Here is a 67,839-nt window from a genome sequence, read left to right as displayed (position 1 = left end):
AACGTTATACAATTCATAGAAAGTCGTATTTTATGAATTAACAGACTAATCTGAAGTTAACAGAATCCAGTTATTGTTCTCAATAGATTTACCTAATCTATAAAATAAAAGTTAATTGAACTGTTACATCAGTGTTGTTGAATATTTATGCAGATATTAACCAAGGTTATGGAAGCCAACATTGTCCTCTGTTGTTTCCTGTGCCTAGAAGAAATAACTTAACAGGTCGGCAAAATTAATAAACCTTATTACTACTGTGTTCACCAGTACCAACTACTGTACTTACTCTTACTTAGATCAAGCCAGCTACCGTATTTAACTAAATTGGATTCAGCCAACTACCGTATATGCCCAAGTTAGATTCAGTCTACTACCGTACTTACTCTTACTTAGATCAAGCCAGCTACCGTATTTAACTAAATTGGATTCAGTCAACTACCGTATATGCCCAAGTTAGATTCAGTCTACTACCGTACTTACTCTTACTTAGATCAAGCCAGCTACCGTATTTAACTAAATTGGATTCAGTCAACTACCGTATATACCCAAGTCAGATTTAGCCCAGCTACCGTACTACCCCTATGAAAAGTACACCTGCATAATTTACAAAGATTGTTTGACAGATAGCCTGTTTGTTCATAGCCAGTATTAGGAGACCTCTACCCCCTGGATCGTAACAATATGTTGGTATTTGAACAGGTTTTTATCATATTTATTAAACTGACTTATCATTTTGAGATATATCAATATTCTTGCTAAATATACTGAGCCAAAGTTAGCTTTAAAACTGTGAACAGCGTCGTTTAGAATAAACGCTTTGTCTACATTTTACTCAGCGTAGCACAATCAACAGTGTGAAAGAAATTGACACTCTCGTCCAATCAGGCAGAGTGTTGCATAAATCTTCCATTTTGATAAATTATCTGTAATGCGTTATCAAGTAGTTTTTTTTTTTTTTTGTTTTTTTTTTGTTTATTAGTTTATTAGAGTCTCTATCACATACATACAATAACAATATACATTTACAAACATACATATAATAGTACATAACTGTTCTATATAGAACTATTAGAGACTATACATTATACATTTATTCATCGTTAAAACAATTCTTCTATTAAAACCACTTCTATATACACTAAGATATATTGTACTGTCTAAAAGCTTACTGTTATGTACACATGTTCATTATGAAATATGTGCCACATGTGAGGACAATATCATGGGGGAACCAAGATTCCGACTCATTCTGCCCCGAAGCATTCATAAGAAGACAACAAACAATATTAATTCTCCCACAACATTCAAGTAGTTTGATTTGCAAACTGAAGTCACGTGGCATAGGTAACGAAAACGAATTTAGACGGCGTCGCCAAAAAACAAAAGTGTAAGTCTATTTTGCGCTTTATGACTTTTACTGTATTGATGCGCTGTACAATCCAGACCAACAAAATATAGAATCATAAAGGTTGCAAATGTTTTACATTGAAATCAATAAAATCCTTTCTGAAAAGAACAATGAAGCATTAAAGATACGCTATGCTCATCATTCACTGAAGTATTTCATTATTTGAAAGTAGCTTTATATGAAGAAAATATTTATCAGATGTATTTGATTTGGCTGATGCAAAAAAAAAAAAATATAATAATAAAAATAAACAACCGTATATATAGAGCTGCGTTCATGGCTAAATTTTAATTAGTAATAACCATGTGTTAAAAAACTGGCAGTTTTTTATGGTAGTTCAAATTCAGTCTTTGGCTATTTATACATTTATTTAGTGTGTACTTTTAACCAAACACCCAATACTGTATATTTAGTTCGTCAATACATAAAAACTGTATAGTGAGGGTTCATTGTATCAAGTATGAAATTTTGGCTTAGTGTAATTTTAACATTTTATAAGTTTTATTCTTTTTCTTATAAGTTTTATTCTTAACCTGTTTAGATACGGAACACCTACCTGGAGTACCCTATGACTGTGAGATGGAAGTAGACAGGAACTGCAAAGCAATCATAGGGATCTGGAGCTTCGGGATGCAAGGGGAGTGTGTCCACAGAGACATGGGTTTCCGCATCGGTAGGAACGGTTATAAGCGAGGAGTGATTCAAGTTAGTTGTCATAATCCTTTCACTGAACACATAAAGTTACTACTGACAAAGTTAATTTAAACTGTTGCTGTAACAGCAAAGCTGAATCATAGTTCTTTGAATGATTATAGGTTCCCTCTGTACCAAATATTTCAATTCACATGCTACCAACGTATCTTATTCGCTAAAATCTTCAAAGGTTTATATATTTATATTTAGAAAGATTATAAGTCTGTACATTTTTGCAAATATATTTCCAAAGATTTATAAATTTATATAGATATAATAAAAAACGATACAAACATTTGAAGATTTTAGCGATTTTCGGCTCCAATCCGAGCACGTGATGAGCATTTCGATCTCAAATAATCATTAGATGAACTGTCAAAGACTGGTCAGATTAACCAGATCCACCCAAAAAGGATTGGCACAGTGCGTGGTCACTTAACGGTATTTGTACATAGTGGAAATTAAAAAAAAAGTATCTTGTTAGTAACTGCTAGCCCGATTTTAAAATAGTTTCACACGAACCTTTGGTAACTCTCTACCAAGACTGTTCAAAGTATTTCGAATCATCAAAAACATTGCCACAAGATGGCGTGGCCAATTTTCTCTAAATGTACTATAGTATATTCATAATATTGGAAACTTAAAAAATCTTCTCGGTACAAAGTAGTGGCCAAATTTCAAAATAATTTTCCACGGATGTTCCTTAAGCGGTTTTTAGAAAGAGTGTTTAAATTATACTGTCCGTCAAATGCATTGCAGCCGGATCCATAGAAATCAAGATTGTTCATTTTTTTATGATTTTTCTAAACGTAGACGTTATGGGTGATGGTCAATTTTCAGTATAATGTTTACAGGGACAACTCTTATTTCTAGAAACTGGAGGCCCATGTTTAGAATAATTTACTTTAGAGTATTCTGTTTTGTGACAGCATGGCTAAAAATAGATACATCTTCAAGTGACATCTCCTCTTAACCGGTTTGGTACTGTTTTGCAAAAGTTTATTGGGTGACCCTCTCCATAAGAATATTCAAATTTATAATAATAATAATAATAATAATAATAATAATAATAATAATTATAATAATAAATTCTTTATTTTCAGAAAGTAACAAGTACAGACATGCAAATAAAACATTTACAACATCTTAGTTCAAACATGGCCTTCTATAAGTTAAATTACCCGACAATCACTCAGAAAACATAATCTAAAATTGCATTCATACTTAAACATTATAAATAAAACAGAGTAAGTTTTACAGTCAAAGACTTCATGTAATAAAATTTGTTTCCGATTTGTCAAAAAAAAAGTAATATCAAAACAATTGCTAAGAGGCGCGCCGGCCAGTTTTCAAAAAAAAGTGAGCAATATAGGTTCAACTTGTTTCATAAACTTAAACGTTGATTTATACATCAAGTGTGTATATCCTTTTTTAAGCTTCACTGGAATAACCCAGAGCAACGATCCGACTATACAGACAGTTCCGGTATGGTTTTACATCTGACCAAAAAGTTACGACAATACGACGCCGGAATCCTATCCGTCGGACAGGACCATCTAGTCATTCCACCAGGAGAGGAGCATGTTCAATTCACCGGCGTATGTTCGTCTGAGTGTTCAAAGTGGCTTATTAAGGATGAAGTTAAAGTTCCAGTAGCATTCAACCACATGCACGGGCTAGGTAATGAAACAAGTATTATATTAACGTACACTTATCGATTGACTTGCCGGTCTATAGTCAATACCATTTGTCTGAGGTTACAGAAGCGTCAAGTGATTTTTTTTTCACGAGGCCGAGACACGCTGTTAAATGATTTTTTAAGTGTTAGGATCTATCATGTAATTAAACCAAGACAAAAAAGTAATTATTTCTTTTCATCAAAGTGCAAGTTTCGTGTAAAATAAAATGCGTGTTTGAAATACATAACATACATATATACACCGAGCTGTGGTGAATTAATGGATAAGGTACCTGTCCCGCAATCGGGAGGTCGAAGGTTTTAGCTCTGTCTGTCATAGGCGGGACTTGTTACTGAAAGGAGACCGGTTGGTGAGCCGCCAGCCAGATAAATAATGGTTACCGATTTCCTACCTGCCTGGTGCTTGGCATTAAAAACATAGGAACCAGGAAGTAATGCTGTTCAATTTATGTAGGTGGTTCATAAGCCAACTTTGTTGCCCCTTTCAGTAGGTGTGGCACTATAATAAACAAACACATTACTTTATAATTTACACTTTACTTTACATAATTTTTTCGTTTTAAAGGGGTTTCTCAGAAGGTCGAGCTGATTCGTGATGGAAGAAAAATTCAGGACATAACGTACGATCCTAAATATGATTACAACACACCTGAATTACACATGTAAGTATCTGACAGAATTAGGGATACATGCGCAGCTCTGAATGAAGTAAAGCAGGTTTAAATGCTCATAATCCCTTTGTTTAAAATATGGCTGCCACATTTTGTGACAGGAAAGGCTGTACCGGCGACAGTAACCATCAGAACAAATCAACACCCTTTACAATATTTACAAGTTTATTTACAAAAGATGATTATTAACAATGAATAGATATGAAAAGAAAAAAAAACTGATTATAAGAAAGAAAAAAAAGAAAGTTCAGTATCTCTAGATACAAAAGTTCTTATAGTCCATTCTAATCTGACGTGACACAGGTCTTTAATGTAATTGTGAACTTTAAGTAGCACAAACAAAACATAGCTTCTAAATTCAGTCCCTTTAAACCGTGAATACGTTGATTCCGTGTTGGCCCCCTATGGTGGTAGGTGATTGCATCCCTGAGCTGACTTCAGAGGATAACAAAAATCATCGTCTTTGCGGTTTACGGCACAACCATGGGACGAAAGCTCTGCGCTGGGACTATCACATCCAGGCGAGTGAAGACAAGTGAACCTCGGGCATTGTACTTCCGGGTTATGACATCACCAGGAAAAATCGTCTGGCGGAAGAAGCTCGATCGAGCATAAATTTCTAGCAAGAAAATAATTCAGACATAGATTCGTCTATAAAGTCGTAAGGTGGTGTGCGCAAGGCATATCTAGTCCAGTCTATTTAAAGGATAATGTCCCGCCAAATACTAAATTTCATGGGATTCACGGTTAAGCCGTGAGCTCCGACTATTGTCATTTTCACGGGATTCACGATATAGCCGGGAAATCTAACTACTTTGGCGCGAATTTAAATTGACAATTTGAGGCCCATTATAGTGGTTTTGGGGATAAAAACATAAATTACTGAAGTTTATAAAATATCAACTTTCTTATTACTGAACAGAATTTAATGAAATTTACATGGAAATTTAAGTTATGAAATACAGAAAAACATGAGAGGTATTTCATGCGTGAAATCTGACATTTACCTCAATAACTCAAAAATTTACAAAAAGATGATGCAATACCTGCATTTACAATACATATAAAATAAGGCCAGTATGTCAATTTGTGACACATTTTCTGTTATGAACATAAAATACATTAACTTCTGGTTAAATCCTATTACCGATTGTTACTTTCTTTAACATTTGTTAAAGCTTTAAATATTGCCAAATATACTAGAATGTTTTTATTGAATTTATTGCTTTTTATTACTACCTTTATGTCTATAACAGTTCATGTGCAGTATTAAAAGTAGTGCTTTTCTAATCGCGTAAATACGCATAACATCTATTTGGAAAGCTGTTTCATCTGTTTTTAAGATAACATATTTACAGCATTATGAACCTTTAAGAACCTCAGCATGGTACTGTACGGTTTGTATTATGTCCCTTACACTAATGGACTATGGAGGCTAACTACATCTTTGTTTGCTAGATCAATTTATTTTTGAAATAATATCTGTGTAAACTTTTAACATGTATGAAATACACTGTTTACACTTTATATTTATTTCTTGCTTGTTCCAAAAAGAGCCTAACCATAAAAACACAATTTAATTATATTCAAATATTTTACTATAAAATTTCTCAACGAGATATAATTATATCTGTTCCTATTTAAAGGTTGGAGAATTTGAGACAGGCTTTGTCTCTACAGAGGAGTGGTTATGGCCGCTAACTTCGAACTGTTTGCCTCTTACCGATACGAAATTAAAACATCCCTTGAGGTGTAGATTTTTTACATGCCTGGCGTACGGGTAGTCGGAGGTTCTACCATGATGCCCACCCTTGTCTGGAACAAAACCCGAAGGGCCCCCTCACCAGCAAAAGTCGCCATATGGCATAACTTGTATCAGTATTACTCTAAGCAAAAATAGAAGAAGAAAAAACGCTAAATAACGGAAATATATATAAACAACAACAAAGTCTAATTTTAAGAAAGACGTTTCGTTTTTCGTACAACTTCTATTTCTTATATAACGTATAAACATTGCCTTCTTAACAGTTATGATACGCCATTGATCCTTAAACCTGGAGATGAAATGAGGACAGAGTGTAACTTTAACTCAATGTCAAGAACAACAACAACGTTTATGGGCTATGGTACTTATGACGAAATGTGTTATGGATTTATAACTTACTATCCAAAAGGTAAGGGGTAGAGATTAGATGAAATATAAGCATCATAATGATATGTAAATGTATAGTGGTTAAATACTCTAATTATTTAAATAGTTCCAAACTCCATGGAGTGATTACCTCTCCTGGCACTAAGTTTATGTTATTTTGGCTTTCTTTATTCGAAGCAACAACACGGTGTTTTTCATTTCCAGAGAACATTCCGATTCCCCTGTGTTCAGCCTGGAAGGATGTAACAGAATGCGCCTTCAATATCAGTGACGTCATACATGGTTGCCGTTTCAAAGACCTTCATGACACTAGCAAACCAAGCATGAAGGCAACCTATGACCTCGTGATGGAACATTGTTCACCCCATATTGGATGTAGGAAGGAATGTTTGCCTGTTGCTAGGCGGCTGAAACAGACTTCATGCTACAGAAAAGGTATTTACTATCTTTGTATGCATAAACGTAAATTCCTGATTGTTTTTAAACGCCCAATTAATGAATTGACCAGCTGGCTTCCGGAACAAAGATATTTGTTCATGAAAGAGACAAGGGAATGCTTTATAAATTCACTGAAATATTTCCACTAGCACCAAGCAAGACGTTGATTACATTTCCTCTGCGATATCTAATGCCAGTTAGAGTAATCGAGTAGTAATTCTTCACTGCATAGTCATACAGTAATCATAGTTCAAGAAACGATTGTCGAACTAAGTGATCGTGTAGATCTCATTGACTCCCTGTAAGAGGATTGTAGTAACTTTGACGGAAGATTATAGAATAATTGGAAATGCACATTTATTGCAAACGGCATAGGTTTCAGTTTTTGGTGTTGGAATTCAGATCTTATTATGCCTCTTCAAAGAAAAGTGGTTTGTTTTGCTCCTTGTCGGCTGATAGTCGATATACCGTTTGGTTTTTCATCAATAACTAGATAATGTCATGTCCTAAAGTAGTCGAGCTTCAGTAGATGACTGCCCGACCTCATTATTTTGGGGATCAGTATCTCAAAGGTCAAGATCAAAGTGACCTTCCGATTGACAACAGTGTCTGCACAGAAAGTAAAAAAAAAACGTTTGGTCATACAATCGTTCAGCTTCAAAGGGTGATTGAATGTGACCGATTGACCCCTGTTGTTTTGGAGTTACTTGGTCAAAGATTAAGGTGACAGTGACCTTGAGTTCAGATCATTAACTAGAAAATGCTTAGGCTTTACAGTTGTCTAACTTCATCTGACGATTGTCTGTGACCAGAAGATGATCTCTACTGTTTCCTGGATCAGATGGACAAAGGTTAAGGTCATTACGATATGCAGACTGAAAATGGGTTCCTCTTAATAGAAAAAAAACGCTTTTGCCTTCAGTAGTTAGATTTCATATGATTGTTGCCTATGATCATAAGATGACTACTATTATTTTGAGGTCAGTAGTTCAAAGGTCAAGGTAAAGTAACCTTCAGACTGAAAACTGTTTCCAATCAATAAGTAAAGAAGGCTTTTACCTGTATTTTTAAACTTCAAAGGAGTATAGCTTGTTGCAAGTAGATGAACAACGATTGTTTAAAAGGGTCAGGGTCTCAGTGACCTTCAGGCAGAGATAAGTCACTGGAGAATGCTTAGTCTGCTTCGTTTAACTTCAAATGATGATTGCCTGTGATCAGGAGATTATCTGTATTTTTCATGGGTAAGTAGACCAAGGTCAAGTGACCTTGCTGAAATTTGTTTCCGACCAATATGTTGAGAACGCTTTAGCGTACTCAAGTATTTATTTGTCAGGCATCACGTAATAACTGTATGCAGCCTGTAGATGACCCCTATCAGGTTAAAGTCGCACATACAAACTTTCATCCGCAGTTGCATTTACAGACAGTCATTGGAACATAACATTTTTGACTTTAATAGCTCTTGCTTTTTTCTACTGATTTCGTCTTATTTCTTGTAGGTACTGTAGATGAGTGGGCTCGATTGAATATAGAGAAGGAATCGCCAGATGTACTTAAAATGATGAAGTTTTACGCTGCACTCGATTCATGCGATAGAGAACTTGTTCTAGAAGAAAATGCGTCGGGTCCAGAAAAATGTCCATCGGTGATTAAAGTTGAAGCTGGTAATATCAACGGATCTGGTGTTCGAGTTGCCAACATTCCATTAGTCATTTTTGTTGTATGCTCTTTGCTATGGTTTAAGCGGTTGTAGTCAGTTGCACAAAAAGAGTAGACATGCTTATTTAAAATACCATCCTTCAATAAATCTGTAAACATGCTTAATTATAACGTATGATGGAAGATCAGGAATCTGTTATATTCGAATTTGAAAATAATTATGATTGTTCTCATTTAATTTTCAAATCGAAATTCTGTTATTTAGAAATTCTAACCTGATCCAGATAACTTTGAGGTATTTTAAGGTAATAATTTTAACAGCATCCCCAGTAAAGCATACAATTTAGCGTATTTTGTCTTTTTTGGCACTCACCGATGAACCTAAGTACTATTTAACATCTGATATTCGTAGGAACCTTTGCAATGACAGAGTTATCAGCGGATTATAATTATTGTCGGATTTTGGAGATTGTATGTGTACAACTTTGTCCTTGTACTCCAAGCTTGTTTATGCTTGTTTACGCTTGTTTATATTTCAGACCGTAAGTGTTAATAATATGCCTATACTTTGACTAGTAATAATTAAGAGATATTATAGTACAACAGAATGCATGTTTAGCATTATGAGATTGTTAGTTTTTATGCTGTTACCAACACCAATTTGATTGTTAATGAATAATCAGAACAGAACAGAACAGAAGTTTATTTACAGAAAGACTTGAACATTAAACGTTCATCGTCATATATATACATTACAAACATGCATGATTATAGCGGAAGGTTAAAATATATATTTTATGGAAATAATATGAACACAAATATACACATACAATAAATCTGAATACTAATATGTTTTATGTAATTTATTCATTTACTGATATTTTGTTAATTAATTCTATTAATTAAGATGGTTTTTGTATAATTTCGTGTAACAGTTCATTCTTAAAAAATTACTTATAATTTAACTCAACATATAATAGGATCTGTTAATAAAAACATGAGAGGTGAAAAATCATTCTTAAATCCTATATGATGAGATTAGTCATACATAGTGACTTCAATTTTATTTTATCTTTGTCAAGCAATCACCGGTGCATAACACATATCAGCAATGAGATTTTCCATAATACATTATTATAGGTCGATATCTTTCAACTTGCTTATTAATGAATAATGTAATATTTAGAAATTCATGTTCTTAAACAAAAGCTTGTTTTATATACCACTCAAAGAGAATGCAAACTTAATTGATATAGTATGTATAGTGTCTGTATTCTTGTATATAAGAAATATATTTGTAGATAGTTTCAGTACAAGTTTTATAACATATTTTTGTCAGTGTACATGTATGTATATGTATATAAATCATATAAATTGTATTTGTTTTCCATTTGTAAACAAGGTTATTTTTATAAATTGCACATATTATGTGTATTTAACGTCAAAATCAGCTTCTCGGTCATTCTGTTTGCTAGACAATATGACCATGACGTCATCGAAGGAACGTTCTCCCTTACGCGTGGACCTCGTCAAAACAGCGGCATGATATCACTACAACCCATTTTGGGGACTATAAGATTGCGCTTTTCCGTCCATCCGTCATTCTCTCATTCCGTCCGTCAGCTGTTTCCTGTCCTGTCATTCATTTAAATATTACTTGGTACAAATGTTTCCCGTGATGAGACGACGTGTTATGCGCAGAATTCGGACCCCTTGCTCAAAGGTCAAGGTCAAACTTAGATGTCAAAGGTTAACAGGTTTTTTTCTGTCCGGATTGTAACTCAACCATCCACAAAGGGATTTCAATATTACTTTGCACAAATGTACCTCATGATAAGACAGTATATCATGCGCAACATTCAGACCCTAGCTTAAAGGTAAGATCACATTTGGCAGTCTAATGTTAAGACGGCATGACCACGGTCTGTTTTGTATCCAGTCCAGATCTGTCATCCTTGCAAGGATTATAATATTACTTGACATAAATGTTCCCCATATCCCCATAATCAGTCAACTTGTCATGGCAACACCCATAATCTTAGCTTAAAGGTCAAGGCCACACATGGAGATCAAAGGTCAATATGTTTTTCTTCAATCCTGTCCATAACTTTATCATGAAAAACAGGTTTTAAGTACATGTATTAATTAGCACAAATATTCCCCTGGATGTGGCCAAGTGTCGTGTCAAAACCCGGATCGTTGGATCAAAGGTCAAGATCACACTTGGAGGTCAAATGACAACATATTTTTTTTTTCAATCCTAAAAGGGATTTTAGTATTACTTGACACAAATGCATCTTAAAATAAGACGTAATGTCATATGCAACACCCCCCGGACCGCTAGCTCAAAGGTCCAGGTCAAATTTGGAGGTCAAATGCCAACATTTTTCCTGTATGGTTAATTGTCATCTATTAAGATATCTTAACTTGTACCCTGCGAAATTTCTATAATGGACTGGTTCATCATTCTATTTGGACAGTACCACTTATTATTCAAAGGCATGTTCACTGAAAATTTACTAACTGAATAGCGACAAGTGCAGACCATGATCCGTGCAGACTGATGTTGGTCTGCACTGATCGCAAAGGCAGAATCACTTGCCACCAGCAGAGTAAAGGTTAATGTATTTCCCATAATAAGGAAACATGTATTACGCCTTATGCTTAACTCAAAAGTCAAGGTCACAGTCTGAGGTTCAATGTCATCATTTTGTTTTAAATTCTGGTCTGTTCTCTGTCATCCAGGGATTTTAATAATACCTTACGCACATGTTCCCCATAATAATGACAATGTGTCATGTGCAATACCCAGACCCCTAGCTCAAAGGTCAAGGTCACACTTGAAGGTCAAATTCAACATTCATGTTTTCCTGTCCAGTCTGTAAAGTTTTTTATCTAAGCTCATTGGTCACATGGATCAAATTTAACAAAAAATGTTGGTGTATCTTCTCCAGAATTACTGCCCTTTAATATGATCATTTCTAACATTTTTTCCTCATATTTTCCCATCAATTTCAAAATGAAATGTTACCAAAATTGAAAATAAATACTTTTTTCATATTAATAGATGCTACAGGCATCCAACAACTGTAGATGTTATATATGCAAAGTTTGATCCAAATATTAATGTTATGTTATAACAAAATTATTTGTATATGTAGTACAATATTGTTTATACATCAGATTTAAGTACGCCCAGGTCATATTTGCCGCTGTACTTACAGTCATTATTTGGCAACAAAATAAGTTGTATTTATTGTATAGGCAAAACTTTAATCCCTATTTAGCAACAAAAAAGCACCATTTAAGAACATGCAATGGGACATGTTTGCAGTCTATACCTCCACGTAATATTTATGTTACACTGAATCTATAAGGGAAGATGGACTATACTGACTAACAACAGACTGTAGTAGAGAAAATAAGTTGCTTTCCAGTAGGGGAATTTGTATTGCATGGCAATATTTAATGCACTTGTTTTACGAATTGGAGAATGTAAATATAATAAAATGTGATAATCAATCAGTACGAAAACAGGAGAATGCAAAGCATAAATGTGTTACTATTTATAGGTACTCGTGTAATAAATGTTCATAAAATGTGCGGGAATGTTTCCGTTTGAATTATCCTTTATGGAAGAATTACGTTTATAATTAATAATTCAGCTACTACTGGTATTTAAATTGATAAATCTACAAGCAATTTGTTGAGGGACAGTTATGTAGCTGATGATGGATTTGTAAGAATTGAGTTCTATTTGTTCCATTAAGATCCGTTTTTAAGTTGTGCTAGATTGTATTCTGAGAGAACCTGATGACAGTTGACTAATAAGCTGGCTGAGAGACTTTATTAGCACTTCCAGGGATTTTATTTACAGATTATTGATAAAGATTTTTTTAGCAAAGTGACACGGGTTTCAGTATGACATGTAACTGATTTGTGAAGAGGCATTTTGAAATCTTGCGGTTATAGTGAAATCGTGTTCATTGTTAGCCCGAGTTTAGGAAGAATATTGAGAGTTTTCCTACGCTATCAGGAGAAAGGGGCCGTAACTCTCGCACCAACGTAACAGGAACATGCAAGCTGGTCTGAACAAACTGAAAACTGACATGCTTTCTTAATACTTTATTTTATTTATATATACTAACAGTCTGTAATGAAGAAATCCTAATTTGGATGTTTTACGAAACGATTCCCAAAACTGTTCAGGTTCCAGCCTATCCCAAAAATTAATGTATGAAAACAATGGAAACAAATGTCGGTCTTGGAGGCTTGCATTAGAATTTCTTTGGTTTTATATCGAGGAAGAATATATAATTCAAAAAATGAAAATTTTAATATACCCAAATAAAGTATGCATTATCTCTTAGTTATAGTACGACATCAAAATGTGTTTACTACTATCCTACCAAATATTTACTTACGGATAGTACAGTAAACATTTTTTTTAATGTTCTATATAAAATAAATAATCTTCCGAGAGCTGTCACACATAGCCAGTCCATATAGTAATTACTAACCTTAAGTTCATTAATGACTTTTAGACCACAAATAAAGATTAAGAAAAGTAGGAGTCATGTATATTCTAACAGACATTTTTCGTCTTGATAGGACAACACAAGTGATATAAGGTCTGTTCACCTTTCTGTAAATCAAAAAAAATCCCTTAAAATAAAAATAGCAACTGGTTTACAGAAAACATACCATTCTATCCGCCATTTTCTAACTTGCCCGGAATATCTGCTGATTTCAGCTCTGAAACAACTGTTGTTATCTACCCTCAAGAGGTATACAGAGATAAAGTATATACAACGGTTAAAAAAACTCAATTCCAGTACCGTCGTTAGTAAATATCTGCCAGCTGATTTTGACGAGTAACCAACCTGAAGTAGAAGTCGAACTGCGAAACCAGATAAGCTATGCCCTGAAATGCAAAGAATGAAAGCGTTGTTTCCGGAAGATACGACAATTTGTTGAAAAAGAAAACATACACGAGAATAGTCTGCAATTTTAAACTTGTTTTTTGAAGGTTATTTTGCTCTACTTCAAATACATGTTGCAAACTTAATTGTTTTGGGACGTTGAAAAATGCAGTCTTTTACGCCAATGCGTTCTACTCCAGAATTTGGTCATTTGGAATGTAGTGCTATCTCTTTTTTTCATTTAAAGTTATCCGATTTTTTGGTAGGAAGGTTGAAATTTGAGGGTAAAGTAACATATTTCTTACATACCAGTTTGAAACCAAAAACAAATTCTGACAATTCTCAAACCATAAAGTTTGTATAAAGATTCCAGTAAATATAACAAGATTTGGAATAATATTAGTGCTAGTATTTGTTCGGGTACCAATGATAAAATCACGTACGGCCTGTTGTTAATCGAAACGGACTCCTGTCTGCCTCATGTATCACAGACGATTTTTCAATTAAAGAAATGTCTAAATAACCCGTGTCTTTACATAATCACCCTGTTTACACAGTTAACAGACAGTCATGTCAAAGAAAAAAAAAATGCTCGTAATGAAACCAAGCAGATAACATTCGTTTTATTTTGCTGTTTAGCAATTTTTTGATGAGAGCTACTTATCTCAGTTAAAATAACACTACATGTATATTATCATTATAAATTAGATTTTGAATAGATATATCAATTTTGTGAAATGTCAGCCAAGGCTGTGTACGCTTTGCTTACCATTTCCATCGGGACCGGATTATTCTTTGTACATTTTGAAATGCAGTTTATGACCAGTTTGATGTTTTAGTTTTCCTCATTATTTCAGCCTGCTTGTTTATTGCATTTTCTTTATTGTTCTTGTTTTATTCAAGGTCAGTCTTATCATTTTTGAAAAAAAGTGCCCATAAAAAGTACGTAGCATAGATCCAATTAAAAAGAAATTTCATGTTTTATAATATTATTTTCAAATATAAAGAAATGATGACAAAGCGCAAATTTCCGCGTCACTTGAAGATGTCCTAGGGTTAGTTGCGGTGGATAAGAACACCGCTAAATGTCGTAAAATCTTTCCAAAAAGACTGGCTGTCGTAAGCATACGTTTCAACCCATACACGCTGGCCTTTGTTAACACTGAGTAGTACAACATTTCCACCAATGTCGTCCTCTCCACTGTATCTTATTTCAGAAATAACATCCATGTACGACTTTCCATCTACCTTTAAGTGAACCATGGATTCAACACCCGTAAAGTGTGGTTCAATGAAAACTGCGAAGAGGTAGAGACCAGAAGTGGGGCAAGTGAAAACACCAGTATTAGAATTATAATAATCGTCGGTGTGGTGGATAACAATGTCGAACTTAATGGTTGTTTGTAGCGGCACGCTTGATATCTCAGTTCCTAATTTTGCTGTGAAAGCGACTTCGTCTGGATCTGTACTACCTTATTAACAAAACAGAAAAATTGTCTGATTGTAAATTACATTGAATAATGCATAAAACGAGAACAATGTTCAAAATTATTTAAAGTCACTATGTGTATAAGAAACACTGACACCATTGAACTTTCCAATACTAAATGGTCGAACAGCTCTGAGCATGCCGCAAATATGCTGCAAACATACCGCGAACATGACTGTTAAATAATCTTGGGATATTCGCTGCTAGCCGTATCCTGGGTCTGGTAAGATATTTTGTTTGCTTCTATTGTATAATGTACAGTATGTAGCATTCGATACAAAATATTATATTTTCCAGTGATGTAAACTTCGTTCAAATTAAGACATGTGATATTTCATTCGTAAAATCTACGAACTTATGTGGTAACTGTCGTCGTATATGTTGGAAAGAAATAGTAAACGAGATTTGGGCCTCAATTTGAAAGAAATGGCCATTAATGACTACTTCTTCAAGATCACTCATGTTCTTTTTTTTTTCAAAGAATTCTCTGGATACGTGGGTCCAAAATTTAAACAAATGATAACAGTTAACCTATGGGAATCAGTGCACAAGCACATAAAAGGTGAAATAATATTTTTACTTCGAAAATCATTTTTCGTGAACTCTAGATGCAATTGAACAAAATTGGTTGGAAGCATATACTCAAGTGATATTTTATACTCTCTGTTCATGTCTAGACATGAGCGGAACTTATGAAATAATGATACGACAATATTATACCAGTCCCAATGTCTTGTATTGTATGTGCTGGTATATAAGCTATCAATGAAGCATTCATTTTTGTTAATGTGACATTGGTAGTGTAGTATTTCGGTCCATCTGTATAGCTAGGCGCCCTTCAGTATTTGGACTCTAACCTTACAGTGTACTAAATAGAAATTTAACAACGTTTCGCTGGAGACATGTTCTTTTAGCATAAATTAACAATTTGTTGATATTATAATATTTCGTATTTACAGAAAACAAAAACTAAGCTTCAGACATTACTTTCCAGAGGTTCGACACCATATTTAATTCCTTCAGATGGACAAGAAAGGGTGAAAATAATAGAAAACGACAACTGTCACGTTAAAAATGTGCCCATTTTCGTTATAGTTAACTTATGTTTTAAGGCAAGCCGAGATTTGGTCTATGTAATCGAATACAATACAATACAATAAGTTTTATTTTGAGTCGGCAAGAAGACAACATTACAAGGCCTTTATTTTTTGATCTTTCGGTTTACGAACCCGCCGCTGACAAAATCCCGTTTTCAGAAAAAAAATAAAATTGAAAAATCTAGATTTTTTTATTCCCTCCGCTGCATTTTTTTAACGGCCGAAAACAAAAAATAGCGGGCCCCAACAACAAAAATAAAATTGTAACATGCTCCGGCGTAATAGCTACCATCGTACGTATCTGCAGCAGTATTGATCAAAGCAAAAACTCTGAAGAGCTTTTGAACCGACTATACAACAATTAAAACAAATTAACAGAGTAATAAAAGAGCTACAATATTAAACAGAACTGGTAAAGCATGTGCAATACTACAAGTGTTAAAATCTGTGTTGAAGCTGCTGATCTAGACACTGCTGCCTAAAAACTGTCATAAGAAAGGAAAATAAGATCTGCAATACAAAAACAAACAAAAGTGTATGCTTAAGAAATGGTGGTGAAAACTGTATACCCCCTCCCCAATCAGATTTGGAAAGAATTGATCAGCAACTTCCTCACAGAGGCGATAGCATATTAATAAACTACAATAAACATGGCAAACTCAAGGCATAATAATAAGCAAAAAAAAAAAAAAAAAAAAAAGAAAACACCAAACGGGCAAATCAAAGCAACTCAGAAAGCAAATTTGGAAGAGCTGGTCTGCGGGACTCACTAACGGAAAGCTCCAGGGATTATTTACATGCAACACATTTACAAGTGTTGCCGTCCCAGAACCCAAGTTGGTTTTTGAAATGAATGAAAAGCTATATTGTAGAGTAACAAGATCTAAAGTCTATAGTAGGAATAAGAAGAATATACATGTAATACAATAGGGTTATTATAACAGTACCTCGATCTGGGATGCTGTATTCGGCTCGAGTGGATTATTGCCAGATCGAATCTCACGAGGCGCGCAAGCGCCTAGTGTGATCCGATCTTGCAAAATCCACGAGAGCCGAATACAAAATCCAAGATCTACCTACTGTTATAATGACCCCTTTATTATATACCTCTACCTTTTTGTTTGTTGTTTTGTTATTGGACGAAACCTTCAATGTTTATCGATATTAAAATGGAAATAATTGAAGTTTTATGTGTGCTATTTATAGAACTGTGTCAAGTCATGCATATTAATGAAAATAGTTCGACAGCATACAATACAAAATGTACAATACGGAATTTAAAAGTTACAATACGGATTTTTTTCCTGTTCATATTTAAATATGAAATGCAAACCGATTTTTTACAAAATTTATACAGGTATATATTAAATAATGATATTGTTGAACCTCTTACATAAAAAAGCGTTTTTGTACTTACGTGAATGTCTTCCGCTAAAACCGAAAAGATTATGTTTGCTATGTCCTTGAAACTTCTCTGTAAAATACAAATGATGAGGAAAATGAATACATTAATTGGGACAATAATATGAATTGAAAGTGAAGAACATAAAATGTTTCGTTAAAGTACGGATACAACGGAGTATATGTGCAGAAATAGTTCTCAAACCGCGACTAACAAAATTCATGATATCATATCTTGTAGTGACACTGTTTTAAATAATAAAAACTCACGAGATAACTAACAACATTTAAAAACATTACACTTTTATGCTTACACAAAATATATAGAGGAATCACTATTTCAAGACATGTTTAGAGAGAGCCTTCTGAGACATAAACAGAAGCGAAAATATGAATGTAAACAACTTATATTAAAGATAGATTTATTTTGTATTTCTGAAAGTACAAAAGGCCATTGTTGTCACGACAACCTTTTAAGATGACACTGTATATGGTTAAATTAGTATGTTAAAATGAAATTAAAATGTAAAATTTGTTCATTCAAATTAGTACATTTTTGTTTGTTTGTTGTCTATTTTTCAGATGTTTAGGATAGCTTCAATATTTACTAAATTCTTTCTACAGTTCATAAAAGAAACAAACGTGGATCCAAACGGAAGGGGAAGAAGCATTTTATAGAAATATGTCGATGGCAAAATACAATACATATCGTAGCCCTGACCAACCTATAAACCGGACCATTCTATTTTATAAGTACAGCAACACGGCTGACTCATTTAAACGAGTTGTAAATAGACGTGTTTACAATAAAACATTGCAAGTTCTACTTTATTATTTCATTAAAGCAGGAATTTGTGGATAGTAATATCCGATATTTTTTGTTTTTATGTTTACATAATTTCATCGTATAGTTCGACCGCGTGTTTTGAGCCGTGACGGAATGATACACTTTTCCAGTTGGGTTATATCGATATTCGATCCATACCAGACTGAAAAATCTCTATAGAGTAAGTTGATATATACAGTTCGGTTACTAGGTCATACGTGTTTACATGTTTTCAAAATTTCTCTACTTACAAAATGACCTTTCTACTTTTTGATTATGTTTTGTTTTAGCTTGAGCTCACGTTTTATTACGATCACGATTATATCGCTGGCGCAATTGATAGAGCCCGTGAGGTGCGAGTTCAAGCCCAGGCCGTAGTTTTTCTGTATGTAGTATACATTATTTTTATTTTATTTTAGTCAAGAATATTTGAAGACCATTTTCTACACTTTTAATCATCATGGTAACTAAGACTAACAGGCAAGTAGTTTTGACTAGCTAACACATCATTAACTAATCGATTCAATGAACTGCACAATTTACTCGTGCAATGTTAATTGAAACAAACGATTATTTTTTTTTAAATGTGAATTTACCAATACTCAAACCTTGAAAAGTAAGTTTGTTAAGCCAACGCCATATCCTTTGGGCCATGCATTCGTTTACATTCATCGATAACTTCTACCGCTTTACTATATATTACATGTATGTTCCTACCCTATTTTGGCGAATCAACTGTCCTGCATAAATTAGTCACGGCTCAAAAAACGTGGTCGACTTAACGATGATATGGTCATCTAAAACCCGAGAGGGAGTTGTAGTGGGAGTTTTATGTAACCTGATGTTACCTAAATTATATGGACAGTTTCTTCGAACAAACACCGGTATAATGGAATCATGATAGACTCTTCTTAACTAGCAATAAGTATTTGATTGTAAGTCTGAATAATCAAAGAACTTTCAATAAATTATACTACAAGAATTTCGAAAATGGAGTTGTCTGGTTTGTCAGTAGAAAATAAGGACAATCCAATCTTTAACGGAGGACGTATCAAAGGGTGTAGCTCATAGCATACATTTTTCTTTTTTTTTTTGTTCGATCCTCGGGCAGGCGGCGAGCAGGCGACGATTCGACAAAAGACATTGTGTCTGTAATCATCCTCCACCTCTGATTCATGTGGGGAAGCTGGCAGTTACTTGCGGAGAACAGGTTTTTACTTGTACAGAATCCAGGAACACCGGTTAAGTTAACTGCCAGCCGTAACATAACCGAAATTCTGTTTTAAAAATCGGCGTTACACCTAAAACAAACAAACAGTTTTCTTTTTTCTCAGAATGAAGATTTGCAAATCTTTGAAGTATTGTAAATGACTCAGTTCCTTTACCTATGAAGGAAATTGTATAGAAGAGATAATCTTTTTCATTGTAGAGTGATCTGTAAATGTGTATCATAGTTTCTAATACATAGACCCTATGGGACCCGTTCTTGAATTTGATTAATCAGAGACGCCTTTTCAATAATTGATTTGTCTACATCTTATCTCTCTTATAATTTAGGAAAAGTTTACGGTATACTTCTTGTATACACACATGATACAAAACAGTAGATCGATAACCACTCATTTAGGAGTTGTATGACTATCACAGATTTTCTACAAATACCACACTCGACTAAGATATTAAGATGATTGGGGGTTATTCGATTGCTGCAGGTGAGCATATGTGAGAAAGCTGAATCTATTTGAAGACCGCGTTTGAGCTTTGCATCATATTTCTTCCTCAAATATATGCTCAACATTGTATCGTGTAATGTTCACTGTTTTTCCTATATTTTGTATTATATGCAACATAGTATGGTTATCCTACAGAAATGTAGAGACGAATCAAGTTGAAGTCACTACTTATAAGTTTCCTTGCTAATTCAATATAAGCGTGACAATTTTTCCTTTACTCAACAGTCCTTTTTACGAGACAACTTTCAATTCCGAAATATTGTTAAATAGAAAAAAAAACCACTTGGTAATACCTTTTGCATCTTCAAACTTCTCCGATTGCAAGATAGTGCAATTTTTCAGCTGTTGTTTTAATATTTCATCTTGTCTTTTTAATATTTAATCTTGTCTTTGTAGTCTAAATACTTTCTCCTCTTCCTGTTGTAGACGCTTATTTAATGACGTCACTTGAGACTCTAGCTGCAAAAACTTTGCATGGAAATCTTCCTGTGAAATATATATGTTTCCATTAATAAATATGAAACGCTGGAGATCATCTTGACTCTTTTTTGACAAGATTTGCAGATATGTTGGTTGATAATTCTACCCGATGTATTTTCCATTTGAACTGCAAGTAGTTTAATTATCATATATCAAGGTGATTTGTAATTAAGCTAGTTATCTTTTACTTTGAGTAGTCTGAGATCTTAGCATTTACGTTTAATTTTCATTTCATACAAAACGACTTTAGTATATTTTCTATGTCGTAGGAAAATTGCAAATCTATTTAGATTGTCTAGTCAGTCATATATTAGCATACAACGTGACGTGACGCTTAATTGCAGCACGTTTACCTGATATGTTTAGGCAAATCTTACTTCTTTTATCTAGTATAATCATTTATGGTGATAAATCATTGATCAAACAAACACATAAATATTTTTAGAAGTCTTTCGCGTCACATGTTCATTCATTTTGTTTTTCCATTTAGTTTTAAACCATCATGTAGCACTAGGTCACTAACTCTTGCATTGTCAAAAAAGTCACTTCAGATCATAAGTTTTTGTTTCCGCGAGCTTGTCCGATTAATATACCCGATCCACGCAAATGTACACGTGTTTTGGCGATGGAATTAGGTTTTACAGGTTGTTTATTGAAATATTCTGAATTTTTTACCACAGGCGCTTTGATATCAGACTTCCCTCAGATATTAGAGAAGATACGATTATAATACTGTCTCCTACGTTTACGTTCGATCGTATATGATCCTTAAACTTCCGACAGTTGGGTAAATGTTGAACTAAACTCGTCGGCGTAGCACCCTGTAGACACTGCAGGCCCGACACTTTTCTAGCAAAAATGAAACAGATTAAAATGCTAAAAATGCAATAAAGTTGGAGGAGTTAATAGGCTGTACCATCTAATGGTATAAAATAACAATTGAAACATTTCGCAAAATTATATATTAATAGCAATTCTTAGCAAAATAGATACGTAATTTCAAGTGTTTTATGCCGTAATACAAAACATTTCACGCTTATACACACTCAGGGCGCCACATTCATCCTCTACCAGAACAAACACGGAGCGATCTGACCAGAGGGACATAGCGAAAAAGCCTCCATAATACTTAAAGAGAAATCCTTTAGATAAGGTATGTCCTGGCAATTTAGCCTAGCTCCTTGCGAATACACAGCCTGGTTCGTTAACGTTGCTGGTGTAAAGTACCGATACACACAAATTCGTCTTCCCTGGGACGAAAAAGTATTGACCCCTTAGTTGGCCAAGATACACTCAAGAGCATCTAAATATTTTTGATGCCTGGATCTGGATTCGAACCACGGACCTCTGGATTAATACTTTAGCATGTAACCACTAGATCACAGAGGTTATGAGACTTCAATTTTGTCACATTGTTGAACACATCAAATATAGTTCAAATGTTAAAATCTGAGTTCTACAAAGAACTAATTTTTCCCCAAGTACACGGTTTTAAGTGTTATTTTGATTTATTTAAACTAAGAAAAGTAAAAATTACAGTTTGTTGCTAAGGTATATGAAAAATACTCAGTTGTGCTTCCTTGTAATTGGTGGATAGGAGTTATGTAATGCATTATTACGATAAAATGAATTATATAACCCAATAATTGTATTAATTCAATCGACAAACAATAAATTGTCAATTTTATGTTAAAAGTATTTTAATGCTATCTTTTTAGTTTTACATTAGACAAGATTAATGTTTGAAGGTTTGCACACATAAATGTTAGAGGAATATAAAAAATATCAAACTGAAATGCAGGATTTCACACATGGGTTTTCTGTATCAAACTATGGCAAACATAAGGTACTGTTGAGAGAAATCATCTTAATTAACTTGAGTAAAGTAGTTTAATGATATTACGGACTAAAGATGTTGAAAAAACACGTACTGTTTGCTCCATTGGGGATAATACAATTAGTGAGACATACAGCGCGTATTTCTCACTTAAATCTGAACAAGAAATATCTTTAAAAATGATGGTCGGCGAATTGTAATAAGGAAAGAAGTTTATGAATTTTTCATCTAACATTCATCTTTCATCTAACATTTTTCAAATTGCAAAACTAAACACCGCACTTTAACAATTTAAATGGTTCTCTTTTAATTTTTCGCAAACGTTTCGTAGGATTGCAATTTTGTTTCCTTTATCCTTAGACGAATAATTACAGCAGTAGTTTGATGAAGATTCATGAAGCGGTTCATGAGAAGAGGTCATTAAACGTGTTTATATTTTTAGCTAAATTGGTCCCTATCCCCATTTGTAACAAAATAGCAGGAGACCTTACGATATTGTTACACATCGAGTTTGATAAAAATCCATTACATTTTAGTGGTTAATGCGAAGAAAGGCATATCTACTTTTAGCTATAGTGGTCCCTAATAGGGCCCAAGTTCCTATATAAATAAATTTGGAAGAGGACCTTATAATGATGCTCCAGACCAAGTATGACAAAGATCCACCAAGCTGTTCATGAGACGCTGTATAAAGGCATTTCTAGTTTTAGCTCTAGCAGCCCCTAAAAGGGGTCAAATGTCCCAGCTGAACAAAGTTGGCTGCGGGCCTAATAAAGATGCTACAAATCAAGTTTGATAAGATTACATGAGAAAAAATCAATTAAAGGATTTTTTTATTTATTATTTTTATTTATTTCTAAAATAGGCCAACTGATCCCGCTTTAACAAATGCATATTCGCTATTCATGAATCTTTGGACAATGACGTCACACCTAAAAAAGTGAAGGTCAAGCAAAACATACAATTGTAATTATTTCAATATTTCTGTTTCATAAGCAAAGTTTGACCGTAGTCATATCACATAGATACACTGTATGCAGCGTACCTTTATTTCAGTGTAATGAGATTCAGTCATTATATAGCATATATATAATGAAACAGATTTCAACTGAGTTCAATATTTGCATACCATACTAAAGAAAAATATTCATATATAATAAATCAGTTAAATAATTTATAACAAATATATCAAAGCAAACAAGTACTCATTTTAATATGCAATCTGAATAAGTCACAAAAGCAAGAAACCTTTTCATATACAGACGACAATTGTAACAAGGAAAATCTTTTAAAAAGCACTTCTCTACATAAAAGACCCTTATCACACCCTTATTTACGTGATACGCAGACCGTATTCAGCTCTTTCTTTAATTTGATATATGTTGGTATTTGAACAGGTTTTTATCATATTTATTAAACTTACTTATCATTTTGAGATATATCAATATTCTTGCTAAATATACTGAGCCAAAGTTAGTTTTAAAACTGTGAACAGCGTCGTTTAGGATAAACGCTTTGTCTACATTTCACTCAGCGTAGCACAATCAAGAGTGAAAGAAATTGACACTCTCGTCCAATCAGGCAGAGTGTTGCATAAATCTTCCATTTTGATAAATTATCTATAATGCGTTATCAAGTAGTTTGATTTGCAAACTGAAGTCACGTGGCATAGGTAACGCAAACGAATTTAGACGGCGTTCGCCGAAAAAAGATTAATATCTAACAGAAAACAGAAAAAGTCAGATTTCAAGAACGCAGTCCCATCAAACCGCAACCCCATAGAAGTGTATGTATGAATGTGTACACATAAACATATCTAATAAATAATTTCGTAAAAAAACACTTTTAGACAAGGAATGAAAGGTACCAAGTCGGGCACCGTCATGTAACTGTCAGTGGCAAAAACACTAAGTACTGGTGAATATAAACCGGTTTATGCTGCGCCTGGCGACCATCATGGTTTCAAAGTAAACATTTAAAAGTCAAGTTGGGTCATTCACTTTAATATAGACTTGCATTTTTTGCAAAAGAAAGATCATTTTGATATACCGTGAACAAGCAATCGCATGTTTATATTTAAAGGACAATAAAATTTGTAAGTGGTACAAACAAGAAAAGTATTGCAGAACAATACAAGACGTCCTACTTGTTAGGAACATGGCAAACAAATTTGAAGTATTATAAAGAACAATATAACCAGAAAAAGAAGAACTAAAAAGGAAGAAGTAAAGAATATGAAAAATTACCCTACTTTGCCAAATAAAGCCTCCGTTTATGTATAAACTCCCGGCTTATACTCTTGAAATTTGATAATGATTTTGCCATTTTGACATTTGTAAATCAAGTCAACGTTAATATGTATATAAAGAAGCTCACTGCCTTTCCTCATGATTTTGTAATATTTTACTCCTTTAATATCAGAGAAAATATATAAGAACAAACGCAACATCTGTACTTCGATTTTCCATCCCCTAAATTATGTATGAACATTAGTCTGGTTGAAAAGACTTGCAACTTGTTTATCAAGTCTAGTAAATTATGTTGAATTGAATGTCAAAGTAATAAATTCCTACAAATATATATACAATATATATAGCACAGTGAGGTAGAAGAAAAGTATGTGCGGTACGGCCTTTATCATGGGTCGCAAATAGCCTAAATAGAGCATGGAAAAATCTATCTAAGGAAATAAAAAAAATAGATTATGCCTGGGGAAAACTATATTATTCTTTTTAAAACAATTTCGGTGTATAATCTCATTTGAAATGGAAACGAAGTAACCAATCTGACTAAAGTACATCTCCAATTAACTCTTCGCACATTGGATCTGAAGACGTGCTATTGATAGCCTCGTTCTGACGACCCTTCCGCTAGCCAATCAGAGCCTTAATTACTTGATCTTGATCTTGATCTTGATTGGTTACGGTGAAACATAATGAAACATTTACTCACCGCACCTGCGTCAAGTTGCTATTATTTTAGAATTCACCCCCCCCCACCCCCCTGACTGCTGATATAAATGTGGAGACTGGATTGGTTGCTGTGATGTATTTACTGATTAAATCCGGAGGTAGAGAGTCCCAGTCACAGACTGTATTTGGAATGAAGCTGTATTTTAATGTATTAGTTCTTGCATAAATTCTGTTGAAATGGTCACTATGCATATTCTTTGTAAAACGAGATGGTCGTTGCAGGTTATCAAGTGGAAGATTTGCCATAGAATTGAGTCCTTTGCAGAAAAGAATTAATCTGTTTTGCTTTCTTCTTTCTATCAACGGAGTAAGTTCCAGTTCGCTTAAAATTTTCGTCATAGAACCAGGTTCGTAACTGTAGTTGGAAGAAATAAATCTAGCTGATCTTTTTTGGACGTTTTCTAACTTCTCTTGTAAATACATCTGATGTGGATCCCAAGCTGAACTAGCATATTCCAAGACTGGACGAATTAACCCTTTGTAGGCTTGAAGTTTAACTTCACGGGGACACATAGATAAATTCCTTTTTAGTAATCCTAGGGTTCTATATGCTTTGTTGCAGATTTCGTTGATATGTTTATTCCAGTTTAAATCATTTGTGATATGTACTCCTTGGTATTTAATAGATGTCAGAAATTCAAGACTTATTCCACCTAAAGTGTAGTTATGTTTAACGATATTTTTCTTTCTGGAAAGCGTCATCATATTACATTTAGCAGGTTGGAATCTCATACCCCAAGATTTGGCCCAATTACTAAGTTTATTAATATCTGATTGTAGGTCCAAACAGTCCTGTTGGTTTTTAATTTCCCTATAACAAACACAATCGTCGGCAAACAGCCTTATATTTGAAGAAATGTCATTTGATATATCATTTATATGGACTAAAAATAAAATTGGTCCTAACACCGTTCCTTGAGGCACTCCTGAGTGTACGGTAGAAGAATCTGAACTGGACCCGTTGACTATAACTCGTTGGTTTCTGTTAACTAAGAATGCGTCTATCCATTGTAAAATGTTCGTTGGGATTCCGTATTTATGTAATTTTAATTTTAACAGTTCGTGGGGTACGGTGTCGAAAGCTTTTTCGAAATCAAGTAAAAATATATCGACTTGTTTAGAATTGTCTATTGAAGTAGCCCAATCATTTATCACTGTGACAAGTTGGGTTTCACAACTATGATGTTTACGGAAAGCGTGTTGATTTTTGTTTAAAACAGAATGTTTATCAAAATGACTCATTAGGTTCGAGCAAACTATATGTTCCAGAATTTTACAACATATACACGTAAGAGATACCGGTCTATAATTACTTGGTAGAGACCTATCGTTTTTCTTATAAAGAGGACATATATTAGCAGATTTCCAGTCACTTGGGATTATACCGCTGTCAATTGACTTTTGAAATAAATGTGCTAAAACACCTGCAATACTAGGTGCAAGTTCCTTTAATACTCTTGGATGGAGGCCATCTGGGCCCATGGCTTTGGAAACATTTAGACCTGCCAGTATTTTTTCAACGCCTTTATTTGTAATAATAATATGATTCATTTTGTCTACTGAAGGTTTCTCATACGGCAAAGAAGGATATTCTGTTCTAGTAAAAACACTAGTAAACTGATTGTTCAGGGCTTCTGCCTTAGCTTGGTCTGATTCTGCAGTTTCACCGTTTTTAGTTTTCAAAGGGGGGATTCCTTGTTTGTCACTTTTTTGGCTGTTTATATATTTCCAAAATGGTTTAGTATCCTGTCTAATTTCACCTATCAAGTTGTTTACATAGCTATCGTGAGCGGATTTGACCGATTCCTTTATCTGACGCCTTAATAGTTGCCACTTATTTTTTAATCTGATATTACCAGTTTTTTTGAAATTTGCATGGGTCTTATTTCTACGTTTCACCATACATCTTATTTCACGAGTAATCCATGGAAGCGACTTAGATACATTAGAAACTTTACTAGGTACGTGGGATGTCACTGTTTTCAATATAAAGTTTTTAATTAATTGCCAATTTTCTTCAACAGTTCTGTTATTATGATATCCGTTAAAATACTGTTCCTGGGCAAACTTATGGGTTTCCTCCCTCATGGTTTCGTAATCACCTTTAGAGTATTGGAAATAAGTCCGTTTTGGTTGTTTTTTCTGTGGAATGTTACATTTCAACGTTCCCGTAATAATATCATGATCGCTTAGTTTGTCAAGGGATTTGACATTTTCAATTTGACCAGGTAGGGTAGTAATTAATAAATCCAAAGTGTTGCTTTCTCTAGTAGGAAAATCAATAAGTTGTTCAGCACTATGTTCGTGTAGTATATCAACTAATGTTTGGCCATCACTATCGGCAAGACAAGAAGACGTTAATTTATTGAGTTTACATTTCCAGTCAATTTTTCTAAAGTTAAAATCACCAAGCACATGTATGCCGGGAGTAACATTTGATTTAACCAATGACTTAATTTTGTCCATCTGTTGTTTAAAAAGGTCCATATGATCTACTGGCGCGTCAGGCTCTCTGTACCAACTACCAAAAAAATTGGTCTTTACCGTTTAAGGTTAATTTAGCCCACACGGATTCTGAACCATTTTCTACCAGCTTCAATGGCGCTGAACTAAGGTGTGACTTAACGAGGAGCATAGTGCCGCCCCCATTTAAAACATTACAACATTTTATATGTGAAAGTAGAAGTTTAAAAAATCTATATTTAGCCTGGGTTTTTCATATCTACAATTCTTATGACGACCGCATCGCGACTACGCCCTAGTGTTTTGAGAGAAATCATATATCACGATACGGACTTGGTCACAAAAGGTGCCAGATAGCCGGTTAGCTCAGTCGGTAGGGCACTCGCCCTGTAAGCGAGAGGTCTCGGTTCGAGCCCCGAACGGACTGCACATTTTTCTCACCCTTTGACAATCGACTCTATTTTGATGGTTCAGCCAAATGCGTGTTGAAACAAGTCGTCTGATTGGTTCAAATAAATAAAGGTTTGCGAAAATAAAAATAGCAATATCGGAAATCCAAAATATACAGAAGACTTATGTGAATGTGTCATTCTCAGATCTTTGTTTAGAAGATCAAGTACTTTAGTCAGATTGCGAAGTAACTATCGCTTAAATAAATCACGATTTCCTGACGCTCGTACTTATCACGAGGTTACCTTTACGTGACCATTTATAAATGAAAGAACATCCTATACTGAATCTGGGGGTATAAAATGACGTCGTTGTAATGTCTTAGTGTTTTAATGTATCTTCACTATTTATTTCGATGTTTCTAACACCATGAAAATATGTAATATATTTTAGATTCGTAAATAGTTATAAAGTTGTTGTCAAAACTCTAATTACAAACTTTTCAGTGCGTTAGTTTGTGTAAGAACTTAACGCACTACTTTTACTTAAAATAGACTATCCCACAGTCTAAAATAAATTTCTATGCACTATACAAAAGTGAATGAACAAGCAGAGTCACGTCACGCTAACCTAATAAAAAAACTCGTATTAAAAAGTTTGAATATGTAATTAGTAACGCCTTGTAAACATCTGTTTTTACTTTCAAATAATTTCCCTTTAAATGAAAGCATGACTATAAAACGGTTTAAGAAATAGATTAATTTAATAAGATAAGTGCAATAATATTGAAACAAATCCATGATGTACATATCGGAACTATTTGAACTGAGCATGAAATGATTGTGTTGTCAGTCTCAGCAGTTGGCTGAACTTTGTGACTTTTTGATTTGAGGTAAAAATAGTCTAGCGAACGAGTTCGCCAGCCATAAAATGGCATTAAAATTCATGAAGAGTTTCAAGACATTTGATTGATTTCAGTTATTGGTGGTAGATAACAATATGTAGTTAGTTATATGTTACAAAACAACAACACTGTCTAATATTTAAAGAGTCACCATTTCGTCTCCATGCTTCTGTACAGAATATTTACGAGTAAAATGCCATCTCTGCTTCCAGAAAAGGAATATAACAAAACTTAGTCTGACTTAGAAAATTATCTTAATATAATAATTATTTGAAGTAAAATACTATACTAATTATCATTCAAACTTCTGCTTTAGTGGTGGCAGTCTGACCTAACATAATTCCAACAATAACCGTAACAGCTGTGATTCCAACCATCTTCTGTTTGATGCGTCCTGGTTTTGATTCTCTGGTGGCAAAGTTGGTTATATTTGTTTAATTATAATAGTCTCTGTCTTTATATGTTACAAGCCCGACAACAAAAATATGGACCTTAATGGATAAAATCTTGCATCATGTTAAGATATATGTTTTTTCGTACTGTCAAAAATACACACCTTTCAAATAAAAGTTTCTTCTATGGGAAATTGCCGTGTAAAATCATTATAACTTGTACTTTACAAATAAAACTGATAAGGCAGTATATATCTTGTTTGTTATAAAGGAAAATGAATGAGCAATTAACCATATTCAAAATAACATGGAAACCTTTTAAATATTCAGTCATTTTAAAAGTTAAAGTACTGCATAAATGAGATACTTCTTTGGATTACAGTGTAAGAGCATAACTGTAAATAATTAACATTATGAATTCGTTGATTTTTTTTTCTGTTCCAATTCTTTTCCAGTCAAGGAAGATAACATGACCACCTGTGTGAGGATACTTAACAAACACAAAACTGCAGATAATTTTGTATGAATATCAGAAATAAACTCATTCAGTGAATATCACAGCGTTCAAGAGGCGGAAAATTTTGGTCACTATTTGACAAAAATATCCAATATTGAAAAATGATGTCATATCTGTCATCTTATCAAGTTCGATGTTATGTTATGAAAATTAATGAACTTCTATACAAGCTTTGAAGAACTATTTTTTTTTCTTGTCATTCTTTTCGTGTTAAGTAAAATGGCAGTTGATATCGGCGAAATAACCTTGAAAGAAATAGTTGTAAAAATAAGTCGTTTTAACTCGTTTGCATTTATTTGTTGCTATCTACAATAAAGCTATTGTTTATTCTTATAAAGCAGCTGGTGTTGGTCATATACTGAACAAAACATGTCAAATATCTAAAAAATGACTAACAACGTAAAAGTGAATAACATTCATAGGAATACGGAGATGAAGATTTCATTTCTTTATTTAACATAAGATTGTTAAATATCACACATATACAATTACAAATGTAAAACCTGGCCGTTTATGGTTAAATCTTAAAAAATGTTCTATAAACATTCAAAATATACCGAGCGTATGTTTATATGAACACTTGCGTTAACTGAAATTCCAGTCGTTAAACAGTCTGAGATTAGATAATTATTCTTGGAATATACAGAATCGGTAACGGTTAATTACTTGGTCATCTCCATTTGATAATCTAACTATTATCAAACTCTTACCTTACTTTTATTAGAGCTTTGTGAAAACTCCTAGATAGACTATTTGAACAGCAGTCATTTTCTATTTTGATGTCAAAAGTAATCTGCATGACAATTAACGAAATCGGGTGTCAATTTTACCTACTGTCGGATGAAAAATCGAATTTTAGTTACCCTTCTTGGTTTATTGTTCATGTTTCTTTTCGAAATACAGTTTTATTATTGCCATTTAAAAAGTGAAATGGGCCTTAAATTTGTTTGACTTGCAGAATTTTTTAATGTGTTGTGCTTCAATCTGTTCCATGGTATTGTTTGCTTGATGTTCTTTGTCAACAGATTTTGTGTAAATGAGAGTCATTGCCTTACCTAACGTTACCCATTGGCTCTTGTCCTTGTTCCAATAAAATTTCACTGGTTTATGAAAATCAATGTTCTAAACAGAGCATGTTAAATGTAGAGAAGGGCATTAGTGCCAGATGCATTTTATTTCTTACCTCAAAAGTTCGGGTTACTAACTCGTAATTTTGAGATATTTAACTCGAAATTTTGAGATACTAACTAGAAATTTCGAGTTAATTAATTCTAAATTTAGAAATAATAACACAAAAATTCGACTTCGAATCTCGCCCTTTTATCCGCAAAATTTGAACGTCTGTCCGTCTGTCAAAGGTCAAAAATATAATGGACGACTTTGACTCTTTGACGTAGAATCATCGATCTACACATCCATATATTGTACCCAACATGTAACGACTTGAACATATACTACCATACATCAATGTATGACCTACCCCATAGACTATGGAGCTACTCCAGATTTCAAACTGTACACCACCTTCTTTTATATGTATAGTATTTTCAGGTGGTAAGGGCTCGAACTAGGTCGGAAACCTTCCAGATATGGTCAAAATAGTAAAATATTCTAAGTATGAATACTCCCCAGTCACCTTTTATGACCTCTCCTCCAAATCTAGATTTATCCAGGAACCTAATCATGGCAAAACTCATTACTATACGTTCATGTAGGGTATTTCTATATTTACTTGCCATATGGGCTCAAACTAGGTCGTAAAACTTCTGGACTTAAACATGGTTTAAATAGTGATATTTTTTTTTGTGCAAGCGATGCCCGGACATCTTAATCATATGATATTGTCGGGCTACCCGATGAATACACCAGGTACCTAATCTTGGCCGGGACCTATACATCAACGTTAACTATTGTAGTTAGTAACTCGAAATTTCTAGATACTTGAAATTTCGACTTAACAACTCGAAATTCCGACAGAGTAATGCTTCGAAAGGCTGACAAAGTAACTCGTAATTTCGAGATTTTTACTCGAAATTTCGATTAAGTAACTTACTAACATACACCTGGAACTAATGCTCTTCCGTAAAATGAGTGTCCTTTCATATTACATTTATTACATGAGTTGAACAAAATGATAAAATGCAAAGCTCGGTTTGTAATGCTTTGTTGGATATTCTTAACTTTACAACGTGTTACGTGCTGGAAACAAACATCCGCCATGGCATGTCACGCTAAAAGATTAAAAAGGAGCAGGTCAACATATATTACTTATCATCAGTTATTGAACAAGGCTAGCAACTAGGAGTTACCCACTGTTCCTTATGTTTTACGGAATTTCATACAGTATTCCCTGCTTTGGGGAAACGTGTATCCGTATTTTATGGTGGCTGATTTCTGCCATTTTGTGTGTTCGTGTCGGCGAGGCGAAATGTCAGAGTGACGAAACACACAAAAGGTCGAAATAATGCTTATTTGTCGTGCGTTCGCCTTTCGATTTTCGAGGCGAATACACGAAGTAACGAAACATTGAAGGCGAAATAATGAAAGTTCAGAGGCGAACACACGAACTTTTGTATTAATCACTTTTCGTGTCGGCGGGTATCAAAACTTCGTGTTGTCGCCCTCCTTTTGTCATGTCTTCGTGTATTCGCCTCGAAAGTCGAAAGGCAAACACACGACAAATAAGCAGTTTTCGGCCTTTCGTGTTTTCGTGTCTTCGACATTTCGACCCACCGACACGAACAAATATGCATTATTTCGACCTTTCGTGTTTTCGTTACTTCGACATTTCGGCTCGCCGACACGAACACACGAAATAGCAGAAATCAGCCACCATATATCAATGTTTTTAATGGTAACCGCGTTAGGAGTCTATTCCCTTTCTTGAAGCATACACCATGATAAAATAAAGTTGACATTTAAAGAAAAATTATCCAAATTCTATAAGCAATGTAATTTGTTATTATGTGAAGAACACTTACATAACGCCGTTGCCATTGAAAAAGTCACATGTTGGCTTTCATACAAACATTTTGGGAGTAAAACATTAATGAGACGCGGAAAAGTTAGCAACTTCTAATGAGAGCAAGAAACTCATGTCTAATATATGAGCATCTGTGATATCAATGTTTTAACAGTAACCGCGTCAGGAGTCTATTCCCTTTCTTGAAGCATACACTATGATAAAATCAAGTTGACATTTAAAGAAATATTATCAAAATTCTATGAGCAATGTAATTTTCAATTGTTTTCAACAAAGTCTCTGATATTGCTTAAAATTTAAATTCGAATTGAATACGCCACTAAGTACTTGTTTTTTTTCAGTAAGCATTATTGTAATTCAGTTCTATGTTACATACCAAGGACAGAATTTTTAGATTATTACAGGAGGTTAAATTCGTATGTTATTCTCGTAAAATAAAGTTATTTCCATCATTAATAATATTATTACCATCTACTCAACATTCCAATATTTTTCCAATATTTTAAACTGGCCACTTCTGCCTTGTTCTCTGCAAGTCGCTGACAACCTGTGTTAAATGATGACGAATAACTTTAGACATATTTAATGTAGAGAATGTTTGTCCGAAGATCGAATTTTGCAAATCATGTGTTTGACCTACCGAGTAACGGACGTAATATTCAACCATGAATCAAATGGATGAACAGAAAAGTCCTGTACAAACACTTTATTGACTATCCGTTTCAACGTTGTCGACAAGAAACGTGGCGACATAAGGCTATCAAACTGAGCCCATAAGGAAACGTCCAGTTCCTTCCTCAATCAATACGTCATCGCTTTATCTTTCCTAGAGAAACATGATAGGCTGAGCCACAGACTTGTTTCAAATGTCCTGTACCGATTGTAAAGGTCGATTACTACTAAAATGTTTAAAGGCTCATGATGCCTATGGTAAAAAAAATATGCTGCACGAATCACAATGTAAACGAAATTATGAACACGATAGGAGAAGTTATTTGTCTGTATCTTATTTTTATATATATATTGTACTTCGCTTATCATTTTTGAACTCTGTGTAATCTAACTATCTGATTAGAATTTTTTACGTTTATATTGAATTTGTACATAATTGTCTAGAGTCTTGATCCAACTAACCTGCCTGGTACAATATTTACAACCAAGTCTTCAGTTTATATCTGAGGCGAAAGTATGTTCTCCGTAAAGAGTGTTTGTATATATCATTTTGTGAAATGCTTATTAAATAGTATATTCAGTTCTCTATGTATACATGAAGATAGTAAGCAGCATTTTCTGCAGTGTTGCCTAACCATTATAAATGTAGTAGGGTCTTTCATTAAGGCCTTCAGAACCTTTTATTTATTTATTTATTTATTTATTCATTCATTCATTTACCCGCCCGCTTAGCTCAGTAGGTAGAGCGTCGGTCTACGGATCGCGGGGTCGTGAGTTCGATCCTCGGGCTGGGCGTATGTTCTCCGTGACTATTTGATAAACGACATTGTGTCTGAAATCATTAGTCCTCCACCTCTGATTCATGTGGGGAAGTTGGCAGTTACTTGCGGAGAACAGGTTTGTACTGGTACAGAATCCAGGAACACTGGTTAGGTTAACTGCCCGCCGTTACATGACTGAAATACTGTTGAAAAACGGCGTTAAACCCAAAACAAACAAACATTCATTCATTCATTCATTATCTATTTATTTTTATTTATTTATTTATTTACGATTTTAACTGCATGTTGTTTGTTAGAAATTGTATTTAAAAACATTATCTTTTTAAATAACAAATAAAATAACGCTGTGTGTCCCTAGCACTTTAATACAGCAGTAGGATGTGTCTCTATTAAAAACTAGTAATGACTTGTAATAACAATACGCAGGATATTAAGAATTATCCGAAAATTTTAATTTCCTGTTTTACTAATACTAAATCCACTACCACGGCCAATCCCGATATAACTGTCACCTAGCTTTAAGCATTTTAATTTGATATTGTATTCCCAAACAATGGTTACCTACAGTATTTAAAAGAGAGTGTCTTTAGTATTGGAGAAGTTTTATAAAAGTTTTACTATTTTTGTGAGACGGTATTACCCCAAGTCAGGTAAGTATTATGTGATAATCTCTATTTAAAATGTTTTTGTACAAAAGTTTTTCGCTCTTAAATATTACACCATTGTCTACAATTGCCTTTCTATATATAGTTAGCTTAATAAAATTAGTTGATATTTTATTGTCGCGTGCAGAAAAAGGCCTTCATTCAAAAAAGTAATGTGTATACTTATAAATAAACAAAAGTAGATATTTTTACTGTATTGTTATTTTATGCGTGGATATATAAAGACTGTATTCTTCGTGAAAAAAATAGTAAACTATTTTCGTCGTTGGATATTAACAGATATGGTAAATAGATATGGTAAATCAGAATTACTTTGTACATCTTATTTATTCAGAGAGTGTACAATTCGTACTGATCTTGAAAAAATCTTTGATTTTTTTTTCTGTCAGCCCTCTAATTGTAGTGTTAAATGTTAAACGAACATTACATGCTTTAGTTTTGATATGATGTTTCTACATGAATGTTCGTGCCACCATTGGCATTTTTAGAGACTCATGAGCATCTACCAAACAAATATTTAATCACAATCACTTAAGCTTATATTTTATGAGCGTATCAAACAAAACTTCTATTTAACATCAACCTTTCATTGCAGGTGTTCGTCACAAATATCATCAAAATCAAAGTAACAGTGTCATTTAATTAAGTTGAAGTGTTATATAATGTATAGAATCGAACCCGGGCCGCCGCGGCAATAAAAAAAGAACCAGCGTTCTTGACCAGTGCATCGCGGGGGAATACATACTTACAGCCGTTATCTATATGCTTTATAACTAAGTCAGTTTACCTCCGGTATCTATTCAATTTTGAATGAAAAATATTAATAGAATCAACTAATACATATTGTTTCCATAACATACGGTAAAATCTGTAACTAAGTAAGTTTTAAAGCCTTCTTAAGAAATAGCAATAATTTTCTGATATCTAAAAAACTCCTTTTTTTTTGTTGCCGTACGATCTGGAGGTCAGTGCCTTTAATCGAGAAATTTGCAAAAAAAGGAACATATCATAGATATCTTGAAATGTTAGCCATGTCGATATTTTCAGGTTGAAGAATGCCGTAATGTTGCGTACAGACATTTGTAATGTTCAAATATATTGTGTAATCTTAAAATACATACTTTAGGTAACAGAAACATAAAATGACTTAAAATATGATTATTTTAAAGGCGCTCGCTACAGTTTTTCCGGACGGGTCGATATTTACCCCAACACCGTGCCAATTTTGTTGTGTTTCTAATCGATGTAGCTAACTGCAGAGTTGGAGCGGTCTTCTGCGCATGCCCGGAAGTGATTATCTAATGTCGCGTACGGCAAAAATTCGCAAATTATTGTATGTTCGCATGCATTTAATGTATAATATGGATAATATACTGACTAAAGGTTAGGGTAAGTATCACCATGGTTACAAAATATATACATTTAAAGTACTTTTAGTTCAAATTGCTTCAATCCGACATATACTGGAGTCTGTAATTTATACCGGCGCTCCAACTCTGCATTGAGTCACAACTGTTTCTAATCCCGTACCGTACCCATACCGTACATCCGTATTCGTAAACTATAGGTTTTGTTCAGAGAAAGGCGGAAACTTTCATCGTTCTATGACATGAAAATGCTTCAGAAACACCGTAAAATCCGCTTATTAAGAAATCTGCCGTTTGATAATTTGATATATCTCTAAGTCATTTGCTCAAACACCGAAAGAGTATTTCGTACCAACCTGCGTTGTATAAATGCCCGCCACACCCCACCTCGTTGTAATTTGATTTAAGCGAAATCTAATATGGTGACCTATCAATTTTCTTTTTGTTTTAGATTAGGTAGACATAACCAAAAGTATGTGCAGAGTTTGATTAAATTCTATTATGTGAAACTCGATAAAATAGCAGAAGTACCAACTTAAAATTGACAAAAATATTCAAAAATAGCCATTGGGTCTGCTGAACAAGTATTCCTTTCTTTACAAAATCATTTTCTTTTGATTTCTCTGAGCATGTTTCAAATAGATATATTGTTTTCCGTTATAAAAATGCTTAGATATCAAATTTATGCTGATTATTGTACTTTACTGAAATATATTTTAGGATTATAGAAATTTTGAAAAATGATAAAAAATAGCACCATATCTAGGGGCAAATTAAATTGAAACAAAGCTGGTGACCTAGTATTTTTATTTCATTTCCAATACATCATAACATGATCTTATAATACAAAACATTTCATCAAAATCTATTATTGAGAAAAAAATTACGAAACTGTAGCGAGCGTCCTTAAATCGCAATCTTTCACACTTCGCCAATTTATTTACAAAAGTTACATAAAAATTATGTCGGGTATCTGTTTCCAAAATAAATATGATAGATACCGGTTATTATAATACACCGAGTAAACATTATATTTAAACTCTTAAAGTTCTACAACAATATTTTTATTTTGAATTATTCTAAATTCAACCTAAAAATACCTCGATAATTGAAATAATAATATGTACTTTGAAATCCGATACAAAATTGATTGAAAATACAATAAAACTTTGAAATTGACAACCATTATTACAATTGCATTCAAGTCTTAAATGCAATTACAGCCTGCTGGAATTTAGAATACAAATGTGTTGTGCTTGGAGACGGAAAAAACTAGAATATGTCCTACTGGTGAAACAGCAACAGGACTACGAAACCAAGAGCCGTGTTGCTTTTTGTTTGTTTCCAAATCCTCTGTTCCCACAGCGTGTATTGATACATAGTACGTAGACTTTGGTAATCAATGCATATTCTGTTTCGCGTTTACACTAAAATAACTTAGAAACAAACAGACAAACAGAAAACTTACTTGACATAGACTATAAAAATAAAAACGGGTCGCTTTTATTGCATCCGGTTTTGAAAAAATAAAAGGTAATGAACAAATATACACTTAAATATGTGAACGAATGGTCACTTTCACACACTGCATTGCCCCCTCCCTAATCCCTGTACATTCCTATATGTTTTAACTCCAAGAGCGTGATGTATATCACCAGCCCCCATCCCCACCCCGCACGTTAACCGTCATTTAGAGGAGGCAGCGACAACAGTTTAAAATGCGTTCGTAAGAGGTGTCCTAGCACGAACTGCGAGTTCAAACCGGAATAAAATGTTACGTTGAAGGATAAAGACTGACGAATACCAATGATTTTTAAAAATGTAATCCATCAGTTTGAAACTAATTTGAGCTACGTTCAATTAACCATGTCTAACAGTAAATATAAAACATATCATGGAACCAAATTGCTTTCCGTTTCCATTGAATTATGACAGCAAATAGACTCTAATACCCTTTTATTTTTATGTGCCATTTTACTGTCGTTTGCACGCGACGATATATTATCTGTAATTTGTACCAAGTTGGAAAATACATACCGTAATTTGTATCAGTATTATCTTACAAGGAATCAGAACCGTTGTTATTTTAAACTTTACGTAAAGATTTATCTTTAAAACTTCATTTTCATTCCCATACTTTATTTATATATCTGGGTATAACAGTCGAAACGTCAATAATATTGGTTATTCAGTTTGTAAACATTTTGATTGATATGTGTTAATATAACTTTGCTTGGATACGTGACCTTATAAAAAGACAAGAGATTGTAAACCAATGCGCCGAGCGATTCTACAACATTAATATTGTTCCTTCTTCTAGATCGGAATCTAAAGAAATCAATATATGTTAATGAAAATGAGCAGGAAGCAAAGCGTAACCGAAAAATGGTGAAATGTCATCTGCAAAGTGGAATTCGATTAAATTGTGAACTAAAATTAATTCCCTGCAATATTGAATTTTAACTTTTTGAAATTTCATAAAAAATATTTTAATATTTAGAATATTTTAATCGAACAGACTATCCGAAATGTCATTAACAGTAAACACATTAACACTTGAAGACAACAGAGCGCGAGTATGTCCCCGACATGTCCTTGACAAATATTAAAGGGATAGCAATGTAAACAAGAAAATATGTAAACTTTTAAATGTGGGATTTTGTTGGCATTTATCTATGCCTGAAGTTTGTAAAATTTTACTCAAACGTTTAATTAGTATTATAAAGCTGCTTATCAGGATTAAAAATTTTTATTATGCACAAACTTTTAAATTTCCTAATTATATTTGCATTGCAGAAATAACGGAAAACATTCAGATGGCCACAAAAGAGAGAAACGAAGGTCATGTCAAGACTATAATTTCTGGTAGGACAATGTCAAGGTCAAGTATGGCGTCGACATCGAGATTGTCAAGTAGTACGCGGTTACCATCGTCTTTGCGCTCAAGTAGAATAGACTTTATTGCATCACGAAGGTCAAGCAATTTCGGATCTTCACCGTCCAGACGTTCAAGCAGTGTAAAACTGACATCACCTGTCCGTGGTCTGACGTCGCCTGTTCGAAGACCAAGAATAATTAACAAACAAATTTTGGACAGAAAAGCAAGCAAACAGTCTTTGATGTCTGAAAATATTCCGAATGAATTTGAAACTATGAATGAAAACACTGTACCAGAAGAACTAGAAATATTTATTGATAGATGCAAAAACATTGAAAAGACTGCTGTTCAAAATATCAAGAAGGTTGAACAAAGTCACGCAGCGGTCACAGCTGAGATAAAGAAGTATAGAAAACAGGTGAATAATGTCCTAGATGTATGGGAAAAAGAAGCACTGGAAAAAGTTGATGATATCATGAAGTGTGATATCGCTCATCTTAATTCCATATTAGAGGAATGTGTCAAACTCGAAGAGGAAATACTACAATCAGCAAAGGAGGTGACAGAATATAAAACAAAATTGTTGGAGGTAAATGTTATTGAAACTGAAGCGAAGAATACTTACAGAGAATATAAATTCATATGCAACGAAAGTATATCAAACCTTTTAAAAACGGAAACTCGAATTGGTGAAGTAGAAATCACGCACGAAGTGGCCGGACTCTACAACAATCTGAATGGATTTGATAGTTTTGTCCCAACATATCTTGAAGAGATAAATGTTAAAGCTGAAACTGATACATTTGATTGTGATATAACTGGAATGGCGATGATTGGTACCCACAAGCTTGTAGTTACTGACACGGATAATAAATCTATTAAGAGTGTAGACACAAAACTCAAGAGAATCACTTCACACCTGAACTTTTCCTCTGGTCCCTGGGATTTGACAATGGTACACAGGGGCCAACTTGCGGTCACTATACCTAGTGAGAAAATAATACAGTTTGTACTAACCACCGGCGGCCTGACAAGAGACCGGCATCTCAAGGTTAGCGGAGAATGCCACGGGATAACCTATCGCCGTGAATGTTTAATCGTATCTTTTCGGTCGCCTGGTAAAGTTCAAATAATGAATCTTCAAGGTCGTGTTTTAAAAATCATAAATCAAGATTTACATAAAACTAGACTATTTGACTGGCCGGATTACATCGCCGTTAGCAAGGACGACAGCTCTATTTATGTTTCAGACTGGCAAAGAAACACAGTTACCCGTCTTAGTTGGAAAGGGGAAGTCACTGGCGTTTACAAAGATACCATTGGTACCAATATGGCAGGAATTGCAATTGCAAAAGACGGGAGTGTATTTGTCTGCAAAAGAACGAGTCATTCAATTGTGAAACTAAGCCCGGACTGTTCAGTTAGCAATACAATCCTTAAGGAGAAACATGGACTCAAATATCCGTGGTCATTGTGCTTCTGCGACGAGGAAAGTAAACTCTACGTTGACAATAACAGAAACAGTAATACTATTGCAGTCTTTGAACTGCGATGAGTTCCATTAGGTGAATATAACAGTCGAAGGTACTACCGGCTATCCAGCTGTTTAGTACAGTAAACGAAGAGCTAGTATATAGAGAACTGCATTCATCAAACGACAAAACGACCGTCGATCGATTTGACTGTGTTTTTTTTATCACTTAAAAGTGATTTTCATGAATCATTGATAAGTGCTAGTTCATGAAGGACCGTTCCTGCAGAACCATGCTGTTAGACAATTCAAAGTTCCAGCGAAACAATGCTGTTAGACCATTTAACCTTCCTGCGAAACAATGCTGTTAGACCATTTAACGTTCCTGCGGAACCATGCTGTTATACCATTAAACGTTCTTGTGGAACCATGCCGTTATACTAGCGGAACATTAAACGTACATGAGGAACCATACTGTTATACCATTAAACGTTTCTGCTGAACCATGCTGTTATACCATTTAATGTGCATGAGGAACCATGCTTTTACAGACAATTAAACTTTCATGCAACGGATCCTGAACATACACGTTTATGTTTTGCAAATATATTTTCACTTCGTTATCAACAGTTGAAAATCTGTAACATTATTCTTCAGTATATCTACATGTCTGTTTTATATCATATATGGATCTAACACAATGTTTTCATTTCTTATAATATACTTCACATACTGTTATATGCTGAAATAAAGCTGAAAAAAAGCAACAACTCTAAAACTTATTTTGTACTCTTAAAGCTATTTTCCATAGAATTGCAAGCAATTTTATCATTTGTCTATACATGTATTTTCTTTATGGTTTAAGACTATGCAAATAGCAATTATTTTATCTAAATTCCATTTTGTTACTTTGTAATCGCTTATTTTCCTCGGGGTACCGAAACCTATTTTTAGAATATGAAATTGAAAGTAGACTATGATAATCAAAAGAGCGCACACTTAGCTGGCAAACAGTAACAAAATGGCTGCACTAGTGCACAGTGAGGCTTCTGGGTAAAGAAATTCGGTACTTAACGGCGAATATTCTAATACAGGGCCTTATATGCAATGTAAATGTTCGTTGGGGTATATTCAACAGCTTAAAGTCAAACTGTCAGAGACATTAGTTATCAATGTAAACTGGATATCAGCATTAGATACATGCTAAGGATCAGCACTAGTAATACACTGAAGATCAGCACTTGTAATAAACTGAGGGTCAGCACTTGTAATAAACTGAGAGTAATAAACTAAACTGAGGATCAGCACTTGTAATAAACTGAGAGTAATTAACTGAAAGTAATAAACTTAGGATCAGCACTTGTAATAAACTGAGAGTACTCAACTGAGAGTACTAAACTGCGGATCAGAACTATAAATAAACTGACGTTCAACACTTGTAATAAACTGAGGCCCAACACTTGTAATATACTGAGGCTCAGCATTTGTCATAAACTGAGGATCAGCACTAGTAATAAATTCAGAGTAATTAACTGAGGAACAGTTAAGAAATAAAAATAATGAGAGTAATAAACTGAGGATCAGTTCAAGTAATTAATCAATGATCAACTTTAGTAATATAGTGATGATCTGAAACGACAAGATATAGATATCTTTAGGACAGACACTAGTAATAATGGTCTGTGTGCCAGTTTCTGTAAGTCCTCTAGTTTTTCGATTTCGTAACCCAGAAATTAGGCAAAGGTTCATCCACTTAAGCCTTTAAAACATCCATTACGGGATTGTGTAAGACCGGACGTCGCTTTCTACCGTATGTCAAACAAAAATTAAACTCATTTGAGTAAACCTTGTGTATGAAAAATGCGGAATTCTCTCTCTTTGAAAGTATTATTGGCTACACACGAATATTTAGTAGATGGTTTTAATACTGACGTTCAGATATTAGCGTTTTGTTTATGTAACTGTTCCTAATCAATTAAAGGTTCACTTTTACAATTTATTCCAAATTTTGACGATTTCCAGAGCTACATTTTCGCAATTTTTAATAACATAAAATTATCAAAATAAATTACTGTATTTTTTAATAAGACATTATCAAATAATTTTATATATTTTTTAGGAGAAAATATAATTCTTTGCAATCAGTTTAGGTTATAGACAACGTACGTACAAATGTAATACATATATCACATGCTGTTTCTCAATAAATCGAGCCTATTTGTGTTTCAGTCAGAAAGGTTTGGGGTTCAAATAGTTTCTTTCTATTTTAGATATCAAAGTAAGCTTACTTGTATAATTTTGACTGTTAGTTGATAAAGATACTTTAAAATGTAACATACGTAACATTCGCCACTCAAATTTTCAACCTTGAATAATTAGCAACATTGAAAGAACTCCAGCAATTGCATTTATATGATTTTCATTTGAATAAACCATATTTACTGAACATGCACACATGACCGTTATAATTCTGTTGAACTTAACTTTGTTACTATTCTCAATTATAGGATGTCGACAAACTACAGTAAAACAATGATGCCTCTTTCAGCATCACTGTAAAGACAGCATAGATTAGCAATGTTTATGGCTTTTGCTTCAAACATAGATAGCATATTAATAATTAACAGTAGACTTAGTTACAGTATGTGCGCAGTCTGAACAATTTTTACTTTCATTAAAAAAAACAACAACAAAAAAACATGGAGGTATCTAAGAATCAAATATGCGTTACCTAGGTTTTAAAAGTCACCTATTTAATTTCATATTTCGTATATTATTATTCCAGGCTAATGCATAAATCATGCTTATCTGCATGGCAAATCACCTACTCAGTCAGTTTTTTACAGCATTACAAAGATGAAATGAAACATACATTATGAAACATACGTTATCAAGATTACACAGAACATTAAGTATCATTACCGCTAGGATAGGTTTTGGGTTTCGGTGGACTGTGATGGTTTCAAGACAGAGGTTTTTTTTATATTTTCAATGCGTTGTTTTGATATTTATAGAAGGTAAGATTGTATTCATTACTGAAATTATCGGTTTATATGCATTATGTGTTCAAAGTTGCTGATGTAATTCCTAAGGTAAATAAACACGTCACATTTTGAATTTATAGAACATCATACATATACAGTACAACATTGGTAGTAAAACAAATGTCACTTTTGGTAAAACATGTTTCTTCAAAAAGTTCTGTTTCTTTGACCATAGTGATTTTCAACTATTTTACTTATACTGTGGGACGGAATTACTGAACTACGCAAGTATATAACATTTCCTTAACGAAAACATAGATGCGACTCCTTGTTCATATTGTGGTTGTGGTATCATTGTTGTCAATTCTACTCTTAAAACTATTAACAAATACAAACAAACTAGTTCATTCAAAAGATGATTTATTTCAGCTGTTACATATAGATTACCTCGGTATGGAATTTTGTTTAGAACATTAAGTCTAGTAACTACCTTTATCTAAATTCTGTAACGTATGTTTCAGAACTACACAAGAGGACACATTATAACATCAATGTACACTATATGACAGAAATATACTCTAAAATTTGATGTGAGAGGTTACGAGATGTGACCTTTTGGTATCAGTATCAGAATTAGTTCATTATACATGCATATATGCATAATATGTACTTACTTACAGAGTCTGAACCATTTGTTTGGAACACGCCAGTGGGGCATTGATGTCGTTATGACATATTTGTAAAAAAGTTAAGTGCTTTATTCCAATTAGTATTACTCATACGACCAAACAACAAACAGATACGATACACGACTTCTTGAGTCCAGGATTTGGTAATTTTATTGCTTCGAAGCTCTGTACTTTCTGTTCTTAATGTCAAGTAAATGCATGACTATAGATGTATTCATAATAGTTTGGCACCTTTTCAGAGGCATACGCATTGAAATGTTTTTTGAAGGATATTGAAGGGATTTGGCATGAAACTATTTTTGGGAGTAGATTAAATCTGAACAAACTTTTCACTTTGGACTGGCTTGCAGTGCACAGGTTCCATAACTCTGGTGTTTTTTTGCTGTTGTTTTTTTGTTTAGTTTTTTGGAGTGGAGGTGGGGGGGGGGGTATTTTTTTAAAAATTATGTCCTTTTATAACTTCCCAATGTTTGGTGATGATATAACATGCATTGCAATGATTCTGCATTTTTACAATGTTATGTCCAATTTTCGTCTTTAGTGTTATGTGGTGGCTCTGCTCTTAAGTCTGTAATTCTGTTTATATTATGCATTTTTTTAATCAACGTTTCAATGATATATGTTGGAACTATCAATAGAAAGAATGAAACTCGGTGCATTTTATTGGGGTCTTTGTTTGCTTTCCTTCATTGTGTTTAAACATCATTATTGTTGAGCTTGATTGCGGTGAGCTCGATATAGTCGTCACTTTTGGCAGGTCGGTGTATGAGCATGCGTGCGTGAGTCCGTCCGTGTGTGCGTGTTTACAAATAGATACTAATATTGCTATAATTTTGTATTTTGGGGTATAATGTGGCTGTATAAAACATCTAAGGGGGGTAACCCTTACACATTAATAATTTAGCCTTTTAAGTTATGGTGTTAATGTGTCCATCTAGTTTGATGTCCAAAAAGTCCTTGAAGGTCATTATGTGGCTGTCTGTCCAAATATTCTGAGGCTTGCTAGCCTCATAATAGTTTGACTGACAGCCACATAATGACAGTGACCATAGGAAAACAGCATTTCACTGAGTGCAAACCTGCATTATCTACTAACATTTACCTTAACTACATAAATTCTGCAATAACCCTAATCTTAATTGGGGTACTTAAACTTAATTTTAAATTGAACAGCCACATAAAATATTTCTATTAATGGACATTTTGGCCACTTAAGAGATATGGACAGTGGGAGCCACTAATACATGGACGGTTTAGCCACCTAAAAATAGTAGCTGCATAATATCTTTTAGACACATAATGTTTTAGATGTTTAAGCCACCTAAGTACCTATTTGTTAGTCCGTCCGTGCGTCCGTCCGATTTTGTCCGAACCTTACCTTTCACATGCATGGATCAATCTTGTTTATATTTGACAAGAATGGTACCCTGAGGAGTGTCTTGCGCAAACCCCATGTTCCTATCTCAAAGGTCAAGGTCACAGTTGGAGGTCAAAAGTCAAACTGTAGTTCGGAGCATTTCTTCTTCATGTATAGTGGGATTTTGATGTAACTTGTCATGAATGTTTACCATTATGAGACGGAGTGTCATACGCTAGAACCAGGTCCCTACGTCTAAGATCAAGGTCACACTTAGAGGCCAAAGGTGCTGGCGGGCTCGACATTCTGCCCTTGGGCATGCAGAATGTATTTGTAGTTCATGGTACGTGTCAATATTAAATTTAGTGAAGAAACAGATGCAACATTATAAAGTATAATCTCTTTGATAATTGAAATGCACCTTAAATCTAATGCACAAAATGGTCTCGTTCTTTGTCTATTATAGCAGAACCCAGTACCTGAGGCGATTTAGTTTAATTAACAGTTAATCGTAGAATGTAGTGATATTTGACAATGACACTTTGTTGATTCTTGCATATTTATACCAGTGGCAAGCCAGTACTGTAGCTTTATACGTCAGTTTCTGTGGAGGACTTTCATTAATTGTGTCATATTATAATATGAAAAAAGAGTTAATATACGAGAGTGTACGGGATCCCGTATATTACCCATATACGGGAAGAAATACGGGAAAACTAAAATACGGGCGTGTACGGGGCTAGTAATTCAAAAGTTCCGTATACTAATTAAAATACGGATTTCCGTATACTATGAAATACTGAATTCTTAGTATACGATACCGTATATTATTGAAATAGGGAAATTCTAAATAGGGGTATTCTGATCGTATTCTACACCCCCTATATTACGTATATGTCTGGTGTACGGGGAAATAACATAATATCGTATATTACGAAAATACGGGACGTATATTTCCCGTTATATGTTTTCATTATACAACCCCGTATATTGCCGTATTTTTGGATATACGGGATATGTATCGTTTGTATATTTCGAATAATACAGGGATTAAATTCCTGTAATATTCTTCGTATTACAACTGTATATATCCCGTATATGCCGGAAATTACGGGATTTAAATATTAGGTATATTTCGAATAATACGGCACGTATATGTACGTATATGCTTGGTGTACAACTCCGTATTTGTCCCTCTATATGCCAGAATATTCGGGATTTTAATACTTTGTTTATTTTAAATACGGGGTCTTATATGTCCCGTATATTCTTGTATTACTAACTCCGTATATTTCCAGTATATTCTGGATATACGGGGTATGTATAGTTTGTATATCTTGAAATTACCAGGGGATTAAATTACCCGTATATTCTTCGTTATATTACTCCGTATATTTCCCGATTATGCCGGAAATTCGGGATTTATATAATTTGTATATTTCGAAAATACGGGAAGTATTTGTCCGTTTATGCCTTGGTATACAATCCGTATATTTCCGTTATATGCCGGTAATACGGGGTTTAAATTTCTGTATATTTTACAAAATAATTCGGGATGCAATCCAATATTGTGTAGTGAATATTTTATTATCCGGCAATTTCAAAGGTCAAACGTTTTGCTTGTTTTGAACTTGTACGTGTTTGTAGAATGTATGCCTTTTGTGTGATGGAAAGATAAATGTTATATTCTATTTGACATGAAACCTGTTATTGCATTCCGGACCTAAACAGGTATAAATGTAAAATTTAACATGATTGAATCCATCTTTTATTATAGCGCGTTCCCGATTTATTTTAACATTTAATCTAAAAAGTCGATTGAGAAAAGAATGGATTAATCAATTCATCCTATTTATTTGTAGTGATTTATACATCGTAGATAATCGCCATGTAAAATCTATAATGCAAGCATAAATTAAACTGTTTTTCTGTACATTTCAACGCTTGTGCATAAATGCAAATATTTATAGAAAAGAAGAGGAACTAATCCATTTTTATTTTGTACTGAAAAAGTATATTAGACATGGATGTATTGATACTTTACTTATGAATCAATTACTAATTATTTTTATAGACGAAAAATATCGATATTAATATGTCTGCGTCATTGTTCGAAAAAACGCCTTTCATATGAAAAATTTTACTTTTTCTGTGCGCACGTGTTAGCTAACCACGTGCGTATGTGTTATTCACACATGTGGGTGTGATATAACTATCACGTGCGCAAGTGGACAGCACGTTATACTACATGTGCCCATGGAATATCTAACACGTGCGCACGTGGTTAGCCTGATCAATGAAAAATTGCGGAAAGATCTGCTATTTTTCTAAATGGATGTCTTTCTTAAGGAAGTGTTTATGTATAGTTAGCTGTAATTTACGAAGTTAAGTGTTTTTGTTTATGAATAAAGGCTTGGATATCTCGATTAGTTCGTTGATAATGATTTCACGTACGAACGTGTCAGCTTACCAACTGCGAAGTGTTAGCTATCACATGACGAACGTGTTTAGCTTAGATAGTTATTACGAGCGCACGTGTTATCAACACATTCGACGTGGTATCTAACTTGTGCGAAATGTGGTGCTAACACGATGTGATGCACGTGATTAAATATAAATGTTTCCTATGTCCCTCTATTCCACTGTAGTAATACACTGTGGGCAGCTATGTTTTTCTCGTGGATGTAGGGTCCTTTAGTATTGGACCTAGCACTTGTGGAATATTTCGTATATTCCATAAATTCATTTTCAATGTCCAAACATAATAGCGATTACTAATATTACATATATAATTCTTTGTTGATATTATACTTTCGCTTGTGCAGGTAGGATGGGCGGGCAAAGCGTTTAGCTGCCAATATCTGGGTAGTGGGTTCGCGTTTTGGACATATTTTCCTAAATTTATTTGCAAACCTTTCCACTTATTTGTCAAACGCACCGTGATATTTATGGTCCATTTATTAAAAGTTATCATATTCACCCGTTGTAAAAAAACAATCTATTATTTATATATTCTAGACAAAAAGAAGAACATTACCAGTCCAGCGTACTAAAAAATAAATTACTTTAAGAGAAAAAAATAAAATTTATAAAGATAAAACAGGGTAGCGATAACATCACTTTACTTACTGTTATGCAATGATAACATGGTAAGTGGATGGCGTGACACGGATTGACTGTATAAAAATACCAAATAGCTTAAAATTATCGAAATCGCTCGAAAATATATTGGCAAAGATTAATGGTGTCTTTCATAAATCAAAGATATATGGCATTTTACACTGATTTACCCATCTCCACGAAATAAACTACATATAATTTTCTGCGAACAGTTTTACTGGTGCCACATTAAAGTGATATTAATTGTATGCATATTAACTTAAAATCAGAGTGATAGCCCATGTACCCTAACCTGGTTAAACCTGTCTGACAATTTCTATCATTTTTTCTACCTGCATATTGACAATATCTGGAAACTCGAGATGCCAATTAAACAAATTAGCGCAAATAATTGGGGATCTTTAATGCATAGATATTAGGTTATCCAATCAGTTGAGAACACGCTTCGTCACGCTTTCGCGCGTTAGATAACCGGTGCGATAACATCTGGCTCATGTGACCGCCACGCGTTAATCTGTATTGCTATTTCAGAGGGGAAAGGAAGTCACGAGTAAGTACTTATTTGATTTATATGTTTTAATTTTTAATAAACTGATTTTTTTTGTGACAAACCAGACCATGAAATTTATTTTCAATAATCGGAAACTCGGGGTGCTTTTTATTGCTTATACAAATTCAGATGGTCAAAAAGGTCAGTTAATTTTGTAATCTTTTATATAAAAATAGAAATTCAGATGAGACGGTATAGTAGTTCATTCATTCATTCAATTCGATTGTTCATTCTTCACAAATAAGCATTTAACTATTATTTCATTCATTCTTTCATCCGATAGTCTACAAGGATGCAGTCTCCAAATGTTGATGTTGCAAGTTTTTTTGTTTTGAAAATAAAAAAAATATCGTGCAAAAATCATTGATGAATTACCATTGGGGTTAAACGAGATTAAAGTTGAGAGGACAAAAACAACTCCAGATATAGTTTTATTTCGTAGAAGCTAGGTGCCGAGGCTAAGCTTAAGAATGATTAAGGCGGCAAGCACGTTCATTCATTCGATTAAAACTGGGAACTCGGAAAAGCATATAAGTAAATAATTTCCAATCTTTTATTTTTAGAAAATGGGTAAGGTAATCTGACAAAATAACGCTTTTTTTCGATGGCACTTTTGCAAAAAAATACAACATCTCTTGCCTCTGTCTAGAGAGAAAAATGTTTTTTCTCTGCGAAAATATCAGTGTCAGTATGAAGAAATTAATACTATTACAGATTTTTTTATCTCTTACCAGAGACTGTGTAAGTCTATGTAAGCGGTTGTCATGCGTATATTTTTTTTTCAAAGTATTATATAAAAAAAAGGTTATAATAATAACAATTTATATTATGTAGAAATTTGATTATTTATCATGTAAGTTATAAGAATTTTATAGTGACCTAAATTTCATAAATACTATGGATCTTTTGCCATTACCAATTTTTAGAAACATCTTTAAAACGATAAAAGCGGGAGAAAAATAATCCAATTTGTCGATTTCGTACAAAGTGTTGTGTTTGTAACACGGGGGTGGGGGGGGTGTGAATCGATACTAATAGCTTTGGGCATTATATTTTTTTATCTGATGCATTTACAGGCAAACGGTTTACTTAATCGATGTACTTGTTTTGAAGTTTAAAATTAAGATTAAAGTGAAATGCGGTACAAGTACGAAATATGTTTATAATCTTCTATTTATTGTCAAAATAAAAGTAATATTTAGTAATATGAATATGGTATCTAACATATTGAAAAATCGTTACTTATTATACTTCTAAAACAAACATTTACTTCAGGACCATACCATGTACAAACCAATAAGTAAATGCCTGTGCTTAGTCTGTTATTTTAAATCGATTTTCAACGGAACAAATTGACATTTTTACAAATTAAAGTGACGATATTTCCGATTGATGGTATTTTTTCAGTTCTCTGTTTTACGCCATTTTACAGCTGTAAATCTTCAATATGACCACAAACTTCTTTTTTTTTTCTGCTGGGCGCAAAAATGATGTACTTAACAGGTTAACCATAAAACCATAAAATTAAAGTTCCAATCACTTGTCGTAAGTGGGTCTATCATTATTTTTATGACCCAGCTTGAAACATCATGACGGATATTTCTTACCCCAGGTATATTGTAATACAACAATGAAATTTATAGGGTGATTATAACATTTGACACAATTTTAAATTATCGTATTTTTAGTGTAACTGTATGAATCTTGGGGTTTAAAAGAAATTTAAGAAATAACGCAATGTTAAAACGAGTACTAAAAAATGGCACTGGCCTCCAGATCGTCCGACAAGAAACAGAAAAAAAATTATATAATTGAGCCGTGCCATGAGAAAACCAACTTAGTCTTAGTTTTCGAACCCGCATGGATCGAGACCAACCTGGCATCCGGCAGTCTGCTCAGGATCCATGCTGTTCGATAACAGTTTTTCTAATTTCAATAGGGCTTTGAAAGCGACAGCATGGCTCCTGACCAGACTGCACGGATGGCAGGCTGGTCTCGTTCCATGCTGGTCGCAAACCCACTTGTTGGTTTTCTCATGGCACGGCATTATATTTTTTAGATATATGGTATTAATGGTGTTATAATTATGTTAGTTACTGACAGACTATAATGTTGCGGAAACACATGAGGATTAGATTGTTTTAAATAATTTTTACCGATAAAAATTGTATATTTAACGCGCATTAAACACTAAACCCTCCCTTGCGTTTTAATTGGTAACGACGTGGTATAACTTCTTTATTGACCGCTGGCGGTCAGGGTTCGTTTCCCGGCGCGACCACATGTCATTTTATTCGTACATAATTTTCACATCATTTTATAGATATAATTAGCAGTATCCATGTAATTTGCATGGTCCATTTTTTATAACTGTAATGGTGCATTTTTTTTATTCCAGGTGGACAAGAGTTGTTTACTGAATCAGAAAACGGGAAGACTATTTATTTTCACGATAGAGATATACTTATGTGTGTAGTTTTAATTTTTGATCAACGATGCTGGACAGACAGCCCGGATGAGCCATTCGTTCTCAGTGACATTTCGTAACAAAAGATAAAAGCTTATACTTATTGAGATCAGGAATCTGAATTATTTCCATGTGCGTTCATCATTTGTATCCTGCTTACATATCGTGTTCCAGTACAGAACCAACATGCGTCTTTTAATGTACATCTTCGGACATTGGAGGGGTGTACTGCTCTATTTTAGTAAGACGGAAATCGAAAAGCTTATCGCGGTATTCAGCATTCAGGGAATACGAAACATGGGGCACACACAATAGTAATAGAAGTGTTACTCAACTGAATTTGTTGAGTCAACCGCGCAGAATTTAAAATGTGCGAATTGCTAGTTTTTCAATCAGAATTGAACATATAATAATATATAGAAAGCTTGATGTTATTGATTCTCACATTTTAATTCTGCTTATTTCATTTGGACAAGAAATGAAAATGCTTCATAACCGTTTGAATATCTGATTTAAAAAGTATTTAGTTGAATAAAATGTTAGTTTAATCTGACTGTCTACACATTAATATCAAATGATTTTTTTCTCATACCCTGTCTTTGTCTTGCTTTTTTCTAACATCCGTATTCTGCCTGTATGTATCACCGACATTCCATTTTGATCATCTTTCAGTGATGTGCCCATATTACAAAATCAGTTTACATAAAGAAAAATACGGGATTTGTATACTATACAATGCATATATGGGAAAATGTTGGTAAATGTATCTTTTAGAAATACTGGTCCGTTGAATTCCCCGAATACGAAAACCAATTCAGGTCTAAATGTGTCACAAATATGGAATATGTTTACGCTGCATATCTTGAATAAACGGGGAAAAAACCCTGGCCCGTATATCAAAAACGACAGGTTCGTATTTCCCCGTATATCAGATGCAAATACATTCCGTTTTGACACATGTACGGATCCGTTTATTGGTATACCATGCATATACGGGTTAGTCCGTAGCCGTATAATAAAAAAATACAGTTGTCGTATTTTCCCCGTCATATGACACAAGTACGGGATCGTATATTGCGTATAACCATGCATATTACGGGACTAGTCCGTAGCACGTATATCAAAAAGTACAGTTTAGTATATGCCCCGTATATGAAAATTGTACGGGATCCGTATACTTAGTATATCTTGCGTATACGGAAAAAAATCCGAAGCAGTTATTTAGAAAATACAGTTCGTATATGCCCCCCGTATATTAGATGCAATCACAGTCCGTATATGACATAAAATACGGATCGTATACTACGTATATCATGCGTTATACGGAAAAAATCGTAGCCCGTATTATATTAGAAAAATACAAAGTTTCCGTATATGCCCGTTATTAGATGCATTCACAGTCGTATATGACAAAAAATTACGGGATCCGTTTTCTACGTATATTCGGAATTATACAGGCTTCGTATACGTGTTCCGTATATTCTAAAATACGGAAAGTATACGGGGAGAAAAAAAAGTCTCAAGGGGGGGGATCCTTTTCGGAATTCATGAAATTGTAACTTATGTTAAAGCAGGAAAACGAATAAATACACCATTTCTAGGATTTTTTAGGATAGTTAGTATATATTGCTTATATAACGGGAATTATACATTTTAGGTTATTCGGCGTTTACGGATCCAGTATATGCATGACAAGTTTACGGGACTTCCCGTTAGTATACTAGATGTTTCCGAATTACGGGATCGTATATTAGGTCCGTATATTGTATATACAATCCATATACGCCCGTATTTTCGAAAATATACGGGACAGTACCACTCCCGTATATTGACCATTTTTCCGCAGTGTTACTTCCGTCCTTTTGTGAATTCTCAGGTAAAGCTGGGGTGTCATATGTAGGAGGCGGACTGCTGCATTTTATATGGACATCTGCAGGTGTTTGGTAGCTAATATTAACACAAGAGAAACAATTCCCCAAATGACACGTGATAACAAGAAGTTTCTGTACTGACTATATCATATTCCTGGAAAATAATAATGCAAACTTTAATGCAAGGAAATATATACTTTTATTTTAGTAATGCACACGAGAAAAAGAAAACATTTAATGTTTAGTATTCAGTACCAAGATCCGCAGTAATTGCTACATCAACATATACCAAACAGCCAATACATGAATCTTCGATAAAATAATGTTTGGCTATATTTTAGCCCCTATAATTGGTACATATGAGATTCTACTTCTGTTCCCTGATATAACAATTACTTACGACTGGCAGTGCCAAACGGTGGTAACCAACATTTAAAAAAACTGGCTTTTCTGCGGGGCTGTAAGCTGTTAGATAAGGCCTTTTATCCTAATTCTTTGGTTTACATGACACAAAAGAAAAAGATGTAGAAACAGAATTTTTCCGTAAAGCCCATAGAAAGGAAAATGGGTAAATTCTACAACCAAACATGACGCAAGTTATAACCTTCTTTCTGTATTCAAGCCCAGATTTTGTTTACGGAACTTAATACAATACAAAGTTTTCAGATACTAGAATATGAAAAATCCTAAATACACAGTTAACATACTTTCTAACTGCATTCGTACAGAATGCTTTATCTAATATTATACTCTGTGTAGTTACCAGTTAACTCCCTATGTACATGCTAGCCTATGGGGTCAGAGACATAGGGCTAGGGAAGCTGGTGCTTTAGTTTCATTAAGCAAAAGTTAGCTTACACTAAAACCTCATTGGCTGAGGAAGACCCGGTATTTAAAGATCTATGTTACAGTGACAAAGTCCAAGCTTTCTAATATTACTATCAAATCGGTATTGTAATGATATATGTTTCAATAAAAAGGCAGATGAAAAGATTTCATAAGTCTCAGACCTTTCGACTAAGGCCAAAACTGATTCGGGGTCCATAATTTGCTTACGTTGGACCCGCAACAGCATATCCAGAACGTTCATCAACTGTGCGTGTTCACGAGAAGCTCCTTGTCTGTACACGTTTTCCGCTGTTTGTGCATGCCCAAAATGGGCAAAAATCAAAGGTTTTATGCAAGAATAGCCTACGATCCTTATATTTCAAATTGTCAAGCAATAAAATAGTAAGAATTTTGTCCATCGTGGTCAAATTGAGCAGGGGATATTTTGTCTTCGGTGCATTTCACCTGGAAGGATTTTATCTTTATTCCACTGATGAAAGGTATTATCTCTATATACTTTTAATAGTCAAGTTAAACATCCCTTAAGGATGGCAAAGTTGACCTTATATATCCTTAAACTCAAAAAATGTGACCTTGACCTAACAGAAATGAGTCATAAACAACACAGAGTCTGTTCCAAGAGATATTAAAACCCTTAACTTTCGTGATGGGAGAGAGTGGGGGATAAAAATGCAGCTTTTCTTTCTCTTATCCTAAAACCACTTATATAAACGTCCGAACATGATTCAGTATCTTCATATTATATACAAGTGTGTGAAATACTTGTGAAAAGTTTTCTTTAAAATACTCTAACTAGTATGATGTTAAGGCCAAAATTATAGCCAATGTCCCTTTCTATAACGTGAGACTTGTGATCAGCTTGAAACATGATTTTTAACTATTGCGCACATTGTTTGCTTATCTTTTGAACAAAACTCTTTTTTGATTTTAAATGTTGTTATCATTTTACATATAAAATTTACTTTTGAATAAAAAATATTAAATGTGATACAAAAGAATATATTGTGTACTGTGATTGCATGCCTGATTTATAACAAGAGGCCCAAAGTGCCTGATTTGCTCACCTGAAGGAAACCTTACCCCTCTGAATTTGCTTCTAATTAGGTTTGGTGAAAATCCTTTAAGCTGTTCATTAAAGCAAAAGCCTTTTTTTTTTTAAAGAATCTATATTTTGCTGTCACACACACAAAACACACAGTCATCAAAACAAATCATTTAAAGATATTTCTACTTAACTCTAGAGGGCTCTTAAACACATTAGTGAACACATGAATACATTTGTTTTGATATAAGACCTTATTATGATGTTACAGACCAAGTTTGATGAAGATCTATCAATCGGTTCATCAGAAGAAGTATTTTAAAGGCATTTCTATTTTAGGCTCTCGTGGCCCCTAAAAGGAGCCAAGTGCCCCAAATAGAACAAATATGGTAAAGGACCTTATAATGATGTTCCATTGATGAAGACTCATCCAGGAGTTAATGAGAAGAAATTAGTTAAAGTTATTTCTTTTTTTAACACTAAAAGCCCCTAAAAGAGACCAAGTGACACCAACTGAACAAATTTGTTAAAGGAACTTATAATGATGCTACAGAACATGTTTTATAAAGATCCATCAAGTGATTTATGAGAAGAAGACATTTAAAGTCATTTTTAGTTTTTACTATAGTGGCCCCTAAAAAGGGACTAACCCCTCCCCCCTCACCATTGAACAAATTTTGGAGAAAACCTTATAATACAGAACAAGTTTGATGAAAATCCATTGAGCGATTCATAAAAAGTAGTCGTTAAAACGTATTTTTATTTTTAGCCTAGCAGCTCCTAAAACTTGGGAGTTGACCTTATAATGAAGTTTGATGAAGATTCATCACGAAGCTCAGAGAAAAAGTTCCAAGAACAAACTTGATAGAGGTTCATGCCAGGATACTACTGACCAAGTTGGTGTAATTCTGACCAGTAATTTCAGAGGAGAAGATGTTTAAGTATAAATGTTGACACTGTACGCAGGATAGCAGGACGATGGACGCTAGATGCCGGACCATCCACCTATACTAATAGCTACTAATTAGAAATAACTTTAAAGGACTTCTTCTCATGATCTGCTGGATGGGTCTTCATAAAAAATGGTTTGTAGGATCATTAGGTTCCCTCCCAATTTTGTCCAAATGGGGCGATTGGCCCCTTTTAGGGGTCAGATGTGCCAGAGCTAAAATTAAAAATGCCTTCAAATGAACCACTTAATGAATTTTCATCAAACTTGATTTGTAGCATCATTATAAGACCCTTCACCCACATTGTTCAGTTGGGGACACTTGGCCCCTGAAAGGGGCTGCTAGCGTTAAGATGAAAACACCTTCAAACGACTTCGTCTCATAAAACGCTTGATGGATCTTCATCTAACCTGGTCTAGAGGATAATTATAAGGTCGTTTCTCAAATTTTGTTCGATTGGGGTCACCTGGTCTCTTTTAGGGTCCACTAAAGCTAAAAATAGATATACGTTTAAAAGACTTCTTCTGATGGACCGCTTGATGGATCTTCAAGAAACTTGGCCTGTAGCATCCTCTACCCATTTTATTCAAATGCGGACTGTTGGTCTCTTTTAGGGGCTGCTAGGCTAAAAATAAAAATACGTTTTAACGACTACTTTTCATGAATCGCTCAATGGATTTTCATCAAACTTGTTCTGTATTATTAGTATAAGGTTTTCTTAAAAAATTGTTCAATGGTGTTTAGTCCCTTTTTAGGGACCACTAGAGTAAAAACTAGAAATGACTTTAAATGTCTTCTTCTCATAAACCACTTGATGGATCTTTATAAAACATGTTCTGTAGCATCATTATAAGTTCCTTTAACAAATTTGTTCAGTTGGTGTCACTTGGTCTCTTTTAGGGGCTTTTAGTGTTAAAACACTAACTTCTTCCCATTAACTCCTGGATGGGTCTTCATCAATGGAACATCATTATAAGGTCCTTTACCATGTTTGTTCTATTGGGGGCACTTGGCACCTTTTAGGGGCCACGAGAGCCTAAAATAGAAATGCCTTTAAAATACTTCTTCTGATGAACCGATTGATAGATCTTCATCAAACTTGGTCTGTAACATCATAATAAGGTCTTATATCAAAACTAATGTGTTCATGTTTTCACTAATGTGTTTAACAGGCCTCTAGAGTTAAATAGAAATATCTTTAAATGATTTGTTTTGATGATTGTGTGTTTTGTGTGTGTGACAGCAAAATATAGATTCTTTAAAAAAAGGCTTTTGCTTTAATGAACAGCTTAAAGGATTTTCACCAAACCTAATTAGAAGCAAATTCAGATGGGTAAGGTTTTCTTCAGGTGAGCGACTCAGGCACTTTGGGCCTCTTGTTATAAATCAGGCATGCAGTCACAGTACACAAAATATTCTTTTGTATCACACTTTATATTTTTTATTCAAAAGTAAATTTTATATGTAAAATGATAACAACATTTAAAATTAAAAAAGAGTTTTGTTCAAAAGATAAGCAAACAATGTGTGCAATAGTTAAAAATCATGTTTCAAGCTGATCACAAGTCTCACTTTATAGAACGGGTCATTGGCTATAATTTTGGCCATTAGTTCATACTAGTTAGAGTATTTTAAAGGAAACTTTTCACAAGTATTTCACACACTTGTATATAAACATGAAGATACTGAATCATATTCGGACGTTTATATAAGTGGTTTTAGGATAAGAGAAAGAAAAGCTGCATTTTTATCCCCACTTTCTTCCATCACGAAAGTTAAGGGTTTTAATATCTCTTGGAACAGACTCTTTGTTGTTTATGACTCATTTCTGTTAGGTCAAGGTCACACTTTTTGAGTTCAAGGATATATAAGGTCAACTTTGCCATCCTTTAAGGGATGTTTAACTTGTCTATTCGAAGTATATAGAGATAATACCTTTCATCAGTGGAATAAAAATAAAATCCTTGCAGGTGAAATGCACCGAAGACAAAATATCCCCTGCTCAATTTGACCACGATGGACAAAATTCTTACTGTTTTATTGCTTGACAATTTGAAATATAAGGATCGTAGGCTATTCTTGCATAAAACCTTTGATTTTTGCCCATTTGGGCATGCACAAACAGGGGATACGTGTACGAACAAGGAGATTCTCGTGAACACGCACCGTTGGTGAACGTTCTTGATATGCTGTTGCGGGTCCAACGTAAGCAAATTATGGACCCCGAATCAGTTTTGGCCTTAGTCGAAAGGTCCGAGACTTATAAAATCTTTTCATCTGCCTTTTTATTGAAAATATATCATTTTTCAATCCAACTTTACTTTAAATGTATCTTTACAATACCGATTTGATAGTAATATTAGAAAGCTTGGACTTTGTCACTGTAATATAGATCTTTAAATACCGAGTCTTCCTCAGTCAATGAGGTTTTAGTGTAAGCTAACTTTTGCTTAATGATACGAAAACAGAAACTAAAGCACCAGCTTCCCTAGCTCTATGTCTCTGACCCCATAGGCTAACATGTACATACGGAGTTAACTGGTTACTACACACTGTATAATATTAGATAAAGCATTTTGTACGAATGCAGTTAGAAAATATGTTGACTATGTATTTAGGATTTTTCATATACTAGTATCTGAAAACTTTGTATTGCATTAAGTTCCGTAAACAAAATCTGGGCTTGAATACAGAAAGAAGGTTATAACTTGCATTATGTTTGATTCTTTTTGTAGAATGTACCCATTTTCCTTTCTATGGTCTTTACGAAAAATGTTCTGTTTCTGCATCTTTTTCTTTTGTGTCATGTAAACCAAAGAATTAAGATAAAAGGCCTAATCTAACAGCTTACAGCCCCGCAGAAAAGCCAGTTTTTGAAATGTCGGTTACCACCGTTTGGCTCTGCCAGTCATGAGTGATTGTTATATCATGGAACAGAAGTAAAATTTCTTATGTAACAATTGTAGGGGCTAAAATATAGCAAAACATTTTTTTACCGAAGATTCATGTATTGGCTGTTTGCTATATGTTTATATAGCAATTACTGCGGAGCTTGGTACTGAATATTAAGTTTTCAGGAATATGATATAGACAGTACAGAAACTTCTTGTTATCACATGTAAGTCGGGTAATTGTTTCTCTTGTGCTAATATTAGCTACCAAACACCTGAAGATGTCCATATAAAATGCAGCAGTCCGCCTCCCACATATGACACCCCAGCTTTACCTGAGAATTCACAAAAGAACGGAAGTATTATGACACAATTAATGAAAGTCCTCCACAGAAACTGACGTATAAAGCTACAGTGCTGGCTTGCCACTGGTATAAATATGCAAGAATCAACAAAGTGTCATTGTCAAATATCACTACATTATACGATTAACTGTTAATTAAACTATATCGCCTCAGGTACTGGTTTCTGCTGTAATAGACAAAGAAAACGAGACCATTTTGTTCATTAGACTTTAGGGTGCATTTCAATTATCAAAGAGATAATATTATATAAAGTTGCATCTGTTTCTTCACTAAATTTAATCTTGACACGTACCATGAACTAGAAATACAATCTGCATGCCCAAGGGCAGAATGTCGAGCCCGCCAGCACCTTTGGCCTCTAAGTGTGACCTTGATCTTAGACCTATGGACCTGGTTCTAGCGTATGACACTCCGTCTCATAATGGTGAACATTCATGACAAGTTACATCAAAATCCCACCATGCATGAAGAAGAAATGCTCCGAACTACAGTTTGACATTTGACCTCCAACTGTGACCTAGACCTTTCAGATAGGAACATTGGGTTTGCGCAAGATACTCCTTCTCATTGAGGTAAGCATTCATGTCAAATATAAACAAGATTGATCCATGCATGTGAAAGTTAAGGTTCGGGCAAAATTGGACGGACGCACGGACGGACTAACAAATAGGTACTTAGGTGGTTTAAACATCTAAAACAGTATGTGTTCAAAAGATATTATGCAGCTACTATTTTTAGGTGGCTAAACCGTCCATGTATTAGTGGCTGTCACTGTCCATATCTCTTAAGTGGCCAAAAAGTCCATTAATAGAAATATTTTATATGGTTGTTCAATTTAAAATTAAGTTTAAGTACCCCAATTAAGATTAGGGTTATTGCAGAATTTATGTAGTTAAGGTAAATGTTAGTAGATAATGCAGGTTTGCACTCAGTGAAATGCTGTTTTCCTATGGTCACTGTCATTATATAGCTGTTAGTCAAAATATTATGAGGCTAGCAAGCCTCAGAATATTTGGACAGACAGCCGCATAATGACCTTCAAGGACACTTTGGACATCAAACTAGATGGACACATTAACACCATAACTTAAAAGGCTAAATTATTAATGTGTAAGGGTCATCCCCTTAGATGTTTTATACAGCCACATAATATCCCAAAATACAAAATTATTGCAATATTAGATATTAGAATCTATTTGTAAACATACACACACGGACGAACGGACGCACGCACGCACATACACCGACCCGCCAAATGTGACGACTATATCGAGCTCACCGCAATCGGGCTCGACAATTATGATGTTTAAACACAATGAAGAAAAGCAAACAAAGACCCCAATAAAATGCACCGAGTTTCATTCTTTCTATTGATAGTCCCAACATATATCATGGAAAAGTTGATTAAAAAAATGCATAATATAAACAGAATTACAGGTTTAAGGGCAGAGCCACCACATAACACTAAAGATGAAAATGGGACATAACATTGTAAAAATGCAGAACCATTGCAATGCATGTTATATCATCACAAAAATTGGGATGTTATAAAAGGGACATAATTTTTAGAACAATAACCGCCTCCCCTCCCCCTCCAAAAACAAAACAAAAACAACCACAAAAAAAACAAAAACACCAGAGTTATGGAACCTGTGCACTGCAAGCCAGTCTAAAGTGAAAAGTTTCTTAAGATTTAATCTACTCACAAAAATAGTTTCTGAGATTCCAGCCTACATACAAAAACTTAACAAAATTCAAAGCCAAGTCTGACGCCGAAGCCGACGAATGAGCGAATGTAGTAACTCCACCTAATCTTAAAATGGTCAAGCAAAATAATACTTAATGACAAACTACTTGAACTGTCCTTTGAACTTAAAGATGCCAAACTCCGAATTTCGAAGTAATTCTGTAACATACAACCGATCTTTTATTTAGTCATTTTTCTTTCCTATCTTCAATAAAATGTCCATACATTTTTCGCGAAGTCTTCTTATCCTGCTGGTGTGTTTCGGGTAAAGCTTATTGTGTGTGCGTGTTTTTTTCAACAATTTTACAGTCATATAAATGACGGTGTCTGCTTGTAGCAGTTAGCACTAGGGCTGGGACAATTTCAAAAATTTGAAACCGGTTAATTGTTTGTATAAAATCGAAATGAACCGGTTAATCAGCCGCCATATTGAAAATGCTGTTTTCTTTCCTGACGACTGTATCTAGGTACTTCCAGCACTTGACTTCATTAGGAACTTAGGATTTTATCGTTTGCAAGCAGTGTCATATGTTGGTGTATTTTATCTTAAATATATAGGTGTGGGGGTGGGGGGGGGGGGCGGGGGCGTGGGGGACAATAAGGTCTACCATGCATCTCCCTAGACTTATTTCATAGGTACCATATTGTTCGGCAGGACCAACTCTTTCAAAATAAAAAAATATTCCCATGAAAAAACTGTTTTGAACTATATGATTTCTCTGTGTCCATGGGAACCGTTCATTTTTGGAAAGGACTGCCATATAGATTGTAATCAGTCATATCTTGGTAAATTTTGGTGATAAAACAATAAAAATGGTATCAAAATGGAGCCAAGACATTGCCCTTAAAATAGCAATATTTTTATGTTAATTTACTCATTTGCATATTCACGAATATTAATGAGAATGTTACAAAATGACAACATTTTATTAGAAAATAATATTTTCTAAGTTTTAAATCAATTTAAATGTACAAAACAGTTTTGATATGATCTCAAAGTCTCTCAGTGTTTTCTTAAAAATATTCTGTATTACTGATGGTAATTTCTTTACACCAAAATAGGTATGTTTAGCTAATTTGCATAAAATTAACCACTACCACAACCAACGTCTAAGGAAACAAGATACCACTAAAGTTTAATAAAAAAGAAATAATTAATTGTTATCAATAAAATAACAATTATGTGACCTATCTTGTTTGGAAATGTAGTATAACACTTTTTTGCAAGGAGGAATCAGTATGTAACATACTTTACACATGTTACGTTACTATTTTAATAACCTTGTTTTATTACATCAATTATTTAGAAAATATAGGTCAGACAGTTTTGATCTGGTCTTAATGTCTTTCAGTGTGTTTTAGAATAGTATTTTGTTACTCCAAAGGTAAATATTTCTTTCTACATTAGGTCTTTTTTTTAGCTAATTTGCATAAATTAATATATGCTAAAATAGGCTTCTCTGGAAACAAGATATAACTAAAAGTGAACAACATGATGAAATAAACTGTACTCAATAAACTTGTGTTATTTGGGCTATATCATATGAAAATATAGTGGAAATACTTATCTGAAGGAGGAATCTGTTTGTTACATACTTTACACATGCTACGTTACCATTCCAGTAATCTTGGTTTATTGTATCGTTATTTTCTCAGAAAATAGTAGAGGAATATTTAGTTATCAAGTTTTTAAATACTTTTACAAAATAGTTCCATACTTTTCAAGCAATGAGATTTTATTCCATAACTGCGTTTTAAAATACGTTACCACTGTATTTTGCAGTATTTACAAATATGTAGGAAGAAATTTGAATCATTGTTATCAATATTATGATATCATTGATTTGTTAAAACATTAAAGTATCAATTCTAACATTCTTTCTTTACTTTTGTAAACCAAGAAATCATCTGAAACATTCATTACACATCAATGTTCCTTTTTCATTTTTAATTTATGCATCTATCAGTTTAATTTTACTAATATAAATTACTTAATTATGATGTTCTTTTATTTGATGGTTTCAATATTGTTGTCAATAATTACATCTTACATTGATTATGTATTTTCATTTGTATATTCTGTATATATTAATTCCTGCTAACATCCATACCCTGATAATAGGGTTACAATTTGGGGCTGCCTTCCATGAAAAAATGTTTTTATGATGGAATATTTATCTTGTTTTGTGTGATTGTGAAGTGTGTCTATGCAGTTATTTACGTGAGAAATAAAGCAGTTTGTTTTTGAGTTTGAGAAAAACATGCATTGTATTGAAATATTTATGGGCTTATTGATAAATTGTTCACTGTTGAAAAGCAGCACTGAACAAAAACTAAAAAACAAAATGAAATATTCAGGTACTTTAAGTAATCTTTAGATTTAAACTTACGAAACTGCAAAAAGCTGTCAAGAACGTGAACAATATTAAGTGTTTGAAAACCAAAATTGTTAAGAAAACAATTACATAATGCTATTCAAAACTTCTAGGAAGATACCGAGTGCCTTCTGAACGACACTTCGGGGCTGCTGAAAACATGTTGCAATTGACTTTACGAAGATCCTTTAGAAGCAAAGAACGAAACCAAGCAAATAGATAGCAAACTCAGTTGGATCAAGTCTGTTTATGAGATGTAATGAAGTGTGAATCACACCTTACGCCCCCTCCCCCTCCCAGCACTGGCTTAAGAGGAATTCTGTTTTAGTAAACATGGCCCAAAAGGGGCCAGAAAATCTAACAACACTGAAACCGAGTACGAGGAGACTTTTTAGAAACATCACATGGCACTTAAAGACTTATTTGCGATAGCAAATATTTTTCTAAGATGTCCTTTGGAAGCAGAACAACACAACCAACCGTGCAAAATAAAAGCTGATTCGATTTGATTGTGTCTGTTCGTTAGATGTAATGAAATGTGAAACTGCCCTCATACCGCTAGCACTAGCTTAAACAGTGTTCTGTAATAGTGAAATTGTATGGATTAGTTAAAATCTGAATCTGAAATTAAATGAAATGTCTGAAAAATATGAACTGCACACAATTTGACGCAGCAGTGTTTCAAGAAAATCACATTCTGCACGTCTTGATTAAGATATGACTTACGATATTTTCACCTTAATGTTACCTAATATAGGATAGTTGCTCTCTTGTTGTTAGCTGTTATGAATAATACGTTGCTTTATAACATATTATTTATAGAATAGAAAGCAACTGACAAAAGAAGATCATAGACTCTCAAAACTCACTTTATTTTCATGAATGACATTTGATTAAACTTTGATTCTGAAGCAATTTGTATCATGCACTCGAGATTCTTGCTACACAGTTTGAACTTTTGACAAAGACATGTTATACCTTTGTCATAATCTTTGGTACGTTACTTAATTGATAATCAAACTTTATTTCTTATGATTGATGCATAGCTTCTCTTAGTAGTGCTTCGGTATATCCAGGAATACAATATAATACAATTTAGTCCTTGTTAGTGCAATTCAAAATATTAAAAGAATATTTTGTACATTCTGTCATTCTTGTAAATGTTTCAAAATGACAACAATAGTTTTCTTTATTTCATATCTATAAAGTTTTGTATATTTTTTATATCTTGATTTGGTATCACTAAAATAGTTTTGTTAACCTGGTAAAAGTAAAAGTGTTAAATCTAAAGTGTTTACTTTAATAGTTGCATATTTCCTTTTGTTGGTTTGTTTTAGTTTAGCACCGCTATGCAACAGAAATTCTATCATGTGATGTTGAGCAGTTAATCTAACAAGTGTCCCTGGATTCTGTACCGGAACTATTAAGTTCTCTACAGGCAAGTGCTAAGTTCTCCGTATTATACAGGTGTAAGTCTATTGACTTCAGACACAATATCTTTATTGAATCGTCATGGAGAGCAAAGGCCTCATCCAGATATCTGACTCAAGACCCTATGATTCGCCCTATCGAGCTAGGGTTGGTTTTGTATAATGTTCTTATAATGCTACTATTTCTAAAAGTAAAAAAAATACTTTTTATAAAATTTGATCACATATCAGCTGTATGATCATAATATTATGAACGCACAGATGGATATTATTGTATGTTTTATTGAAATTCCATCTAAAATTATAGTTACTCGAGTATTGCAATATATATATATTAGGCAATTTCAGAAATAACAGAAGAAAACCTTCTTAAAACTTGCCACAAACAGTTTAAATAAATCAGTTTGTCACAATTTGGCTTTAATTTCTTCCTAAATATCTTTTTAAAAAGCAATGGTAGTGGTAACGTATTTTAAAGTGTGTTACGGAAAAAAAATCACACTGTTTGACAAATAAAGAAGCATATTGTATTATTATAGTACAAAATAAGTAATATTATTATGTTTCTGGAATATCTTCTAAATAATTGATGCAATACAACAAGATTGTTGGAACGGTAACGTAACGTAACGTAACGTAACATGTGTAAAGTATGTTACATTTTATTCGTCCTTCAATAAAGTGTTAACGTGATGTCTGCGAACATTATAGACCACCTAAAAATTGTTATTTCATTGATAACAAATAATTATATCATTTTATTCGGTTTTATTGGTCTCAGAATTTTATTTGTTGTTTGTGGCACTGGTTCATTTTATGCAAATAAGAGGAGCACATCCAGTTTTGAGTGTAAAAAATACCATAAGAGTAACAAAATAATATATTAAAACACACCAATAGACTTTAAGACCAGATCAAAGATGTTTGGTACATTTAAATTGATTTGAAACTTAGACAATGTTATATTTTAACAAAATTATGTCATTTATCACCTAAACTAACCAAGATATGACTGTTTATCATCTATATGGTTGTCCTTTTCAAAAATGAACGGTTGCCATGGAAACAGTGAAATCATATAGAGTTCAAAAGAGTTTTTTCATGGTAACATTTTTTATTTTGAAAGAGTTGGTCCTGCCGAACAATTTGGTACCTATGAAAAAAAGTCTAGTGGGGGATGCATGGTAGACCTTATTGGCCCCCGTACTAATACCACGGCAGTCAAATCAGAGACTATTGATTATGTTGATGCGTTTGATTTGTTAGGGTTTAACGCTGTTTTTCAACAGTAGGCTTATTTCAGTCATGTAACGGCGGGCAGTTAACCTAACCAGTGTTCCTGGGTTCTGTACCAGTGCAAACCTGTTTTCCGCAAGTAACTGCCAATTTCCCCACTTGAATCAGAGGTGGAGGACGAATGATTTCAGACACAATGTCTTTCATCAAATCGTCACGGAAAACATACGCCCCGTCCGGGGATCGAACTCACGGCCCCGCGATCCATAGACCGACGCTCTCCCTATGGATCTAAGCGGGCGGGTCTGATGTGTTTTAGCGGAAATACTGTGGGTCTGTGCGCTTGTCGAAGAAATGTATAAAGATAAAGTATGATACACGTGACATCATTCAGATTGAAAATAGCAGAAGAAAATGGACCCATGTACACCCCGCGATTCTACCTGTTTATCGATCGATAAACGCATTCGGGCGCGTTCCTGTCAAGGATGTAATGTATACATGCAGTAATATACATTTTATTGGGATTGTAGGTTGTTTATGTTTGAAAGCGAAAATTATAACCGGTTTCACCAAGTAATCGAATCGGATCCGATTAACCGAGTAATCGTCCAAGTCCTAGTTAGCACAGTTCACAACTTTATTGTGCTTTAATGGAATATAATAGGGTTATTATAACAGTAGCTTGATCTGGGATGCAGTATTCGGCTCAAGTGGATCTTGCCAGATCGGATCTCACGAAGCGCGCAAGCGCCGAGTGTTATCCGACCTTGCAAAATCCACGAGAGCCGAATACAAAGTCCAAGATCTAGCTACTGTTATAATGACCCTTTTATTATATACCTTTACCATTTTGATTCTTGTTTTGTTCTTGAACGAAATCTTCAATGTTTATCGATATCAAATGGAACTTAGTGAAGTTTTTATGTGCGCTATTTATAGAAATGTGCCGAGT

The 67,839-nt window shown here is 33.9% G+C and overlaps 2 protein-coding genes across 2 annotated transcripts; both read left to right on the top strand.

Annotated features, from left to right (window-relative positions):
* Positions 1-6,877: 6,877 nt before the first annotated feature.
* Positions 6,878-8,814, top strand: LOC128553650 (uncharacterized). Its single transcript, XM_053534824.1, has 2 exons — positions 6,878-7,058; positions 8,561-8,814. Exons 1-2 carry the CDS (start codon positions 6,947-6,949, stop codon positions 8,812-8,814), a joined length of 366 nt encoding a protein of 121 aa, XP_053390799.1. The 5' UTR covers positions 6,878-6,946.
* Positions 8,815-35,441: 26,627 nt separating this feature from the next.
* LOC123560030 (uncharacterized) lies at positions 35,442-41,634 on the top strand. The gene is made up of 2 exons (XM_045352272.2): positions 35,442-35,529; positions 39,409-41,634. Exon 2 carries the CDS (start codon positions 39,429-39,431, stop codon positions 41,043-41,045), a length of 1,617 nt encoding a protein of 538 aa, XP_045208207.2. The 5' UTR covers positions 35,442-35,529; positions 39,409-39,428; the 3' UTR covers positions 41,046-41,634.
* The last annotated feature ends 26,205 nt before the right edge of the window (positions 41,635-67,839 follow it).

The sequence above is a fragment of the Mercenaria mercenaria genome, unplaced genomic scaffold (genome assembly GCF_021730395.1).
Source record: "Mercenaria mercenaria strain notata unplaced genomic scaffold, MADL_Memer_1 contig_4146, whole genome shotgun sequence".
Lineage (NCBI taxonomy): Eukaryota > Metazoa > Mollusca > Bivalvia > Venerida > Veneridae > Mercenaria > Mercenaria mercenaria.
Note: the sequence above shows the minus strand (reverse complement) of the source record. Positions and strands in the feature narration are given on the sequence as shown.

Bases quoted from the DNA above. Each gene is read 5' to 3' on its own strand.
- LOC123560030 (XM_045352272.2), top strand. From the start codon at position 39,429: ATGGCCACAAAAGAGAGAAACGAAGGTCATGTCAAGACTATAATTTCT.
- LOC128553650 (XM_053534824.1), top strand. From the start codon at position 6,947: ATGAAGGCAACCTATGACCTCGTGATGGAACATTGTTCACCCCATATT. The intron at 7,059-8,560 runs GTATTTACTATC...TATTTCTTGTAG, and splicing joins GACTTCATGCTACAGAAAAG to GTACTGTAGATGAGTGGGCT.